The sequence below is a fragment of the Mobula birostris genome, chromosome 2 (assembly GCF_030028105.1).
Source record: "Mobula birostris isolate sMobBir1 chromosome 2, sMobBir1.hap1, whole genome shotgun sequence".
In the NCBI taxonomy this organism is placed as follows: Eukaryota; Metazoa; Chordata; class Chondrichthyes; order Myliobatiformes; family Myliobatidae; genus Mobula; species Mobula birostris.
Window position 1 is genome coordinate 82,980,977 of NC_092371.1, and position 72,089 is coordinate 83,053,065.

General features: G+C 44.9%; 1 protein-coding gene across 1 annotated transcript; it reads left to right on the plus strand.

Moving 5' to 3' along the window:
- Positions 1-20,688: 20,688 nt before the first annotated feature.
- On the plus strand, positions 20,689-46,934 carry gdf5 (growth differentiation factor 5). The gene is made up of 2 exons (XM_072244107.1): positions 20,689-21,701; positions 42,865-46,934. The coding sequence occupies exons 1-2, from the start codon at positions 21,245-21,247 to the stop codon at positions 43,734-43,736; spliced, it is 1,329 nt and encodes a 442-aa protein (XP_072100208.1). The 5' UTR covers positions 20,689-21,244; the 3' UTR covers positions 43,737-46,934.
- The last annotated feature ends 25,155 nt before the right edge of the window (positions 46,935-72,089 follow it).

Sequence of the window (72,089 nt, forward strand, 5' to 3'; positions counted from 1 at the left end):
AGAGCAGGAACAGACCCTTCAGCCCATGATGTCTGTGCTGAACACAATACAGAATTAAACTAAATCTCTTCTGTCTGAACATGATCCACATCCCTCCATTCCTGTATATTTATCTAACAACCTCTTTAATGGCTCTATCATATTGGCTTGCTCTATGTCTCCCCAACAGACTTTTCTAGCCACCTATTACTCTCTGACTAAAAACTTGTCCTGTACATCTCCTTTAAGCTCCCCCGCCCCCCCCCCCTTACCTTAAATGCACGTTCTCTAGTATTTACATTTCCACCCTGGGAAAAAATTTTGACTGTCTACCCTATCTATGCCTTTGGGCAATGAGACTGTGGTGGAGTTTTTATCTGCGGGGGTCCCCACTTAAAGCGGTGGCTCTGTGTAGCAGAGTATGGTGGCGTAGTGGTTATCATGGTGCTTTACAGCACCAGCAGCAAGATCGGGATTCAAGTCCCACCGCTGTCTGTAAGGAGTTGTACGCTTTCCTAGTGAACTTGTGTGGGATTCCTCCGGGTGCTCTGGTTATCTCTCACATTCCAAAGACATACGGGTTAGGCTAAGTGAGTTGGGAGCATGCTACGTTGGCGGCAGAAGGCTGGTGACACTTGTGGGCTGCCCCCAGCACATCGTCAGACTGTGTTGGTTGTCGACGCATTTCTCTGTACGTTTCAATGTTTTAGTGCACCGTACATGTGACAAATAAAGCGAATCTTTAACCTTCTATCAGGTCTTCCCTCAGCCTCTGCTGCCCCACAGAGAATGACTCAAATTTTTCCAACCTCTCCCTAATCCTCGCAGCATCCTGGTGAATCTCTTCTGCATTCTCTGCAAACCTGTACATCCTCCTGTACTGGAGTGACTAGAACTGAATCAGAAGCAGAGTCAGGTTGTTATTGTTGTCTTACATGATGGTTTTGAATTTGTTGTTTGCAACTGCAGTACAGTGGAGAGACAAGCACTCAGTGGCCACTTTATTAGGTATACCTGTACACCAGCTCATTAATGCAGATATCTAATCAGCCAATCATGTGGCAGCAATTCAGTGCATAAAAGCATGCAGACAAGGTCAAGAGGTTCAGCTGTTGTTCAGACCAAGCATCAGAATATAGAAGAAATGTGATCTAAGTAGTTTTGACTGTGGAATGATTGTTGGTGCCAGATGGGGTGGTTTGAGTATCTCAGAAAATGTTGATCTCCTGGGATTTTCATGCACAACAGTCTCTAGAGTTTACAGATGATGGTGCAAACAAACAAACAAACAAAAATCCAGTGAGCAGCAGTTCTGTGGGAGAAAACTCCTTGTTAATGAGAGGGGTCGGAGGCAATTGGCCAGATGGGTTCAAACTGACAGGAGGGCGACAGAAACTTAACTAAGCACACGTTACAACAGTGCTGAACAGAAGAGCATCTCTGAACGTACAACACATCCTATCTTGAAGTGGATGGGCTACAGCAGCGGAAGACCATGAACATAAACTCAGTAGCCACTTTATTAGATACAAGGGGCACATAATGAAGTCTCTATTAAGTGTAAGCTGCATAAGATATAGTTGCACCTAGTAAAGTACAACTATACATGGGTAGGAGAAGTGTGTCTGTGTGTGGGGAGATGGCAGAGGGAGGACAACGTGAATAAGTGTTGGGAAGGCAGAACTTAAAAACAAATTAATATTTAAGTGGAGTGAAACTACAAAATGTCCCCATGTAAAGGAATTTAGGGTTCTAATACAGAATAATAAAAAGGTTAGAATGCAAATAAAATCAAATGCAAAATAAATTTGTTATCAAAGTATGTATTTTTGTGTGTATTGCCAAATTTCTCCTTATAACCCAGTCACTCAAGTCTCGACAGCATCCTTATAAATCTTTTCTGTGCTCTTTCCAGATTAATGCCAACTTTCCAACAGCGGGACACAATATCCCAAGTCCGGCCTCAGCAGTATCCTGTACAACTGAGCCATGATCCAGAGGAGGGAACCAAAAGTAGAGTCTCCAAGATTCCCAAATATTCAGCAACAGTTGGAAAAGCACTTTGCGATGAGCAGCAAATCCTAAACTCAGCAGATTCTGCAGATGCTGGAAATCCAGAGCATCTCACACAAAGTGCTGGAGGAACTCAGCAAGTCAGGAAGCATCTATGGAAATGAATAAACAGTTGACACTTCAGGCAGATAGACTTCACTAATCCCTCACAGTACAAGCCCTTAAGCCCACAATGTTGTTCTGATCTTTTAACCAACTCCAAAGTGAATCTAACCCTTCCCTTCTATATACCCCTCGATTTTTCTTTCATCCATATGCATAAGAGTTTGTTAAATGTGCTTAACGTATCTGCCTCTACCATCACCCCTAGCGGCATATTCCATGCACCCAGCACTCTCTGTGTAAAACACTTACCTCTGACATCCCCTCACTATACTCTCCTCCAATCACCTTAAAATTATGCTTCCATGTATTAGCCATTTCCTGCCTTGGAAAAAGCCTCGCTGTTCACTCTATGTATGCCTCTTTTCAACATGCACATTTCTATCAAGTCACCTCTCATCCTCCTTCGTCCAAAGGGAAAATCCTGAGCTCACTCAACCTATCCTCATAAGACACGCTCTCTAATCCAGGCAGCATCTTGATAAATCTCCTCTGCACCCTCTCTAAAGCTTCCACATCCTTCCTATAATGAAGTGGCCAGAACTGAACACATTACTCAAAGTGTGGTCAAACCAGAGTTTAACAGAGCTGTAACATTACCTCACTTCCCCTGACTAATGAAGGCCAACCCACCACATGCCATCTCAACTATCCCATCAACTTTGGTGGCAACTTTGAGGGGTTTATAGGTGTGGATCCTAGGGCTCTCTCTGTTCCTTCACACTGCTAAGACTCCTGTCATTACAAGATTGATCTGCCTTCAAGTTTGACCTTCTGAAATGATTCACTTTCCTGGGTTGAATTCCATCTGCCACTTCTCATCCCAGTTCTGCATCCTATGTCCCTATAGATAGAAAAGACAGAATCCCTATAGATAATTGGACAAAATCCTGACAAGCAGTTTAATGTGGGGATTTGTGAGTTAATTCACTGAGCTAAGGTGAATTCCATAATCATCATTACATGCCATGTCGCATGATGTGGGCGATTATGGTCTGTTCTTAGTCTCTTTCTCCCTATGAAGATGCATAGTTCACCAATCTTTGTTTCATCAGCAAAATGAGGATTTCCTGCACTGTTGTTATTTAGTTATAAATGGACTTGAATTATCATTTAAAACAATTAGCAGAGTCAGACACTCCCAAACCCAGACATAATTTTGTTTCTTGATTTCCCTGTTCTGAGATACTGCATTGTATATTTTCAGTGCATCTTCCTATCATCGTCATCATTATGTGCTGTGTCATATGTTGTGGGCGATTATGGTCTTATGACCATGATTGTTCTTGGCAAATTTTTCTACAGAAGTGGTTTGCCATTGCCTTCTCCTGGGCAGTGTCTTTACAAGATGGTTGACCCCAGCCATTATCAATACCCTTCAGAGATTTCCGCCTGGCATCAGTCGCATAACCAGGACTTGTGATATGCACCAGCTGCTCATATGACCACCCACCACCTGCTCCCATGGCTTCACATGACCCCATTCGGAAGTGGGGGGTGGGGGAGTGTTGCTAAACAGGTGCTTCTCCTTGCCTGAGACTGACCTGCAGGCTAGCAGAGGGAAGGAGCACCTTACACCTCCTTTAGTAGAGACATATCTCTGCCCTGCTACCCAGTATTAACTAAATGGAAAGACAATGCAAATGTTAGTTGTAGTCGATTAATCACAGGAAGTTAGCAGGCAGGCCCAACAAATAGTTAAAAATGCAAATGATACTTTAGCTTTTGTTGTGAAGAGGCTGGAGCTTAAGAATTCATTCCAGTTGTACAGGGTGTCAGCGAGGCCACGCCTGAAATACCGAGCACAGTTGTGGTCCACATACCTGAAACAGGATAGAGCAGCACTGAAGGATTTCCAAAGAGCATTCACCAGGATAATTAATGGCATACGAGCAAGGTTCTATCAAGATAGTTTGGGATAATATTCTTTGGAATTTGGAAGAATTTTGGGAAAAAATATGAGATCCTATGGAGTTTAATAGTGTAGATGTTGAGATGTGTCCACAGGTGGCAGAGTAACGAACAAGGGGAAATATTTACAAAATAAGGGGATAGTCACTTAAAGCAGAGGTGTGTAGAATATTTTTAGAGTGTGGTGAATCTCTCATTAATCTCTGGAATTCTCCACACCCAAGGGTGGTGGGAGTCAGGCACTGGATATTTTTAAGGCAGAGATTGATAAATGTTGGAAAGATCAAGAGATTTAGGACTATAAGGAGTTGGCAGGGAGGGTGAATCTTTTACCAGTGAATCCACATGCACAATGGTCACCTGAGATGTTGGAGATATAATGATTAATGTGAATGGGTGTTGGGGAGGGAGGATGGGGACTATTGATGCAGAGGGGATGGAGGTGGAGTTTGAGATATGAATGAGGTTGTATGCCTATAGTATACAACCTTGAGATTCATCTTCTTGCAGGTACGCTACAAAACAAACAAACATAACCCATTCAAAGAAAAGCCCCACACAATAAGACCATCAAACACCCAATGTGCAAAAAAAACCACAAATTGTACAAACAATAAAAAGTAAGCAAATAATATTATCCACAGAGTCACTGAAAGTGCGTCCTCAGCTTTGTTCTGAAGGTAGTTCTTTGCACTGTGCCGATAGATACAGGTCACAGCTGCGGAGTTAGTTCAAAGCTGAAGTGCCCCGATCATATCGTTCAAATAGTAAAAAAAGAAATAAACAAAATAACATGAACTTCAGAGTCCCCGAAAGGAGTCTGCAACTGTGGTCCAGTTCTGCTCATGGGCAAAGAAAGACTTGCTGGTGTCAACATCAGAGTTCATGGTGAAGGATGGTAGTCACATAGCTCAAATCTATGCTAACCATCAATCCAGTACTGAGACACTGGAGGCTTACTAGCAGGGGTACGGAGACAAAGCCTCCAAGATCGAGATCAAGGACATCCTCATACAGTATGACAGAATTCTGCTACTTGCTGATCCTCATCATCGTGAAGCCTAGAAATCTGGTGGACCTGGTGCCCATGCACATTATCAGAAAGCTCGCCATTAAAATGTCTTACTTTGATTTGTGGGAAATAAATATCTAACTGTCTGGAAAACATCCTGGAGCTCCCTATCATTTCCTCAGGGCTGTCAGGGGTATACTTACCAGAGATGGCCACATCCCATTAATGAGTAGAAGAGATTTCATTCCTTCGCTGGAGCACCATGTGTGTATGTCAAAGCAATACCATTCATCACTCTGACAAGTGTACACAAACACACTCAGCATAAGGAATGAACATCCCTGATATCGCAGGTGCAATAATATCTTCCAAATATCAATTGCAAAAGTGAAATAACAAGCAGTTACTAATATTTTCCTTGCAATCTTATACCATTGCGCCGATGTCATCATGACATTTAACCCTTTCAGTACCAAGCACAAGTTTGTCCAGGCAAGAATGAGGGGTCGTCGCACATATTGGTGTGTAACCAATCGTGATCTGTGTTTTAGTTTTTCTCAGCTGGTTGGGATGTTACTTTATTTGTGCTATTGAAGTGAACAGTTGGAAGTATGCAGGTGGTTTTGGCTATAATAGGGCATTGTATTCATAGTGTGCCTTTCAAGGATCATCACCTTGTCGTGGTGGTGTCACAGTGAACACCGGTAATATCTGAACCCAGGTGCAGATGAACGACAGACTCCCATGAAGAGATAGAAGCAAAAGTTCATACATAGGAATACCAACAGATGGAGCCACATCAAAAGACGAACCATTCTTTACTCAAGGAGCCCCACGATGAACGTTAACCGGGAGTCTGCTTTAAATAATCACAGATGTGGAAAACCCATGCCAGTCACAATTAACTCGACAAGACTGAACAGAAAGCACAAAGGGCTTAACGACTCTTGTTAAGACAACAATGAGCACATACAGGTGTTTGAGAAATAGAAGCCCATGGCTTTATGGCTCACTATAGAAGCCCACGGGGATCATGACAGATGGAATAGCCCATGGTGAGGATCTTTGATAATGGATGATACCTTTTTGAGGCAGAGTCCCTAGTAGATAGTACTGATACTCTTTGACCCATTGAGTTCCTCCAGCTTTGTGTGCTGCTCTAGATCCCAGCACCTGTCGTCTCTTCTGCCTCCTTCAAGCCAACTCGGATTGCCCAACCTATCGGTCACCTGACCCAATATCTTGCACTAATGAGCAGGTGTACCTAATAAAGTGGCCACTGAGGGTACACCCATGTGACCAACTAACCAACTAACCTGTACACTTTGGGACTGTGGGAGGAAACTGGAGCACCTGGAGGAAATCCACATGATCACGTGGAGAACATACAAACTCCTTACAGCCAGCGGCAGGAATTGAACCGTGATTGGTGACCACTGGCACGGTAAAACATTATGCCAACCACTATACTACTGTGTCACCATAAAATATCCATCAGCTGGTGAATAAATGGTTTTGTCCAGGAATTGAGCTGAAACCTTTCATCTATTACATATTTTATTACTGAAAGTGAGAATCATATGGCTAGGCCAACTAGCTGGATAAGTTGCCTCTCAACTCCCTTCTAAATCTTTCCCTTCTCAATTTAAGTCTTATACTGCTTTATACTGGGAAAAACACTAGCTATTCACCACATCCATATACCTCATGAACTATAAGGTAACCCCTCAGCCTCTTACGTGTTATGGTTATTATGCTATAAATTGGAAGTATACCCACCTGAAAATGAATTTGAATTTGTACATGGTGACGTACATGTACTTTGGTAATAAATTTACTCTGAACTTTGCTGAATTGGGAATTTACCGTGGTGTGGTGGTTAGGGCATGATGTGCAACAAAAGTAGTATTCAACGATTACAAAGGACAAATAATTATATAAAACATGAAATATGGAATAAAATGTGGATTAATGCAGACATTTTATATGCAATAAATGTATAAAAATACATAAATATCTGCATGCATTTGTGAAAATAGGAGGGAGGAGAGGGGAGAGAACACGGCCCTGGGGTGCCCCAGTGCTGACTAAGCAGAATGTGGAGGTGTGCTTGCTGCCTCCTGTCAAAGAGGAAGTTTATGACCCACCTGCAGATTGGTACCTGGTTTGTTAACTTTGGATAGCACCTCCCGTCCTGATAATATCCTTGTGAATATTTTCTGCACCCTTTACAACTTCATGACATCCTTCCTATGTGTAGTTGGGCAGAACTGTTTGCAGTTGATATCAATGTTCAAAGTTCAAAGTAAATTTATTATCAAAGTATGTCACTATATACTATCCTGAGACTAATTTTCTTGAAGACATTCACAGAAGAACAAAGGATCATAATGGAATCAATGAAAAAATACACAGAATTCATCTAGGAGAGCTTATGTTCACACTACTTGCAACTTACATTAGGAACCAATATTCAGATTCTGAGATATCTAAAATAGCAATCAACGGTCACATGTTCAAGTTCAAATTTATTATCATTCACCGTACACATGTATAGCACCAAACGAAACAATGTTCCTTCGGACCAAAGGGCACAATCCAGCACATATAACTCACACACAACACATAAAGTAATATTACCACAAATGAATTAACAAATAATTGTACTTCTTTTCCATAAGATGCTGCCTGGCCTGCTGAGTTCCTTCAGCATTTTGTGTGTGTTGCTAACAAACAATAAAATAGATTCCAGAAGATCGGCATTTAGCATAATGTGCACTTATGACGCAAGGCAAAAAGTAAACAGTATAACACTACCGGCACTTCATATTCCATGAGACCTGGGTGGTGGCAGAGAATTCAGTAGTCTTGCGGCTTTGGGAAAGAAGTTGTTTCCAATCCTATCAGTTCTTGTCCTATTGCTGCCATACCTCCTGCCTATTGGCAGGGGTCAAAGTGAGTGTGAGATGAATGGGAAGGACTCTTGACAATGGTAAGGACCCTGTGTATGCAGCGCTCCTGATAAATGTCTTGGATGAGTGGAAGAGAGACCTCGATGATCTTCCCAACACTCCTTGAAATCCTTTGCAGGGTCTTGCGGTCAGATGCCTTGCAATTCCCATACCAGACAGTGATGCAGTCACATGGTTTAACTCTAGGTCAAAGACCAATAATCACAGTCTACCATCTACAGTAATGACCAACACACACACACTCTCTTAGCAATTTACTATATGCAAGAATTCTTGCACAGATTATAATCTACGGAACAATGCTTGTGTTGTTTTCGTAGAGAAAGAATCAATACTCCATTTGTAAGTAATTAACTACAAGTAATACTCATATGTAGTATTTTATAATGACAGGCTATTATTATGTCTGCAAACTCTGGTGAGAACTAATATTCAATCCATAGGAAGCAGCAATCAGAAGCAGCCATCTATAGGAAGAAATACTCACAGTTAGAAATTTACAACAGCATCGATATTTCTAATCAACAGAAAGATTAGTAGTATTGTAATCAATAATTAACAATTCTTTGTCTTGCAGTGAAGATATATTGTTGTAATGAAGTTATATGTAGAAAGCCAAAAAAAAAATTCTGTTAGGTGAAATGTAGCTCTCCCCAGTCTGAGGCAGAGAGTTTGGAATGAGAAACTAGGAAATGACAGAGCTGTTAAACAAATACTGGACTTTGATCCTGTATTCACACAAGAGTACTTAAGTGATGTTCCAGAAATGTTAGGGAACCAAGAATCTTGGAAATTGTTGTTAGTAAGGTTCAAGGTCCATTGACTATCAAAGTACGTATGCAGTATACAACTTGGAGATTTGCCTTCAGAGTAAGGAAATGCCAATGAAAATAGAACACTACAAGCCCCTAGGCCTATAATGTTGCACTGAACTTATATGACCCACTCTAAGATCAATCTACTCCTTCTTTCCTACATATCCCTCCATTTTCCTTTCATCCATCTGCCCATCTAAGTTTTTTTTAAAATATCCCCCATGTATCTGTCCCTAGCAGCACCTTCCCTGTACCTATCATTCTCTGTGTAAAAACTTACCATAAGACCAGAAGACATGGGAGCAGGATTAGGCCATTTGACCCATTGAGTCTGCTCCACTATTCCGTCATGGCTGATTTATTTTCCCTCTCAACCCCATTCTTCTGTCTCTTTTCCCCATTACCTTTGATGTTCCGACTAATCAAAGATGTATCAACCTCAGCTTTAAATATACCCAATGATTTGGCATCCACAGCCACTTGTGGCAATGAATTCCACAGGTTCACCACCCTCTGGCTAACAAAATTCCTCCTCATCTCTGTTCTAAATGGACTTACATTTGACATCCTCCTTATGCTTTCCCCCAAGCATCATAGAATAATGTCCCCTAATGTTAGCTATTTCTGCCTTGGGAAAAAGTCTGTTGCTATCCACTCAATCTATACTTCTAATCTTCTTGTGCAGCTCTATCAAGTCACTTCTCATCCCCATTCCCTCCATAGAGAGAATCCCTAGCTCACTCAACCTATCCTCATAAGACCTGTTCTCTAATCCGGGAAGCATCCTAGTAAATCTCCACTGTGCCCTCTCTAAAGCTTCCTCATTGTTTCTATACTGAAGTGACCAGAACTGAACACAATATTCCAAGTGTGGTCTAACCAGAGCTGCAACAATACCTCATGGCTCTTGAGCTCAATTCCCCTACTAATGAAGACTAACATACATCCAACTTCTTAACCACCCTATTAACTTGTATGGTAACTTTGCGGGATTGGCGAATTGTCAGTAGATTCCTGGGCCTGAGCTCCATGTGGCTGAAGGATCGAGTTCCAATGATCCCCTGGATTTGTGAATTGATGAGACCAGAGTTTGAGGCCTAGTGTTCAGGTTCCCATCATCGACAATTCCGGATTTTAAGGATGTTTGGTGATCGGCATTCCCTGAGACTGATGATGAGGATCGAGGCCTGAGAACGTATTGGATGTCCAGAGGTCGAGGCCCATTGATCGGAACCAAGCCTACAAATCTCTGTGACACACATAAAAATCGCTGGTGAACGCAGCAGGCCAGGCAGCATCTCTAGGAAGAGGTATAGTCAACGTTTCGGGCCGAGACCCTTCGTCAGGACCCTTCATCAGTGGAATTCTGACAAAGGGTCTGGCCCCGAAACGTCGACTGTACCTCTTCCTAGAGATGCTGCCTGGCCTGCTGCGTTCACCAGCAACTTTTATGTGTGTTGCTTGAAATTTCAGCATCTGCAGATTTCCTCGTGTTTGCATTTTTAAAATCTCTGTGAGTCCTCTGGGGAGGTCGAAGGCGGGTATCTGCAGGCCCAAGTTCAAGTCTGCTGGAGGCCTGCCCTGGAGTTAAAGGACTATCTAAGTGCGTGGGTGGGAGGGAGGAACAGAGCGGGCTTTGCTGTTGTTTTGTTCCTAAGACTTTTGCACAGTACTGCATTTGTTAACACGGAGCGGAAAGCACGTTTGTAAACCTGGTGGGAGCAGAGGACGTTGGGCGTGGTGAGGGTGGAGCACTGCGGGAGGGGTGCGGGACATGTGGCAGAGAAGGAGTGTCAGGCCAGGTGGTTAACATGAGTGCAGACACACCCAGCCCGCAGGCACCAGGCAAGGTCATTTGATTCTAAATAATTGGTGTATCGATCATTACAGAATGTCTCTCTGGTGCTTCCCACTCCCTCCCCTCTCCCTGCCCCCTTTCCACTCTCAGTCCACAACAGAGACTCATATCAGAATCAGGTTTATCATCACTCACAAGTGTCATGAAACGTGTTTATTTTTGAGGCAGGGCAGCAATACAATGCAATACAGAAAATTACTACAGTGCTGTGCACAAGTAAGGCAACCTAACCATATTTAAGTGTCTTAGACTTTTGCACAGAACTGTACATGTCCATTATGTCACTGTATTCTGTCTTGAGATTCTTTTTTTTGGGGGCATTTGCAGGAAAATAAAGAAATACAATAGAATTCATGAAAAAATACACATAAGCAAAGACTGACAAACAAAACATGTGTGAAAGATGACAAATTATGCAAATAAAAAATAAATAATACTGACAACATGAGTTGTAGAGACCTTGAAACTGAGACTGTAAGCAGTTCAGTGTTGAGGTGAGTGAAGTCAGGAACATGATGGTTGAGGGGTAATAACGCTTCCTGCACCTGGTGGGGTGGGACCTGAAGCTTCTTAACCTCCTACCAGTTTCAGGAACAGTTACTACCCCTCAACCATCAGGCTCTTGAACAAAAGGGAATAACTACACTCATCCATTTCTGGTATTCTCACTTTAAGTACTCTTTATTTTGTTGTTTCATGTTCTTGTTATTTATTTATATTTGCATCTGAGAGTTTGTTGTTCTTTGATCCTGTTGGCAGTTACTGGTCTACAGATTTGTTAAGCAACTCCACAGGAAAAGAATCTCAGGGTTGTATGTGGTGATATGTATGTACTCCGATAATAAATTTTACTTTGAACTTTGCCTGTTGGTTGTAGGGTAATAACTGTTCCTGAATTGATGAGGTGGTGTGGGACCTGAGGCTCTTGTATCTCCTGCTTGATAGTTGAGGGATAATAACTGTTCCTGAACCTGATAGTGTGGGATCTGAGGTTCTTTACCTCCTGCCTAATGGTTGAGGGGTAATAACTGTTCCTGAACCTGGTAGTGTGGGATCTGAGGTTCTTTACCTCCTGCCTGATGGTTGAGGGGTAATAGTTGTTCCTGAACCTGGTAGTGTGGGACCTGAGGTTGCTTTTCCCTCCTGCCTGATGGCTGAGGGGTAATAAATGTTCCTGAACCTGGTGGTATGGGATCTGAGGCTCCTGTACCTCCTGCCTGATAGTTGAGGGGTAATAATTGTTTCTGAAGCTGGTGGTGTGGGACCTAAGGCTCTTTTAACTTCTGCTTAGAACCATTTTGTGCTTGAAGGTGTATTATTTTTTATTACTGTGAGCACTGTTTACTCTGGAAACTTCACACAAGCAAGGAATTTCATTGCACACTGGGGCACTTGACAATAAACTGATCTGAATCTGAATCTGAAAACTGAGTATGTGTACTAGGCTTTTCAGAAGGCATTTAATAAAGTCCCATGAGGAAAGTTAGTATGTAAAATTAAAGCAGATGTTATTGGAGGTTACGTACTGGCGAGGATTGAAAATTTGTTGACAGATAGCGAATAGGGAGTAGAAGTGAGTGGAAGCTTTCCAGGGCAGCAGACATTGACCAGTGGGATACATTAGAGAACTGTGCTTAAGCCTCAGCTATTCATAATACATACCAACAACTTGGTTGAGTGAATAACTTTTTTTCAAAGTTCGGAAATGATGAAAAGCAAACGTGCAGGTGCAGTGGGCCGTCCTGGAGACAAGTGGTGCATTGGCCGTCACACCAAGAGGACATGATGTCAGGACATGCAAAAGAGGCTTGCCCAAGAGCAGAACAGTGAAGACAAATGTAGCAGCAAACGATAACTTTATTAATGCACTGCAATATAACCAGCCATGGGGGGACAGAAATGAGGCAGGGAGAGTGAAGGCTGGAAGCAACCGGTTGAGTCCAGCTGATTCAATACTGAACAAGGGCTGTGGGTAAGGACTGGGGTTAAATAGGCTGCGGGCAATGAGTCTGGAATGAGCAGCAGGTGAATCCGATTACCTGGGTGGAGGCTGGGAGGTGCCTACATGTGCAGGCCTGACACATGGGAACAGGAACATGGGGGTCTTGCTACAGTTAGGCAGGGTCTTGGTGAGACAACACATGCAGCAATGTGTGCCAAGTTAGTCTCCTTAACTAAGAAAAGTCAGAAAGTCTTTAAGTTATATAGCATAGAGACAGAACCTACATCCCAACTCGTTCATGTCAACCAAGATGTTTCCCTGTGCTAGAATATGGCTAGGAACAATAACTGTCAGTATTTTGTCCTCAGGACTAATCAGTACCAGTAATCTGTTCTCAGGACCAATCACTGTCAGTAATCTGTTCTCAGGACCAATCAACATCAGTAATCTGTTCTCAGGACCAATCAATGTCAGTAATCTGTTCTTAGGACCAATCACTGTCAGTAATCTGTTCTCAGGACCAATCAGTATCAGTAATCTGCACTCAAGACCAATCAGGAGCAGTAATTTACAACAAGCTCCATGAATCGCAGCTAAATTTGTATTAAGGACAAATGCTCCAACTGTCATGAAGTTATTCTAAACACAAGGCTCATAATTACTCTGATGTACAAGAAGAAATTGTCCTATTTATAATAATTCAAAACAATGCTCTCTATAAACTAAAGACCAAAACCAACAATACAAGAGGTGATTGATAAGTTTGTGGCCTAAGGTAGAAGAAGTCAATTTTAGAAAACCTAACACATTTATTTTGCAACATAGTCCTCCTATATTTACACACTTAGTCCAGCGGTTGTGGAGCATACGGATCTCAGACGTCCAGCAGGGGTGAGTGATAAGTTCGTGGTCTAAGGTAGAAGGAGATGAGTTATTAACTTCAAACTTTCTGCATAATCACTCAAAGAGTTGAACTGCATGTGCATGTAACAAGAGCTCCTTCTACCTTAGGCCACGAACTTATCAATCACCCCTGCTGTGGACACTTTCCGGAGGTCTAGGATCTGTATGCTCCACGACCGCTGGACTAAGTGTGTAAATGTAGGAGGGGACTATGTTGAAAAACAAATGTACTAGGTTTTCTAAAACTGACTCCTTCTACCTTAGGCCACAAACTTATCAATCACCCCTCATCTCTAGTAATTCACACCATAATCCGCAGTAAAGACCAAGACTCCTGTTTATGTTAATCCACAGTAATCCTGTCAAAGGATGAGAACTCTTGTTTTAATGGTTCAGAATGCCCTATAATCTCCAGTAAGGGTCAAGATTTCTACTGATTTTTATCTTTGGTTTAAAACTGACTGTCTATAATTTGTAGAAATGGTGCACAGATGTGGTAGTAATTTGTACCGAACGTTCCCATTGCTAGTTGTACACATAGGGAGAGAATGAGTAACTAAATTCCTGTTCAGTGAGGAATCTACTATGCACCGACCGCGTTGATGAATGGGTGATCGTGTTCATCAGTGGCCACTTTATTAGGTACCTCCTGTACCCGAGAGCATGCTGGTCACCTTCTGCTGGTGTAGCCCATCCGTTTCAAAGTTTGATGCGTTGTGAAATGCTCTTCTACACACACCTGTTGTAATATGTAATCGAGTTACTGTCACCTTCCTTGAACCAGTATGGTCATTCGCATCTGACCTCTCTCATTACCAAAGTGCTTTTTGCCCACAGAACTGCTGCTCACTGGATTTTTTTAATTTGCTTTTTGTTTGCAGCATGCTCAGTAAATGCTAAAGACTGCTGTATACTCTATAGAGAAAATCCCAGGAGATCAGCAGTTTCTGAGATACTCAAACCACCCCATCTGGCACCAACGATCATTCCATGGTCATTGTTTCTTCACCATTCTCATGTTTGCTCTGAACAACTCTTGCTTTTGTGCATTAAGTTGCTGCCACATGATTGACTGATTAGATACCTGCGTTAACAAGCAGGCGTACCTAATATATGACTACTGAGTGCATATTGGCCAGATCACTGTGACGAGAACACTCATGAACAGGGGTCATATGAGAGTGTCAGAAACAGGAGTCTGAGTTTACAAGCTCACACGGAGCAACTTGTTATTCAAGTTCCATCACCAGCCCAAACCTCCGTACCATCGACGGCATCCTCGTGAGGTGGATCCTCAAGAAGGCTGCATCACTAAGGACCCACACATGCCCTCTTCTTGTTACTACAATCAGAGGAAGTACTGGAGTCTGAAGATACACACTCGGTGATTCAGGGTCACAAGAGATTCTGCAGATGCTGGCAACCTTGAATAAAATGCTGGAGGAACTCAGCAAGTCAGGCAGCATCTATCGATGGAAATAAATAGTTTCTTTCTAAAAGCATCTATTAGGACTGATTCAGGAACAGCTTCTGCCTCTCTGCTTCAGATTTCTGAATGCTCCATGAGCCCATGCACACTATCGCATTATTCTTTTTGTTTACTATTGTTTATTTATCAATTTATAGTCATTATAATGTATTTGCACTGTATCACTGTCTCAAAACAACAACGTTCATGTCATATAAATCAGTGATTAGATTATGAGAACACTCAGTCCTCTTTTATTGTCATTTAGAAATGCATACATGCATTAAGAAATGATACAATGTTTCTCCGGAGTGATATAACAGAAAACAGGACAAACCAAAGACTAACAGTGACAGAACCACATAATTATAACATATAGTTACAGCAGTGCAAAGCAATACCATAATTTGATGAAGAACAGACCATGGGCACGGTAAATAAAGTCTCAAAAGTCCCGAGTCAATCGACTCCCGAGTCCCCGATAGCGGCGGCAAAAGGGAGAAGCTCCCTGCCATAACCCTCCAGGCACCGTCAAATTGCCGATGCCTTGGAAGCAGCCGACCACAGCCAACACCAAGTCCATCCGTCCGAAAACTTCGAGCCTCCGACCAGCCTCTCCGATACAGCCTCCCGAGCGCCATCCTCTGCTGAGTGCCTTCGACCTAGCCCCGGCCGCTGAAACAAGCAAAGCTGAGCATTTCAGGGCCTTCTGCTCCAGAGATTCCGGTTACCACACAGTAGCAGCGGCAGCGAAGTGGGCATTTCAGAAGTTTTCCAGATGTTCCTCCGTACTCTCACGTCTGTCTCCATCAAATCAGAATAGTGCACGGTCCCCTACTTGACAGATAACAGATATTCATTACCGGAGAGGCCGCGTGCACTGCCATTGCGCCACCATCTTCTCCTCCAATCTAGTTAATGAACCTAGTTGTAATTCCGAAGTTTGCAAGATTATGAGAGTGACTTATAGAGCAGACAGCCAGCATATTGGAAAATTGGGTTAAACATCGGCTTCGCAGGGGAAGACAAAGAGTGGTAATAGGTGGTTGCCTCTCTGACTGGAGGCCTGTCACGAGTGATGTGTCACAGGGATCAGTGCTGTGTCTGTTCCTGTTTATCATCTATATCAATGACCTGAATTATAATGTGGTTAACTGGATCAGCAAGTTTGCAGATGACACCAAGAGTAAGCAGTAAGGAAGACTACCAAATCTTGCAGCAGAATCTGGGCCAGATGGAAAAAATGGGCTGAAAAACAGCAAATGGAATTTAAATGCAGACAAGTGTGAGGTGTTGCACTTTGGAAGAACCAGCCAGTGCAGGTCTTACATGGTGAGTGGTAGGGCACTGAGGAGTGCAGGGGAACAAAGGGATCTCGGAACGCAGATCAATAATTTGTTCCAAGTGGTGTCACAGGTCGGCAGGACTGTAAAGAAAGCTTTTGACATATTGGCCTTCGTAAATCAATATGTTGAGTACAAGAGTTGAGATGTTATGTTGAAATTGTATAAGACACTGGTGGGGCCTAATTTAGAGAAATGTGTGCTGTTTTGGACATCTACCTACAGGAAAGATGTAAAAAAGTCGAAAGAGTGCAGAGAAAATTGACACAGATGTTGCTGGGGTTTGAGGAACTGAGTTAAAGGGAAAGATTAAATAGATTAGGACATTATTCCCTAGAACATAGAAAATTGAAGGGAGATTTTTTAGAGGTATACAAAAATACGAGGGGTATTAAAGGGTAAGTGCAAAAAGGTTGGGGTAGGGTTGGGTGAGGCTTCAATGTGAGGTCATGGGTTAAGGATGATAGGTGAAATGTTTTAGGAGAACATGAGGAGGAACTTCTTCACTCAGAGAGTGGTGAGAGTGTGTAATAAGCTGCCAGCACAAGTGGTGGATGTGGGTTTGATTTCAAAGTTTAAGAGAAATTTGGATAGGTACGTGGATGGGAGGGGTTTGGAGGAGATTACCAGTAGGATAGATAAAGGGGATGCAGTGGATGTTGTATATTTGGACTTTCAAAAAGGCCTTTGACAAGGTGCCACACATGAGGCTGCTTCCCAAGTTAAGAGCACATGGTATTACAGGAATGTTACTAACATGGTTAGAGCATTGACTGATTGGTAGAAGGCAGCGAATGGGAATAAGAGGATCCTTTTCTGGTTGGCTGCCAGTAATTAGTGGTATTCTGCAGGGGTTGGTGTTGGGACCACTTCTTTTTATGTTGTATATAAATAATTTAGATGATGGAATAGATGGATTTGTTGCCAAGTCTGCAGATGATATGAAGATTGGTGAAGGGGTAGGTAGGGTAGAGGAAACAGGTAGGATGCAGAAGGACTTAGAAAGATTAGAAGTATGGGCAAGAAAGTGGCAAATGAAATATAATGTTGGAAAATGCATGGTCATGAACTTTGGTAGAAGAAATAAATGTGCAGACTATTTTCTAAACAGGGAGAAAATCCAAAGATATGAGATACAGAGGGACTTGGGAGTCCTTGTGCAGAACACCCTGAAGGTTAACTTGTAGGTTGATTTGGTGGTGAGGAAGGCAAATGCCATGTTAGTATTCATTTCAAGAGGTCTAGAATACAAGGGCAGGGATGTGCTACTGAGGCTTTATAAGGCACTGGTGAGGCCTCACCTTGAGTATTGTGAACAGTTTTGGGCCCCTCATCTTAGATAAGATGGGCTGGTATTGGAAAGGGTCCAGAGGAGGTTCACAAGGATGATTCCAGGATTGAAAGGATTATCATACGATGAACATTTGATGGCTCTGGGTCTGTACTCGCTGGAATTCAGAAGGATGAGGGAGGATTTCATTGAAATCTTTCGAATGTTGAAACACCTAGACATAGTAGGTGTGGAAAGGATGTTTCCCATGGTGGGAGAGTCAAGGACAGGAGGGCACAGCCTCAGGATAGAGGGGCGCCCTTTCAAAACAGAGATGCGGAGAAATTTCTTTAGCCAAAGGGTGGTGAATTTGTGGAATTTGTTACCACATGTACGTAGCTGTGGAGGCCAGGTCGTTGGGTGTATTTGAGGCAGAGATTCATACTGTAGGTTCTTGAATGGCATGAAAGGCTGCGGGGAGAAGGCTGGGAACTGGGGCTGAGTAGGAGATAGAGAAAAGGATCAGCCATGATTGAATGACGGAGCAGATTCGATGGACCAGATGGCCTAATTCTGCTCCTATGTCTTATGGTCTTATAGAGGGCTATGATCCAGGTACAGGATGATGGGTCTCAGCAGATCAATGGCTCAGCATGGACTAGATGGGCCAAAGGGCCTGTTTCTGTGTTGCAGTGTTCTATCATTCTTTGGATCTCTATTTTTCTCAGCGTCAAAGTATCAAATACAAGAGGTCATAGAATTAAGGTTAGAGGGGTTAAGTTCAAAGGAGATATGCATGGCAAGTTTTATACATAGGGTGGTGGGTGCCTGGAGTAGTGGGTGCCTGGTTCCTTAAGGTTGTTATAGCTGGGGTTGGTAATGGGGATAATCTCCTACTGCCTATTAAATGCTCCCAATGATGTATGCCTCAAATAGCCTCTGACAACCAAGTCCAACTCCTAGCCTTCACGTGTGGCTTGGCTACTAAGCTTGGCCCAACTCTTTCTACTGACAGGAGAAGGGGCAAAGGCAGGATACTGGTGCTTTGAAACCAGTCATTTCAGGCAGATGGATCTCATCAACCATGATCGGCTGCTCATCTAGGAGAAGGGAAACTCTAATTTCAAACCTGCTGCCTTGCGGCTATACCCACTCATGGGGAAGGCTTTGGGGGTAAGCCCTGAGGAAGCATACAGAGCTGGAGCCCCTAAGGCAGTCCTGCATTGAGTTCAATGCTGACTGGCAACTCCTGTGGTGCTGCTGGTGCCAAACTGTATCGGTCTCTGCCGTTCCTTTGGGTTCATCAGCTGCGTGGAGAGGGGGAGCTTACTACATGGCCGACAGCTTGCTCTCCACATTGTACTGCCCAGACTTGCGTATCTAGACAGCCAGGATGCAACATCCATGGTCGACCCTGACTGACAGAGGACTCATCATTCCTTCATCAAGTGGGTGCCTGGAATGTGTTGCCGGGGGTTCTGGGGGAGGCTGTGCCCCCCCCCCAGTGTTTAAGAGGTTCTTAAATCGGCAAATGAATGGGCAGAGAATGGAAAAATCTGGACAGAATGAATTAGTTTAATTAGGCATTTAACTACTATTTTAATTAGTTCAACACTACCTGATTGACTGAATGGCCTGTTCTTCTACTGTACTGTTCTACAATTGATGTAGAAGGGAGAGAAAGATGAACTGGCGTATTTTCAATGTGTCATCCAATGTTAGAGGTATCCACCTTAAAGACCAATTGCCATTCATTGTAGGTGGGGCTCTTTATAAACACATTAAATCTACTATCTGAACTCCTTACAAATGCATGCAATTTTTATTTTGGAAGTGGGCCTGGCTTTGCAATCTCTCACACTGAAATTGTAGTTGGAAAAACTTAGTTTTGCATGCCACCCATACAGAACATTTCTAAACATCAATACATTGAACAAGGGAAAAGCAATAACAGAATGCAGAATAGACACCCAGTGTGTGCTTGCTTCGATACACCTGTACACCTGTTCTTTAATGTAAATATCTAATCAGACAATCATGTGGCAGCAACTCAATGCATAAAATCATGCAGACATGGTCAAGAGGTTCAGTTGTTGTTCAGACCAAACAGCAGAATTGGCAAGAAATGTGATATAAGTGATTTTGACTCTGGAATGATTGTTGGTGCCAGAAAGGGTGGTTTGAGTATCTCAGAAACTGCTGATCTCCTGGGTTTTCACACACAACAGTCTCTAGAATTTACAGAAAATAGTGTTAAAAAGAAAAATAAAACATCCAGTGAGTGCCATTTATGTGTGTGAAAATACCTCGTTACTGAGAGAGGTCAGAAGAGAATGGCCCGACTAGCTCAAGCTGACAAGAAGGTGACAGTAACTCAAATAACCATGTATTACACCGGTGAAATGCAGAAGAGCATCTCTGAATGCACAACATGTTGAAGCTTGGGTGGCCTACAGCAGCCGAAGACCATGAGCATAGTTACTTTATTAAATATAGCAGGTATCTAAGAAAAGGAGCCAATTGAGTGTAGTTTTACCGTTATAGAACAAGTGCCGCGTTGGTAAACAAGGTGCAAGGGCTATGACAAGGTAGACGTGGTTCAAGAATTCATCTCATCTTACTTGGGGGGACTGTTCTATGTTCTTACAATAGTGATGGAAAAGGTGTCCTTGAGTCAGGTGGTTTAGACTTTGGGGAGTAGGAAGGGAAGGGAGAATGTCTTGTGTGGGTGGGGTCTTTGAGTCAGGTGGTTTGGACTTTGGGAAGTAGGAAGAGAAGAGAGAATCTTTGTGTGGGTGGGGTCTTTGATTCGGTTTGCTGCTTGACCCAGACAGCGAGACGCGCAGACAGAGCCCATGGATGGATTCTGTGATGTGCTAAGCTGTGTTCACGGCTCTCTGGAGTTGCACCCGGATAGGATGCTCTCTATCGTGCAGCGATAAACATCGGCGAGGGTCAACGGGGACATGCCAAATTTCCCTCGGCCTTCCCAGGGTGTAGAGGCGCTGGTGTGCTTTCTTGACCGTAGCGTCGACGTGGTTGGACCACTGCGGAAGACTGTCTATAATTCTACGGTAATGTATTGCATCAATAGCTAAAGACAGCTTTGGAATAGTATATAACATCAACAAGTTATTATGGAGAGGGTCTCCCCTCCCCTTTCCTGCGTCTCGCTCACTCGCAGGACTGTTGACGTTCTGCGAGAGCAGGTCCATAAGCACCTGCCCGCAGCCGCAGCTTGAGTGCGAAATATTTTTACTGGATGTGATTCAAAACTTTGGAAGTTTGTAGAGGAGCTCGCTGGGCAGGGCCACGCCATTTCTGCCTCTCGGATATGGGATTTAAACGAGCTTGAGTCATCCCGGCCTGGGGAAGGAGCGAGGGAAGTGTTTTTTTCCCCTTCTCTCTCTCTCTCTGCCCCTGTTAGTCTGGGTCCTCCGCAGTCTGAAAGGATCCGGGATTGTGTGCGGGTGACAAAATTCCACTATGGGACAGACTGACAAAGTTCGGAGGAAAGTTGTGAAGAAGTTTGCCTGGGAGTTTTGGGAGCCGTTGCATGCGCAGCTGGAAGAATCTGTCCCCGGCCAAAACGGAGCATGGAATTACTGAGGAACCTCGCTCTCTTCGTCTGTTACCTCGGCTGCTTCGGGAACCTGACCGGCTCCGAGCCGTCCCGCAAGAGCCAGCCCGGGCTCCGACAGGGCATCGCCGGAGCTGCGCCAGGCAAGAGGAACCCCAGCGAGAGGGGGCCGAACCTCGGAGCGGGGAGATGGAGCGCCGGGCTCGGCAGAGCGACAGCAGGAGCTAGGGCGGCGGTGGCCGGCAGGGGCAAAGGCAGCGGCAGGACCGGGGAGGGGGAGAGAGGCAAAGGAGAGGGCGGCGGCCGGCGGCGCCTGAAGGCGGCAAGCGGCAGCCCGCAGGTGACCCCTCACGACTACATGCTGTTCCTCTACAAGACGCTGTCCGTCACTTCGCGCAGCGGCTTCAACGGGAGCCTGCAGCAGCCGGCGGCGCTTGCCAACACCGTCACCAGCTTCGTGGACAGAGGGCAAGGTGAGAATCGGGGGGTTCAGACGCGGGGCTGGGAGGAGGGGGTGGTAGAATCTCCACCCTAACACACACCGTCACACACACAGACACAGGCACAGACACACACACACACACACACACACACACTTACAGTAACATGGTCATACACAGTGACACGCGGATACACGCACACGTACAAATTAGTAGACACAGCGACACACACATTGGCACACACGCGCGCGCGCACAGTGTCACACGGATACACAATAGCACGCTGACACACTAACGCACAGACGCACGCACATTCACACACTCACACACAAACACACACACTGACATACTAGGGGCACATATAGTGATAGACACACGTTCTCTCTCTCACACACACACCCACACACATACACACACCACACACACACTGACATACTACGGGCACATATAGTGATAGACTCTCTCTCTCTCTCTCTTTCTCTCTCTCTCTCTCTCTCTCTCTCTCTCTCTCTCGGGAACTGGCCGATACAGACATCGTCTTCAACTGTTAGAAAGTTCTGCCCTATGTTAAACTTAATTTGGTAAATCTTGGCGGACCCCGACACTCTCTGTTTACCCGCTTTGTTACCCGGGATCCGGCAGTTTAATTTACATAGTGGAATTGGCTGGCGGCTGAGGAGAGGAGACACGACACACCATCCTTCGGACTCGGGGCAGGTGAGGGAGGATAGCCGGTCCGAGTGTGAGGTAAATTCCAGGCTGCCCTTAAACAAGCCGGAGTTGGTGAGGGGAAAAATTCTCCCCAGCGCCGGAATCGTGAGGGGAAGCCCCGGGGCTGGTCGCCGCCCAGCCGGGGTAACTTGGACACTCGCTATCGAGAGGCGACCCCACCCCCGCCCCCGGGTCGCCCAGATCTCGGGCTAAGACCACAACCACCGCTTCTCGCGCCTCTTCTAACCTCTCTGTGGGTCTGCTGTGCCCCGATATCGCGGAAGGCTTGTGGTCCGAAAATAACGGGGAGGGTCACCCCATCTACCCCTTCTCCCACACGCTGGGTGCCTGGAATTCAGTAACAAAAGCCCAGCTCTCTCACCTCCCAGGGAAATTCACCTCCCCCTCCCCCCAACCCCGACCCTCTCCCGTGCTCCCGTGTAGCCGGGACAATCGGTCAAGCCGGTTGACACCACTGTTTGAGCGCACGTCAGTCGCGGGGGACGCGGCCGCAATACAGAAGAGGTACCTTTTGCTGGGGTTTAATGGTGGAATGGGGATCTATGGCGGTCGGCATTAAACAGGGACTGGCCAGTGTTAACACTGACTCTTTGCTCTTCCAATTCCTTCCTTAACTGTTGCAAGGCTCACTGAGTGTGGGTATCGTTACATAGAACAAAGAATATTGAACATTACAGTACAGGAGAGGCGCTTCGGCCCACAATGCTGTGCCAACCTTTCCACCTACTCTGAGATCCCACATAGCCCTCAATTTCTATCATGCAAGTGTCTATGTAAGAGTCTATGGAAGTGCTTTTACCACCAAACCGACAGGGCTTTCCTTATACCCTGGGTAAAAATCATTATCTCTGACCCCCGCCTCCCCCGCCTCCCCCACTTTCCTCCAGTCATCTTAAAATTATGCCCTCTTCCGCCCTGGGAAAAAGTATCTCAGTATCTGGCTGACCACTTTAATCCACGCCTCTCACCATTTTATTCACCTCTATTAAGACACTTTTCATCTTCCTCCGCTCCCACTTTGTCGGCAAATAGATGGAGCTCATTGAATGCCGGCAGAGATTAATCGTTCCCTCCGCTGCAGCTTCCACCTCCCTCCGCCCCCCCCCCGGGCAAAAGACCACCCTTTGACCGTCTCCAGTGAGCCGCTTTTTGCGCATGGAGTCTGGCTGATGGCGGTGCGTTCGCGTCACCGGGAGCCCAGGGTGCCGCGGTGAGAAGGTTGGGGCAGTGTAAAGCGAATTGTCCCGCTTACTGTCTTTGGACTGGACCGCAGAAACCTTGACGCAACCTGTGGCGCTAAGATTTCTTTGAATGTCTCCCCATATCTTACACCCAGCAGAAGCTGGCTGATTGGAGCGGGGAAGGCGCTGGTTACCATGACCCGGATGATTGCCCCACCACAGCTGGCGTTCCCGTGAAGACCCATCCTTCTGCTTCACCGGAGCAGGTTGCAAAGCACCGGTAGTCGGGGTGGACGCAGGAGAAACCTGCACCGACCCGGTGGAGGGCAGAAGGAGAGGCCCATGTCAGGGCAACGGGCAGGGAATGGTGGGGGGGGGGGAGTGGGGGTGAAGGGGAGCTTCTAGAGTGAGGAGGAGGCAGAGTATGAGAGGGTCTGGGGTGAGAGTGGTAGAGAGGCAGGAGTTTGTGTGTGGGGGGAGGAGTGTCAGGTTGGGCAAAGCCTTGTCTTATTCTGACAGGTGAGAGGGTGCGGGGCCAACATGAAAAGTTAGATAGAGGTTAAACTGAACTGAAGCCATCTCTATCCCTCCTCTTCATCTCCCATCTCTCTCCTTTCTCCCTTTGTTCTCATTCTCCCCATCTCCTCCTTCCCTTCCCTGTCTCCTTCTGCATCTACCCTCTTCTCTCCCTCTTTCTCTTTGCTCTCTTCGCACACATTAATTTGACCCTTGTTTCTCCAGATAATGAAAAACAAAGAACTAAAAGATGCTTGTGTGCAGTGGTATCCATTTCCACGGTGACATGTCACCTGTTCAGGTCTCATGGCGGCCGACCAGATGATTTGGATAGAGTTGAGGCCCTCCGTTGGTCAGAGTTGTCCATGGCTGTTGTGTCCTAGCAAGCCAGGGCAGTACGATGGAGAGCAAGCAGAGACCGATATAGTTTGGTATCAACAGTGTCACAAGAGTTGTCAGTCAGCATTGAACTCAACGTAGGGCTGCCCTGGGGACTCCAGCTCTGGATATTTCCTTGGAGTTAATTCCTGGAGCCTTCAGGACAGTGGAAGTATGAGATCAGAATTTTCCTTCTCCTTGATGAACTGCCAACTACGGCTGATGAGCCCCATCTGCCTGAAGTGACTGGTTTTGCCCCTTCTCCTGTTAGTAAGAATAGTTTTAAGGCAACAAGAACCTACCTTTGCCCTTTCCGCTTGTAGAAATGGTTTGACCAGGCTTAATAGCTAAGGCACATGTGAAGGCCAGGAGCTGGACTTGGTTATCAGAGGCTATTTGAGATGCTCTCCACTGGGAGCAGTTAATAGGGGAGGAGCCTACCCTCACTACCTTCCCCCGACTATGAGAACCTTAAGGAACCTGGATAGAGTTAACATTGGCTAAAACAAATGTGAAATCAGTGGGTGTTTAGGGTCAGCAACTTTTGTGGAATAAGCCCTATCTTACCTCTGTCTCCTCATTTAAGATGCAATGCTGACCTCTTTGATCAAGCTCTGTGTCACCTGTCTCAAGATCCATCAAAATGGCTTAAGGTTAATCTTGCAAGATGTTCGGACATGTTAATGATGCTGTTAAAGATTGGATTGTTTATTATTAAATATTATCCGCAGGCAGGACCAGTAACCCATGCAAGTTTCATCATTCCCATCTTACAGACTATTCTTAAAATGAAAACCATATTTTCACACTGGAGTTGTGTGTATGTGTGGGTGTGTGTGTCTACTTGTTTCTGTGTGAGAGAGAAAGAGAGGGTAAGAGAGAGAAAGAGAAACAGAGAGAGGGAAAGAGAGACAGAGAGAGCAATTAATGTATTGCATTCATCTTTCTTGGTGGTAGACGTCATGTGTTTGGGAAGCTGTCAAAGATACCTTGATAAGTTGCTGTAGAGCATTTGTAGATAATGCTCACTGCAGCCTGGGTGCATCTGTGGTGGAGGGGGTGGGTGCTCAGCTGGTGATACTGTGTGTCAAACAAATGCGCTGCCTTGTCTGAAGTTTGCAGGTCTTGTTGGAGTTACACTCATCCAGGCAAGTGGAGAGGATTCTACCACTCTCCTGACTTTTGCCTTGTAAATGGTGGAAAGTCTTTGAGGAGGCTGACCTGTATTTGTATGGCTGCTGCAGTTAAATGCAATCCTAGTATGATCAAAAAGACAACAGATTCTGCAGATGCTGGAAATCCAGAGTACACACATAAAATGCTGGAGGAACTCAGCAGCTCGGGTAGCATCTATGGAAATGAATAAAAAGTCAACATTCTTCAGGAATAGAAAGGAATGGGGGAAGAAACCAGAATAAGAAGATGGGGGGAGGAGAAAGCATGCAGGCTAGAAGGTGATAGGTGAGACCAGGTGAGGGGAAAGGTGGCGGGGGGTGGGGGGGGATGATGTGAGAAGCTGAGAGGTGATTGGTGGAAAAGGTAAAGGCTGAAGAAGAAGGAATCTAATACCAAGAGGAGAGTGGATCCTGGGAGGAGGGGCACCAGAGGGAGGTGATAGGCAGGTGCGGAGAAGAGAAGGGGTGAGAGGGGAACCAGAGTGGGGAACGGAAGAGGAGGGGAGGGGAGAAGAAAAATTACCTGAAGCTTGAGAGATAATCTAGTAATGATCGGTTACCTGTTCAGGATCGAAGTTGAAACTGTCCTCTTTGGTTGGGGAGCTGAAGATAATTTTCAAGGCCACCATGCTGCAAGACCCAGATCTTCAGGTTCTGCAGAATGGGGCCTGGATGTCCCAGTGGCGGTCTTCCTTCGTCATGCTAGTAGCTTCTTCTTGGTTATCACTACAGTCAGTCATGCAAGTTCCAGCTGGAGACTCAGGAATACATTGCACTCAAATGTAGAAGGATTCTTCATTGCTGTTTGACCAGTCAGGATTGTTAACCCTGGGCTGAACTCCTGAAGCTGGAGCACCAGAGGATTTATTTTCCAACGGTCCAGGATTGATTTATTCGAGATTAATTCACCTAAGGGGTGGAATTGGAATTGAACTGGTTTACTATTGTCAAATGCACTGAGATACAGCGAAAATCTTTTCTCTGCGTGCCGTCCAGACTGGTAATTGTAAACGTAAGTGTAATGAGGCAGTACAAGAGGAAAAACAATAACAGAATGCAGAATATTACAGAGAAAGTGCAGTGCAGCTGGACAATAAGATCCGAGGGCCTTGATGAGGAAGATTGTGCGATCAAGAGCTCACCTTTATCATACAAAAGGTCCGTTTAAAAGTCTTATAACAGCAGAAGGAGCGGGAAATATTTGTTTAAGGTCCCTGTAAATTTTAGTGTCTTTGATCACACTCAGACATGTTCTCACCCAATGGTGCCCAACACAGGATGGAGGACAGGTGCAGCTAACTCAGAACAGTTGCTATTTAATGATCGAATCCCTGTCAATCTGTGGCAGTGGTGCAGTAGGTTCTTCTGCTACTTGACCATTCCAGGGACCTGGGCTCAATCCTGACCTCGAGTCTCTCTATGCCAAGTGTGAACACATGGTTTTCTACTGAAATTCTGTTCTCCTCCCACATCCCAAAGATGCGCTGATAGGTCAATGTGTTCTGCAATTACCCGCGGTGTAGGTGAATGGCAGACAGTCAACTGGGGGGGGAGGGGGTTATTTGGTGTGTCTGAGAGAGAATAATTTGTATTGTGACAGGGCAAGGAGAGGGGGAGCAAGGCTGATGGGATAGTTCTCCTTGGAGCTGAAGGGCCAAATGGCCTTCTGCATCATTATAAGCATAAGGTAATCTTCTCATCCCATCTATACCACAGTAGCATAGTGGTTAGTGTGATTCTATTGCAGCTCGGGGCATCAGAGTTCAATTCTGACGCTGTCTGTAAGGAGTTTGTACGTTCTTTCCGTGACTGTGTGGGTTTCTTCCGGGTGCTGCGGTTTCCTCCCATAGTCCAAAGAGGTCAATATTAGGTCAATTGATTGTTGTGAATTGTCCTGCGATTAGGCTAGGATTAAGTTGATGGGCTGCTGGGTGGTGCAGACTATTGCAACTGTTTTCTGTTGTATCTTTTCTAAATAAATAAATATGCAAGAAGTGAGTAGCAGAAAATCATCGGTGTTAGGGCGATAGAGTGATGCGTCGTACAAATAGGCCATTCCGCCCAACTCACCCATGCTGACTTTAGCCCAGCTCAGTTGTCCTGTGTGCCTGTAATTGCCCCATATCCCTCTAAATCTTCTCTATCAACATACAAATGACTATCCTATCCAAGTGTCCTTTAGATATTATCATTGTAAATATTAGCTTTATTTGTCACATAGACAACGAAATGCATCATTTTGCGTCAACGACCAGCACAGTCCAAGGAGGGACCAGGGGCAGCCTACAAGAGTTGCCATGTCACCAGTGCCAACAAAGCATGCCGATAGCTGACTAACCCTAATCTGCGTGTCTCTTTGGACATGCCATTTTGGCGCTGGAATATGTGGCAACATTTGCGGGCTGCCCTCAAGGCACCCATGGGTGTGTTGACTGTTAGTGCAAACACAGCATTTCACAGTATATTTCAGTGTGTTTGTGATAAATAAACTCGGATCTTGAATCTTGGAAACCCACATGGCCATGTGGAGAACGAACAAACGTGTTACAGACAGAGGAGGGAAATGAACCCCAGTCGCTGGTACTGTAAAGCGTTGTGCTAACCACTGTGCTACTTTTCCACCTCGTCTATGTGCCAGCACTTATTGTACTCACCTCAACTACTTTCTGTGGTAATGGACTGCATGTACTCCCCGCATTCTGCATATCAACAACAAGCGTGACCAACGACAAATAAGCCCATTTACAATCTCCACAGCTGGCCCTTCCCTGGCCAATGGAGGCTGGTCTTCTGTGTAACCAGGAACTAAAAAACAAAAGAATCAGAGAGAGTATCAGAACCAGGATTAATATCACTAGCATTTGTCATGAAATTTGTTGTTTTGCGGCAGCAGTACAGTGTAATACAAAATAATAAATAACCATAAATTACATATATATATATATATATATATATATATATATACACACACACACACACACACACACAGAATTTATATAGAACAGAGATGAGGAGAAATTTCTTTAGCCAGAGGTAGTGAATCTGTGGAATTCATTGCTACAGACAACTGTTGAAGCCAAGTCATTGGGTATATTTAAAGCAGAAGTTGATTGGTTCTTGATTAGTCAGGATGTTAAAGATTAAGGGGAGAAGACAGGAGAATGGAGTTCAGAGGGAAAATAAATCAGCCATGATAGGATAGCGGAGAAGACATGATGGGCTGAATGGCCTAATTCTGTTCCTATGTCTTATGGGCTTACGGCTGAATAGCCTAGTTCTGTCCCTATGTCTTATGATTTTATGGTTTGGCAGTTTAACTTCCCTCCGGATCATTAGTAAACCAAATGGGATTTTCCAAAGATCTGCTAGTCTTGTGGTAACAGTTTGATTCCAGATCATTTTAAAATTCCTCAGGTGGTTTTGGTGAGCGTTGATCTTGGTCCCTGGATTTGAGTTACTGGTCCGATCACAGTAATGTAATCGCTACGATACAGACCCGGTTTACACCCAGCCCTTGTGGTGCTGCTGCTCCACATCCAGACCACTAAGAGGAGCTCAAGATCCTTCAGATGGACGAATCTGATGATGCAATTGACAAAGTGATTACATCACGGATTTGCCCGTGGTACTGGATACTCTCTACTTTGTGTCCATGTCCCACAGAGCAACACTTACCTCGGCGGTAGAGGAGAGAGTAAGCAGGTTTGTCCCAGTTAATGTATAGAGCCTTCGGCCCAACTAGTCCATGCAAACATGGGCACTCACCCAGCTAGTCCCGACTTCCTGCGTTCGGCCCATCCCTCCATGTACCTGTCCAGGTGCTTATTAGATGATAAACACGAGACTCTGCAGATGTTTCTTAAATGAGACTATTGTTCCCGTCTTAACCACTTCCTCTCGGAGTTCATTCAATATACTCACCACCTTCTGTGTGAAAAGTTGCTCCTCGGGTCCCATTTTAAATCTCCCCCCTCTCACCCTAAACCCATGTCTCCTAGTTTTGGTCACCCTTACCCTGGGGAGAAGACTGCTACCTTCCACCTCATCTAAGCCGTGTTTCTAAATCTACAGGAGAAGAATTAGACTATTTGTCCTATCAAGTCTGCTCTGCCATTCCATCATGGTTGATTTGTCAACCTTCTTATTCCGATTCTCCTGCCTTCTTCTCATAACCTTTGACACCCTGACAAATCAAGACCCTATCAACCTCTGCTTTAAATATACTCAATGACTTGGCCTCCATAGCCATCCAGGGCAATAAATTCTACAGATTTGTCTTAAGAAACTTCTTCTCATCTCTGTTGTAAATTGATGCCCCTCTCTTCTGAGGCTGTGTCCCCCGGTTTTATTTTCACCCACTATAGGAAACATCTTCTCCACGTCCACTCATCATCTTTTCCAGGGCTAAACTGGGAGAGTCTTTGTCCAACAGACACATGTTCCCAGTGATAATGCTGAGACATGGACACTGTGCTTGTCTCTGACAGACTCTGTAGACTCCATGGACCCATTTGGTAGCGGTAAGAATCCATTACATAAAAAAGGACTTGGGAACCCCTGCTGCAAATTAAGAACAGAAGAAGCACGGAGTAGCAAAAGGGTGGTAATCTAACAAATACCTCCAACAAGCAATACATGGGCTGTTCTGTCCTGTCATTCATTTGGCTTTCTAAGGGATATTTGGCAGCATTTCTTCCTGAGAGGTCTTGGCAGGGTTAATGTGAAGTCAATGTTGCTGCTTGTCAGAGAACCCTGAAGTAAGGGTCATTGTTTGAAAGCAAGTGCTCACTCGTTTCAGACAGCGATGTCATAGAGTCATAGAATAATGTAGGACAGAAACAGACCATTCAGCCCAACTGATCCATGCTGACCTAGCCCCATCCAACCAAGCTCCATTTGCCCTGGTCTCTCTAAACCAGGGGTTCCCAACCTGGGGCCCATGGACCCCTCGGTTAATGGTAGGTGTCCATGGCATAAAAAAGGTAGAGAACCCCTGATCTAAACCTTTCGTATCTATGTAACTCTCCAAGTATCTTTTAAATGTTATTAATATACCTGCATCAACCACCTCCTTTGGCAGACTATACCACCCTCTGTATAAAAAAAGTTGCTACCCAAGTTCCTTTCAAATCTCTCCTCTCACTCTACCCTTACCATTTAGTTCCTAATGCCCCTATCCTGGGGAAAAGATGGTATGCATTCACCCTGTTTGCGCCCCTCATGAACTTATACCCCTCTGTAATATCACCTCTCATTCTCCTACCCTCCAAGGAAAACATTCTGCTCTTTTCAACTTCTCCCTGTAAGCCAGCCCTTGAAGTAGTGGCAACATTCTTGTAAATCTTTTAGTCTCTCTTTCCAGTTCAGTAACATTTTTCAGAATCAGAATCAGATCTAATATCACTGCTGTATGTCATCAAATTTGCTACTTTACAGCAGCAGTACAGTGGAATACATAAAAAGCATATGTATATAAAATAAATTAAATAAGTAGGGCCAAAACTATAGTGAGGTAATAGAAACATAGAAACATAGAAAATAGGTGCAGGAGTAGGCCATTTGGCCCTTCGAGCCTGCACCGCCATTTATTATGATCATGGCTGATCATCCAACTCAGAACCCCGCCCCAGCCTTCCTTCCATACCCCCTGATCCCCGTAGCCACAAGGGCCATATCTAACTCCCTCTTAAATATAACCAATGTACTGGCCTCAACTGCTTCCTGTGGCAGAGAATTCCACAGATTCACCACTCTCTGAGTGAAGAAGTTTTTCCTAATCTTGGTCCTAAAAGGCTTCCCCTTTATCCTCAAACTGTGACCCCTTGTTCTGGACTTCCCCAACATCCGGAACAATCTTCCTGCATCTAGCCTGTCCAATTCCTTTAGGATTTTATACGTTTCAATCAGATCCCCCCTCAATCTTCTAAATTCCAACGAGTACAAGCCCAGTTCATCCAGTCTTTCTTCACATGAAAGTCCTGCCATCCCAGGAATCAATCTGGTGAACCTTCTTTGTACTCCCTCTATGGCAAGGATGTCTTTCCTCAGATTAGGGGACCAAAACTGCACACAATACTCCAGGTGTGGTCTCACCAAGGCCTTGTACAACTGCAGTAGTACCTCTCTGCTCCTGTACTCAAATCCTCTCGCTATAAATGCCAGCATACCATTCGCCTTTTTCACCTCCTGCTGTACCTGCATGCCCACTTTCAATGACTGGTGTATAATGACACCCAGGTCTTGTTGCACCTCCCCTTTTCCTAATCGGCCACCATTCAGATAGTAATCTGTTTTCCGATTTTTGCTACCAAAGTGGATAACTTCACATTTATCCACATTAAATTGCATCTGCCATGAATTTGCCCACTCACCCAACCTATCCAAGTCACTCTGCATCCTCTTAGCATCCTCCTCACAGCTAACACTGCCACCCAGCTTCGTGTCATCCGCAAACTTGGAGATGCTGCATTTAATCCCCTCATCCAAGTCATTAATATATATTGTAAACAACTGGGGTCCCAGCACTGAGCCTTGCGGTACCCCACTAGTCACCGCCTGCCGTTTATTCCCACTCTTTGCTTCCTGTCTGCTAACCAATTCTCCATTCACATCAATACTATACCCCCAATACCGTGTGCTTTAAGTTTGCACACTAATCTCCTGTGTGGGACCTTGTCAAAAGCCTTTTGAAAATCCAGATATACCACATCCACTGGTTCTCCCCTATCCACTCTACTAGTTACATCCTCAAAAAATTCAATGAGATTCGTCAGACATGATTTTCCCTTCACAAATCCATGCTGACTTTGTCCGATGATTTCACCGCTTTCCAAATGTGCTGTTATCACATCTTTGATAACTGACTCCAGCAGTTTCCCCACCACCGACGTTAGGCTAACCGGTCTATAATTCCCCGGTTTCTCTCTCCCTCCTTTTTTAAAAAGTGGGGTTACTTTAGCCACCCTCATTGGTTCATTGTCCGTTCAGAAGTTGGCTGGCAGAGGGGAAGACGTTGTTCCTGAAATATTGAGTGAGTGTTTTCAGGCTCCTGTACCTCCTCATGATGGTAACCATGAGAGTAGGTCTTGTCCTGGTTGGTGAGGCTCCAGCATGATGGGGGATTCACAGCTTGGGATATCTGATAGCAGAGGGCAAGTAGCGTGTATGTCTTCAGGCTCCTGTACCTCCTTCCTGAGAGTAGCAATGAGAAAGGGGCATGTTCTGGGTGATGGGGGTCCTTGATGACAGATGCCACCTTTTTGAGACATCGCCTTTTGAAGGTGTCTTGGATACTGGGGAGACTAGTGCCCATGATGTTCACAACTTTCTGCAGCTTTTTACAATCTTGTGCGGTGGCCTCTCCCCCCATACAGATTGGAAGGAAACTATACCTCCTCCCTGATCGAAGTAAGGAGAAGCGGGCTTGTCTTTCCTATAGCAAGGTGATTGAACACAATACTCCAGGTGTGGGGCCCCACCATTGTCACGTACAACTGCAAATGACAGCTGCGATGAAACCTTTCCTATTGAAGGATAATGGTTTTGGAAATCTCTTCCTCATACAGCAATCACAGAAAGGACCTTCAATATTTACAAAGCTGATGGTAAGCAAGAACATAAACATTCTCTATATAGACAGGACTGTGATGTTTGGGTTACAGTCAGGTTAGGGCAGAGTGCACAGTAGCATAGCGGCTAGCATAGCACCAGTGATCGGCGTTCAGTCACAGACAACGGCAGAATTGAACCCGGGTCGTTGGCACCATAATAGTGTGACACCAAATGCTACACTATACTGTCGCTGAGGAGGTTCTGCACTCCTCCCGCTGGCTCCCCCATGGTCCTGGCCAAGAGACTATGAAGTGCTCAAGCCATGGATTGATGGGGATTTGGTATTATGTTTTATGAGCAGGTTCTTCCCCTCTGATGTTGCATTATCTTTAGAAACAGCCTCTTCCCCTCCTGCCATCAGATTTATGAATAGTCCATGAACCCATGTTATGCTACCTCACAATTTCTCTTTTGTACTATTTATTTATTTCTTTATTGACTTTGTAGTAATTGTTTATGTCTCACACTGTACTGTTGCCAGAAAACAACAACTTTCTCCTCATACTTCAGTGACAATAAAAATAATTCTGAATATTCAAGGAGGTTCTGAGAAGCAATTTTTCTGTCCTCTGACTGATTTGCAGCAGGATTTCTTTTAAATTTTACAATCTGATACAAAGGTGAATGTTCGATTTAAGGGTTCTCATCTGAGGTATTAAACTGAGGCCCTATCTGCCCTCTCAGGAGGATATAGGTGCTTTTTTTGATGTTCTGGTTAATATCCAGGACATCTTTGAGGAGCAATGCCTCGAAAGGGCAGTGTCCATCAATAAGGACCATCGTCACCCAGGACAAGCCCTCTTCGCATTGTTACCGTCAGGAAGGAGGTACAGGAGACTGAAGTCACACATTCAGCAATTCAAGAACAGTTTCGTCTCCTCTGCCATCTGATTGTTGAATGGACATTTAACTCGTGAACAGTACCTCACCACTTTTTTACACTTGGCAGGAGCAAAGGATGTTTGGAATGGAAAGGGTGGAGTGCCGTGGGAGGGGTGTTGACAGATGGCAGAGAAGGAGTGATAGGGGCAGGGGTTGGTATGGGTGCAGACACACCCAACCCTGAGACACCGGGCAAAGTTATTATGATTCTAAACAATTTGCTTATTGATCATTACAGAATGTCTCTCAGGTGCTTTCTGCTCCCTCCCCTCTCCATTCCCCTTTTCCCAACCATGTCTCCCCTCTCCCTGTCCCTTCGCACTCTCAGTCCACAATAGAGACCCATTTCAAAATCAGGTTTATAATCACTCACATCTGTCAGTTAACATCAACTGAAAAAAAAACAGATTGCTTGTTCATGATCACACTGCTGTTCATATAGGTACATCTGTACACCTTAGGTAGCATTAGGTAATATGTACACCTGCTCATTGATGCAATTATCTCATCAGACAATCAACAACTGAACCTCTTGACCATGTCAACATGCTGTTATGCATTGAGTTACTGTCACATGATTGGCTGACTAGATATTTGCATTAATGAGCAGGTGTACAAGTGTTCCTAATAAAGTAGCCACAGAGTGCACATGTTGGAGGGATTCAAATGGCTGAATCCAGTTCTCCACAACAAATTAACTGCTGGAGGAACTCAGTGGCCAGGCAGCATCTCTGGAAGAAAATGCCCGTCCCACTGAGTTCCTCCAATATTTTATGTGTGTTGGTCCAGACTTCCAGCCTCTGCCGTTTCTCTTGTATCTGCTGGAGGAATTAAGCAGGTCAAGTGGGGGAGGGAGGGGGGTTGAGAAAGGAATTCAAGAGCTGTGAGGTAATGGTGCAAATCAACAGGGCCCTGCTTAGACCACACTTGGAGAATTGTATTCAGTTCTGCTTGCCTCATTATAGGAAGGGTGTAGAAGTTTTAGAGAAGGTGCAGAGGAGATTCACCAGAGACATGCCTTCTCAGGATCGGTTGTGTGAGCTGGGACATTTTGAGCAACACTCTTTTGAGTGAGTGAATCCAGTTCCCCACAACAAATTAATACTGGAGGAACTCAGCAGGTCAATCGGCTTCTATTGAGGGGAATAGACAGTTGACACTTCAGGCAATGGCCCTTCATCAGGACTGGAAAGGAAGTGGGTGGGGCAGAAGCCAGGAGAGGCAAGGAGAAGGAGTACAAGCTGGCAGGTGACAGGTGAGACCAGGTGAAGGGGAATGTAAGTAGGTGGGGGAAAGAAGGAGGATAAAGTAAGAAGCTTGGGGGTGATAGGTGGAAGAGGTAAAGGGCAGAAGAAAAAGAAATTTGATGGGAGAGGACAGTAGACCATGAAATAAAAGGAAGGAGGAGGGGCAGCGGGGGAGGTGATGGGCAGGTGAGAAAGGAAGAGGTAAGAGGGGGGCAAGAATGAGAAATGGAAGAAGAGACAAGGAGGGGGAGGTTGTTTATTCCCCTCTGTAGATGCAGCCTAACCTGCTGAATTTCTCCAGCATTTTATGTGTGTTCCCTATGAAATTCATTAAGGTCCTGCTCTCAATAATTGGATCTACCCTAATGTAACTTTTGCGTTAATAAAAGAGGCCTCTAAGCTGGAGTAACCACCTTCTCTGGTGGAGATGAGACATTGGTAATATAGACCAGCCTTGCCAGGAACACTATTTAAAAAAAATATTCAGTGGTGGTGTTATAGGAGAGGCTTCCTTCCTGAGCCGAAGGCTTGTGAGATTGCAGTATGACTGGTTTATTTTTTTAAGAGCAAAGTTTAGGAAACTTTAGTATCCTGTGTATAATATCCATTTACATCACAGGCTGACTGCAATCGCATGTAGATTTATCATTCAAAATAGTTGGAGTGCTTACACAGCAATCAATAATCCTTTCGTAACACACACAAAATGCTGGAGGAACTCAGCACGTCAGGGGGCATCTACGGAAATGAAAAAACAGTCAACGTTCTGGGCTCAGACCCTTCTTCAGGACTGGAAAGGAAGGAGGACCATGCCAGAATAAAACAGTGGGGGGAGAAGGAGACTGAAGACAATCTAGAAGGTGATAGGTGAAGCCAGGCAGGTGGGAAAGGTAAAGGGCTGGAGAAGAAGGAATCTGATAGAAGAGGAGAATGGACCATAGGAGAAAGGAAAGGAGGAAGGGACCCTAGTGGAGGTGATAGGCAGGTGAGAAGAGGTAAGGGGTCAGAGTGGTGAATAGAAGAAGGGGAGGGGAAGAAAAATCTTTTAGTGTGGTCTTTAAAGAGAATCTATTTTGGACAGAACAGCACAGGAACAGGCTCTTAAACCCAGAATGTTGTGCTCAGCTAACTAAATGAACACGGATCCCTTTTGCCCACACAATTTCCATATCCCTTTATTCTCTATGTATTCATGTGTCTATCTATGAGCCTCTTAAACATCTCTCTTGTATTTGCCTTTATCACCACCCCTGCCAGAACATTCCACACGTACCACTCTGTAGGTAAAGAATTTGTCCAGCACATCTCCTTTCAATGGTGTCCCGGTGTTCATAGTTACTGTAGGTGTTACAAGCAACCAGGGTAGAATTTCACCTGCAGGAGATGTTGACGCACACTCATTGGCCACTTTGTTGATATCTCCTGTACCTAATAAAGTGGTCACTGAGTATATTTTCGTGATCTGCTACTGTAGCCCACCCACTTCAAAGTTCGAAGTGCTGTGCATTCATTCAGAGATGCTCTTCTACACACCACTGTTGTAACACATGGTTCTTTGAGTTACTGTCGCCTTCTTGTCAGTTTGAACCAGTTTGGAAATTCTCCTCTGACCTCTCTCTCTAATGAGGCAGTTTCACCCACAGAGCTGCTGCTCCCTGGATTTTTTTTTTTGTTTTTCACACCAAACTCTAATGACCTTTGTGCGTGAAAATTCCAGGAGATCAGCAGTTTCTGAGATACTCAAACCACCCTGTCTGGCGCCAACATTCATTCCACAGTCATAGTCACTAAGATCACCTTTCTTGCCCGTTCTGATGTTTGGCCTGAACAACAACTGAACCTCTTGACCATGTCTGCATGCTTTTATGCATTGAATTGCTGCTATATGATTGGCTGATTAGATATTTGCAGTAACAAATACCTAATAAAGTGGCCACTCTGTGTAAGTAAACAAGCAACATTATCAAAACCCTCTATCAGTTTATTAGAAGCTTTAAAAAGTTTCCTTGTTTCTTCACCCACTAACCCACCCCAACACCCCCCCCCCAACATCAGTACTTTATCATTTCCTGTCAGTCACCTTATGTACATGTACTCCTGTGCCTAACATCACTTCATAGACATACACTCAATCTATATACTATATATACAAGCTATCTTATGTATTTGTCGGCTATGTGAAATGGTCTATGTTCCAAGCCTATACTGGTATCGCTCCCCGACTTTTCCCATGCTACATCAACAACTGCATTGGTACTGCTTCCTGCACCCATGTGGAGCTCGTCAACTTCACCAACCTTGCCTCCAACTTCCACCCTGCCCTCAAATTTATCGGGTCCATTTCCAACACTTCTCTCCACTTTCTCGATCTCTCTGTCTCTATCTCTGGAGACAGCTTATCTACGATGTCTATTACGGCCTACAGGGAAGAGATCCAGCACCTGGCCGTGTGGTGTGCTGACAACAACCTGGCCCTTAACACCCAGAAGACCAAGGAGATCATTGTGGACTTCAGGCATGCTAGGAGCCACACTCACGTCCCCATCTACATCAACGGAGCTGTGGTGGAGCATGTATCAAGCTTCAAATTCCTTAAACAACAGGAATTCTGCAGATGCTGGAAATTCAAGCAACACACATATTGCTGTGTGTTGCTTCAAACCCCTTGGTGGCAACATTTCCGAGGATCTCACCTGGTCCCTGAACTCCTCCATCCTGGTCAAAAAGGCACAACAGTGCCTTTATTTCCTGCAGAGCATCAAGAAAACTCACCTCTGTCCCAGGATACTGACGGACTTTTACCACTGTACCATTGAGAGCATACTCACTAACTGCATCTCAGTGTGGTATGGCAATTGTCCCGTATCGGACCTCAAAGCACTCCAGCATGTGGTGAAAACTGCCCAGCATATTATCGGCACCCAATGGCCCACCATTGAGAACATCTACCATAAACGCTGCCTGGGCAGGGCGAAAAGCATTATCAAGGATACATCTCACCCTAACCATTTTACTCTCCTCCCATCCAGTAGGCGCTACAGGAGCCTCCGCTCCCGCACCAGCAGGCACAGGAAGAGCTTCTTCCCTGAGGCTGTGACCCTGCTGAACCTCACATCACAGCACTAAGCACTATTGCACCCATCTTGTACTGTCTCAGTACTTTTATATTTGTGTGCTGTAGCACTTACTTTTTATTCACAGTTATTTTGTAAGTAACACTATTCTTTGCATTTTTGGTCAGATGCTAACTGCATTTCATTGGCTTTGTATCTGTACTTGGCACAATGACAATAAAGTTGAATCTAATCTAATCTAATCTAATAAACCATGATTCTCACAGCTACCTGGACTATACCTCTTCCCACCCTGTTACTTGTAAAAATGTGATAACCTTCTGTCAGTTCCTCTGTCTCCATCGCATCTTCTCTTAGGTTAAGGCATTTCATTTGAGAACTAAGGAGACATTCTCCTTCTTCAAAGAAAGGATCTTCCCTTCCTCCACCACCAATGCTGCCTCAACCACATCTCTTCCATTTCGCGCACGTCTGCCCTCACCCCAGGGATTCTCCCGCCACCCCAGGGATAGGGTTGCTCTTGTCTTCACCTACCACCCCACTAGCCTCCACGCCCAACACATAATTCTCTGTAACTCCTACCATCTCCACAGGATCCCACCACCAATCCCATCTTTCCCTCCTGCGCCACTTTCTGCTTTTTGCAGGGATCGTTCCCTACACGACTCACTTGTCCATTTGTCCCTCCCGACTGACCTCCCTCCTGACACTGATCCTTGCAAGCAGAACAAGTGCTACACCTGCCCCTACATCATCTCCCTCACCAGCATCCAGTGCCCCAAACAGTCCTCCCAGGTGAGGCGGCACTTCACCTGTGAGTCTGTTGGGGTCATCTACTGTATCCGGTGATCCCAGTGTGGCCTCTTGTATGTCGGTGAGACCCGGTGCAGATTGGGAGACCACTTCACTGAGCACCTACACTCCGTCCGCCAGAAAAAGCAAGATGTCCCAGTGGCCACCCTTTTCAATTCCACTTGCCATTCCCATTCCAACATGTTAGTCCATGCCTCCTCTTCTGTCACGATGAGACCACACTCAAGCTGGAGGAACAACACCTTATATTCGGTCTGGGTAGCCTCCAACCTGATGGCATGAACATTGATTACTCTAACTTTTGGTAATACCCATCCCCCCTTCACCATTCCCAATTTTCATTTCTCTCTCTCACCATATTACCTCCCTCTGGTGCTCCTTCCCCTTTTCTTTCTTACATACTTTCTGTCCTCCCCTATCAGATTCCCCCTTCTCCAGCCCTGTATCTCTTTCACCAATCGACTTCCCAGCTCTTTACTTCACCTCCTCCCCACTCCTGGTTTCAACTATCACCTGTTGGGTTTTCCTCCCCTCCCTTCACCTGCTTACTCTGACTCTTCAGCTTTTTCTCCCAGACCTGCTGAACGGACTCGGCCTGAAACGTTGCCTGTACTCTTTTCCACAGATGCTGCCTGGCCTGCTGAGTTCCTCCAGCATTTTGTGTGTGTTGCTCTGATTTCCAGCATCTGCAGATTTTCTCTTGTTTATTTATATTTATTAGTTTTTATTATCGTGTTCTTTGTCTTATTCTGTTTTTTTTTGGTGCTGCATCAGATTTCAAGTAACAATTATTTAATTCTCCTTTACACTCATGAACTGGAAACGATCTTGAATCTTGAAAGCTACGCCCTTGTGGGCATGCTATGTTGGTGCTGGAATGTGTGGCAATGCTTAGCTTCCACTGACTCAGAATATCCCCATAATAACGGGTGAATGAGGTCTGTGATTTCCCCAATGCACTGTGACACTAGTAGACATCTTACTGGTGATGTTGTCAGAGAGGGTAGCAACCACAAGGCCAAGAAATGGTCTGGAGTCAACGTTGAGTTAAAGAATTATGTAATGTGATCCATTCTGCATTGTCCCTTTGATTTGCCATAGTGGTTGGCAGGTCAATGGAAAGCATTCAGTTTGTGGTGGACTCCGTTCCCTGCTCAGCCATTAGTCCCAAATAATGGAATGTGTGCAGATTGCCCCAGTAATAGTTTACAAGCAGGGTCTTACAGGCAGGAGGTACCTCCACTGACATCACCTCCAAAAACTGCGTGCTGTTACTAACCCGTAACTGTGGCGCTGTGTCAAGTAGGCAACAGCCTGTTTTACTGGGTGAACTGTGGTCCTTCAACCAGAAAGTAAAACCAAGCATTTCACCACAGGGAAGGATGGCTTTCTGTCAAATTAAACCACTCGGCTCCACGGCTCCCAGACACATTCTACACCAGGGCTACCATTTGGGGAGGCGGGGGAGCTGTGGTTGAAACTTAGTTAACCCTTCAGATGTTCCTCAAGATCCTTAATAGCCCAATTTGGATTATCTGAGTTTTAAGCCTATGGCAGTGGGGAAGAAGCTGTTGTTGAACCTTAAGAAGTGGTCTTCAAGCTCCTCACCTCCTCCCTGATGGCATCATCAAGAAGGGGGCACAGCCTGGATGGTGGGGGTCCTTGATGATGGTTGTCACCCTCCTGAGGAATCATCTCTTGTTGATGTCGCTAACGGTAGGGAGAGCTGTATTCATGAAGAAACTGGCTAAGTCCACAGGGAGTATTTCCATTTCGTTATGGTTTTATTTTCCATATGTTTTTATTTTAGATTTCCAGTATCTGCAGTTGTTTTTTTAAAATTTTCATTTACTGTAACATTCTGCCTGTTTACATCTTCCAGTCACTCACATGGATAACTTTACACTTGGATAGTTCTGACCACTGTTCTTAAGGGAGCGTCTCTCAATGCACCAGAGAACTCTTAAGACTGAGAGAAGGCTGTTAGTTTGCACAGGCACATGGAATTTTTCAAAGATACTGTTATATTCCATTGCGGCAGCGGTGCCAACCAATGAATTGGGCAATGGTGGGAAGGGCACATGCTCTGTATTTGATGCGAGCCTGGTTGCATCACTTGTACATCAAAACCAGTCAGTCATAATGAGTCATAGCACAGAGATATCAGGCTCCTAAACTGGTGTGGGTAACTTCACTCACCACAACTGGTTCCACAACCTATGGACTCCCTTTCACAGTCTCTGTAACCCATGTTCCCACTATTATTTATTTGATTGTTTATTTATTTATTATTTGTGATTTTTTTTATATTTGCACATTTTCTCTTCTTTTACACATTGGCTGTTTGTTTGGTTTTTTGTTGATTTTATTGTATTTCTCTGTTCTACTGCAAATGCCCACAAGACAGTAAATCTCAGGTGACTCATACCTACTTTGATAAAAAATTTACTTTGGATTTTGAACTTTAAAACAGTCCCTTCAGCCAATCACATACAGTACGTGCCAACTTTTCTTCCCATTTGTTCAAATCCCAGTTGCCTGCAGTAGGTCTGCATCCTTATGCCTTATCTATTTAAGTGTCCGTCTAAATGCTTTGTAAATATATAATTATTGCATCAGATACACTATCTCCTAAAAGGACAGAAGATTGGCTTTATTTGTCACGTGTACATTGAAACACACAGTGAAGTGCTTCATTTGCGTCAAATCGAGTTGGTGAGGATTCTGCTGGGCAGCCTGCAAGTATTGCTGGTTCCTTCAGTATTTTGTGTGTGTTGCCTTATACTTGGAGTATTGGGTACAGTTCTGGTCTCCTCATCATAGGAGGGATGTGGTGGCTTTAAAGAGGGTGCAGAGGGGATTTACTAGGATGCTAGGTGCGTAGAATGCCCTGCCAGGGGTGGTTGTAGAGGCAGATACATCAGGGACATTTAAGAGACTCTCAGATAAGAGAATTGATTAAAAAAAAGAAGTGGAGAGCTTTGTGGGAGGGAAGAATCAGATGAACTCTTGCCCTCACAATCTAACTTGTTATTGTGGATCTGCACTGCACTTCTGTAGCGGTAACACTTTACTCTGCATCCTCTATTGTTTTATCTTGTACTATCTCGGTACACTGTGTGATGATCTGATCTGTATGAGCAGTATACAAGACAGGCTTTTCACTGTATCTTGGTACATGTGATTGTAATAAACCCATTCCAATTCCAGTAAGATAGCTCCAAGATGACCATCTCATAATGTAACATATTCCGTGGTGGTGAATGAGGGATAAGTATTGACTACTAATTGTGGGGGTGATAGTCTGTTTTTCAATCTGTACTATGAGAACTCAGTCTAATGGAAAGGCAGAGGTTCTAATTCTTCATTACAATGTGCTGTTACCTCATTAATTCAATTATTAATTCCCTTCTGAGCATCAACAGATTTGTCTTGAGTCCTGATGAAAGGCTCCAGCCCAAAACGTTGACTGTTTATTCCTCTCCATAGATGCTTCCTGAGTTGCTGAGTTCCTCCAGCAATTTGTGTATTACTCTGGCTTTCCAGAATCCCGCATATAACTGATTTGTCTTCTTCTCTTTTGCCAGATGATCGCCACCCCTTTGTGAGGAAGCAGAAGTACATCTTCAACATCAGTGCAATGGAGAAGGAAGGGTTGCTGGGCGCAGAGCTGCGGATCCTGAGAACAAGGCCAGTGGATGGGAGGAGAGTGCGGACTCCAGGGAATGTGTACACTCTCCGATTGTCCAAGTGCCCTTCGGACAGGCAGAAACCCATTGTTATTGACTCTCGGTCCGTTGACCCATTGGATGCACCAAAGTGGGAGGTCTTTAACATTTGGAAGCTCTTCCGTACGTCCAGGAAGGACCAGCTGTTGACACAACTTTGTTTTGAGCTGGAAGCTTTGGATAGAGGCAGGACAGTGGATCTGAGAAGCTTGGGCTTTGGCAGGGTGGGACGGCAGACCAAAGAGAAGGCCCTGCTACTCGTGTCTGGTAGGACCAAAAAACGGGACTTGTTCTTCAACGAGGTCAAAGCCAGGTCCGGGCAGGACGACAAGACAGTTTACGAGTTCCTGTTCAATCAGAGAAGAAAGAGGAGAGCCCCTCACACGAGCCGCCAGTCTAAAGGCAAGAAAACTAAGCCACGGTGCACACGAAGACCTCTCCATGTGAACTTTAAGGAGATGGGCTGGGATGACTGGATCATTGCACCGTTGGACTATGAAGCATATCACTGTGAGGGGGTTTGCGACTTCCCCCTCCGCTCTCACTTGGAGCCCACAAACCATGCCATAATCCAGACGCTCATGAACTCTATGGACCCAGAATCTACCCCACCAAGTTGCTGCGTACCGACGAAACTAAGCCCCATTAGTATTTTGTACATAGACTCAGCCAATAATGTGGTGTACAAACAGTACGAGGATATGGTGGTAGAGTCCTGTGGCTGTAGGTAGCATTGGTCTGTGTTGCCAGGCAACCAGTACAAGATGCACACTGGGACTTGAACCATATTGAGTGCAGCAGGTACAGTTGGTTTCCTGGTATTCTCATTTGCAGTCGAGATGCCATAAGCTATCGGTAGGGAGTCGGTGAAAATGTTCCGTGGTGGTGAAACTGCTGCTAAAGCTAAAAGAGCATCAGTGCAGCTTACAATTAACCAACTGACCACAACGGCCCCAATGAGATTCAGTTAATCGAGAGTCAGTTCCTCGAGGAATCTGGTGCCAATATCTAAGGCTGACAGATAGAACACATTTAGTGCAATACAGCCACCACTCACTACCTTACCTAACTCAGACAGATGGGGAAGTGTGTCAGGGCTTAATCTGTGCTGGAAAGAACTGGGTGGGGACGGAAGGGAGGTCAATCTGTGAGGCAGCTCCAGGAGGATTCTTTTCACTAAACCCTATGAAAATGTGGCTGGTGTTTTAGCAAATCTGTCGCCATCAAGGTGATCCCATTGGAACAGTTCACAGATTAGATCCAGGGAGCACTGATAGACTGAGAGACATTCTCAGTTGTGTAACATCGGGAAAAAAAGGAGAGCGTTTTACCAGTGAACTGTTTGCAGCTCACTGGACCTGCTTTGACACTCCAGGTATGGGTCCTCAGCCGTTCTGCTGATGGACACCGTATGATGCTGGTAAGGGGAGGCTACAGAACACACCCCACCTAAAGCACCCTCAACCACATAGACTCCAGTGTGGCAGGGCTGTTTGCCTGACATACTAATCTCAGGCGAGGCAGCTAGCAAATCATATCCTGTTTAAATATTTTTATTTTTATTTAGTGATACGGCACAGAGTAAGCCAGTCTGACCCTTCGAGTCACACCGTGCAATCCCCGACAAACCCAATTAACCCTAACCAAATCACGGGACAAATTACAATGACCGACTCACGTGGCCGGTACGTCTTTGGACTGTGGAAGGAAACCGGAGCACCCAAAGAAAATCCACACATTCTATGGGGGAGAACACACAGACTCCTTATAGAATGGTGCCAGAATTTAACTCTGAACTCTGGTATGCCCAGAGCTGTACTGTAATAACATCGTGCTAACTGCTAAGCTACCGTTGCACCCATAATTAAAAGCCCTTGAGCAGTCTTGTGGATAACAGTGCACGAGGCAGTGGCCTCCTTAAGCCAGTGGCCATGTAAATCCTGCAACCTCGAGAAAAATAACAGGCCAGCATCTTCCAAATAAAATGGCATCCTGGGCTTAATCCTAGAACATATCTAGAGCATGTAACAGTACAGCACAGTACAGGCTCTTTGGCCCCAGAGTTGTGCCGACCTTGTAATGTAGTCTAACGTAGAAACATAGAAAATCTACAGCACAACTCAGGCCCTTCAGCCCACAAAGTTGTGCCAAACATGTCCCTACCTTAGAAATTACTAGCCCTCTATAATCAATCTACAATCAATCTAATCTTTCGCTCCTACATAGCCCTCCATTTTTCTATCATCCATGTGTCTATCTAAGAGTCTCTTAATTGTCCCTAATGTATCTGCTTCCACTACCACCCCTGTATTCACCATACACTCACCCCTCTCAGTGTAAAATACTTCCCCCGCTTAACTTTCCTCCAATCACCTTAAAGTTAGGCTCCCCTCATATTAGCTATTTCAACCCTGCGAAAAGGGCACTGGCCATCCGCTGGATCCATGCCTCTTATCATCTTGTATACCTCTATCAAGTCCTGTTAGAAATGAGAGCCCAGATGTTTGCTGGAGTATGCATGGCCACAGCTGCCACAGCAAGAATGAAGCAGCCCGCTCGATTGTCATCTCAAATACCTTCTTCAGCACTGATCTCCCCTCATCACCAATGCACCGTGGCTGCAGTGCAACGCATCTACAAGGTGAATTGCCGTTACTTGCGCTAACCGGCGACCTCTGCCACTTAGGAGGTCAAAGGGCAGCAGGTACAGGACAATAGTGCCTCTTGCAGGTTGGCCCCAAGTTGCCCAACCATCCTGACTTGGAGATATACGCTTCATTGTCACTGGGTCTTAGTCATTGACTTTCCTCCCCAGTTCCTCTATCTTCCTGAGGAGGACTGCAGCTGGACAGTAAGGACCACCTTGTCAGCATCGAATAGGGATGGGCAATAAATGCTGGCATCCATGATGAGACCAGGTGTTTTAAAGTAATGATTCAAAGTTCAAAGGTTCAAAGCTTCATTTATTATCAAATTATGTATGCAATATGCAACTCTGAGATTCATCTTCTCCAGATAGCCATAAAAACAAAGAAATCCATGGAAAGGGGAGGGATGAAAGGCCATAAATCTACCTCACCATTTACCAAACTACAATAAATGAGTTAACAAATTTCACGACACATGCCGGTGATTATAAACCTGATTCTGATAAATGCATCAAGGGTGGGAAGGGTGCTTGTTTATGTTGGCTACTTTCCTGAGGCAGCTGCAAGTGTAGACAGAGTCTACGGAAAGGAAACTGGTTTGTGTGATGGGCTAGGCTGTGTCCACAACTCTATGATTCCTTGCAGTCTTGTTAGTGGCAGAATCCTGGGGGAGGGGCAATGAAAAAGGAAAACGGGATTATTATGCTCAGTGGGCCCAAAAGGCCTGTTTCCATTTTCCGTGCTGTTATACCTCCAGTTAACTCGATGAACATCTCATACGTTACTGCTCAACACTGTGTCACGCTTATGTTCCATGGTACACTTCACTGTTAGCAAGAATGACAGAGTTCAAAGTTCAAGGTACATATATGTCACCATATACAACCCTGAGATTAGTTTCCTTGTGGGCGTTTGCAGTAAATACAAAAAAACACAATAGAATCAATGAAAAACCCCACACAAGATGGACAAAAAACCAGTGTGCAAAGTGGTACCAGTGGACACGTGGCTATCAGATGGTTTCATGTGCCAGTCTGCTCTATAAAGTAAACTCTAATACTGTATAGAATTTGCTCTTGGTAGGGAAGGGGAGATTTAATTTTTGGAAACAGCCACAGATGTAATCAGTGCATGTTGGAACGAAAATGATTATGTGAACTGTTTACTGTGTGTGCGTGTGTGTACAATGAAGAATCTGTTACTTGTTCATAAATATAACTGTAAATTGGAATTTGTCACAATTTTCCTGAATCCCTGTACTGCACAAGAAGCTGAACAAATGGGGATGTTCAAGATATAAAAAAATAGTTCAAGTTCATGTTTGTCGTCATCTGATTGTATGTTTACACAACCAAATGCAACAATGTTCACCCCGGACCACGCCACGATGCACCCACACAACATATATCACTCACAGCACATAAAACAAAACATTACCACAAATAAGTTAATGAAGTATAATTCAAAATGCATGTCGTGCACAGCGGAGGCAAAAATATATATTGAATGCAAAAAAAAATCTTAAATGAACAAAAACTACACAAATTGCATTGCATCACAAGGCCGTGATGAATCTAAATGGGGCAAATCGAGGAAAATTGCTCCCACTAGCCAAGCATTCAGACTTAAAGATCTGTGCTCATGCTTTGAGGAAGGCAAAGAAATCTTCTGTTGACTCGAGACAGAGGAGTTAAAATCAGGAGCTCACTGCCTGTGGATGCAGTGGAAACATTCAGGGGTTTTCTAATAGGGAATTGGATAGGTGCTTGAGACAATGATGTGCAGGGCTGTGGAAGAAAGCACAGGGAATGGGACTGTGATTAACAAAATGATGGGGGAACTCAGGAGGTCAGGCAGCCGACTGTTTATTCATTTCCATAGATGTTGACTGACCTGCTGAGTTCTTCCATCATGTCTGGTGTGTTACTCTGGATATCCAGCCTCTGCAACATCTCTTTAGTTCATGCGACTGAGAGACACTTCAACTCAGAACCAGCATGGGTCCTATAGGCTGAATGGCCTCCTCCTGTGGTTTTATGTATCCTCAACACAGAACCTGGGTTTTCCCACCCCTCTTCATTCTACTAATGCTCCTTTGTCCCTGCCCTTCACGTTTACCAGCCTTCCCACAAACCTACCTTCACCTTCACTCTCTTTTGAGTTCACTATTTCTCCAGTCTCTCTGGAACTCCCTTTTTGATTTATCAGAAAATAGAACATAGAACACCGCAGGTCTTTTGGCCCACGATGTTGTGCCAATCCTTTAACTCACTCCAAAATCTATCTAACTCTTCCCTCCCATATAGCCATCCATTTATCTTTTATCCATCTGCCTACCTAGGTGTTGTAAATGTCTCTAACAATCTATCGTCCTCTCTAACCACCCCTCCCACCCCGGCAGCGCTGTCTGAAAAGCCTTCCTCTGGCATTCCCACCTGTGTTTTCCTCCACTCTAATCACTTTAAAATTTTGCCCTCTATTGCCACTGGCTGTCCACTCTATCTATCACCTCTCTCCTGTACACCTTCATCCCAAAGAGAAAAGCCCTATAGTTTGCAATTTTGTATTGCCGTCCTCCTCCTTTCTCCCGCAGGAGAAGATGCAGGTTGGATCCTTGCCTGAGGTGTTTAATGTTGTGTTGGTACCACCAGATTTATTTATTCAACACGCATACAGCAAGACATACAGAGAAATTCATTGTTTGCATTCGCACCCAACACAGCTTAGGTGTCACCACGCATTCTGTTGCCCACAATTCTCTGCAGAGAAACACAAGCAACAATGATAGTAAAACCAAATCCCTCTCCTCCCTCTCATGCACCCCCGCTCACAGTCAGGGCTCCAATCGCAGAACGGGCCATTACCAGGCCTCCTACCCCCAGCAGACCCACAGACCCAAGGCTTCAACTTCCAGACTCGCCAACTTCAGCCTTTGGCCTTCGGGCTTCGATCCTCGGTTCACACGTCATGCCTCCTTTCACCCTGATTTAGTAGTAGTAGTAGTAGTAGTAGTCATACTTTTTTGATCCCGGGAGAAACTGGTTTTCATTACAGTTGCACCATAAATAATAAATAGTAATAAAACCATAAATAGTTAAATAGTAATTTGTAAATTATGCCAAGAAATAAGTCCAGGACCAGCCTATTGGCTCAGGGTTTCTGACCCTCCAAGGGAGGAGTTGTAAAGTTTGATGGCCACAGGCAGGAATGACTTCCTATGACGCTCTGTGCTGCATCTCGGTGGAATGAGTCTCTGGCTGAATGTACTCCTGTGCCCACCCAGTACATTATGTAGTGGATGGGAGACATTGTCCAAGATGGCATGCAACTTGGACAGCATTCTCTTTTCAGACACCACCGTGAGAGAGTCCAGTTCCATCTCCACAACATCACTGGCCTTACAAATGAGTTTGTTGATTCTGTTGGTGTCTGCTACCCTCAGCCTGCTGCCCCAGCACACAACAGCAAACATGATAGCACTGGCCACCACAGACTCGTAGAACATCCTCAGCATCGTCCGGCAGATATTAAAGGACCTCAGTCTCCTCAGGAAATAGAGATGGCCCTGACCCTTCTTGTAGACAGCCTCAGTGTTCTTTGACCAGTCCAGCTTATTGTCAATTCGTATCGTATTTTGAATGCTCCTAATGTCCTCCACTGCCAAGGTCCCAAGCTCTGAAAACTCAACGTGATCAGGATCAAGGAACAAGGATCAGGACTAACTTTATTCACCACATGTATTGGGAATTTGCTGTGGAGCGCTGGTGCGACATGCAACAAAAAACAACATTCGACAATTATAAAGAATAAAGAATTACATAAAAATAAAGTTAGGGGATAAAGTATGGATACGGAATAAAATGTGTCAATACCTGTGTGCATTTACAATGTAAACAGCTTTAATAAAAGTGATTTAAAGTGTTTACAGTACAGTGCATGACTGAGGTAATAGATAGAGGGGGTGGGGGGACAATTAGAATGGTCGATCAGATTATCTGCCTGGGGGGGAAGAAACTTTTAAAACGGTGTGACCGTTTTGTTTTAATAACCGTATAGCACTCTACAGAAGGGAGATTTTGGAGAAGGCAGTTTGCTGGGTGGGTGGTGCCCACAATGGCTTTTCTTCCCCATTTTGTTGTCCATAAGACCATAAGACAAAGAAGCACAATTAGGCCATTTGGCTTATCAAGTCTGCTCTGGTAACCCATCATGGTTGACTTATTAACCCGCTTAACTCCATCCACCTGCCTTCTCCCCATTACTTTTGACACCCTTACTAATCAAGAACCTATCATCCTTTGCTTTAAATATATCCACTGACCTGTCTCCACAGCCATCTGTGGCAATGAATTCCACAGATTCACTACCCTCTGGCTAAAGAAAATCCTCTTCATCTCTGTTATAAAGGGACATCTGGATATATTCTGAGGCTGTGTCTTCTGGTCCTAAACTGCCTCAATATTGGAAACATCCTCTGCATGCCCACTCTATCTAGGCCTTTCAATATTTGATAGGTTTCAATGAGATCCCCCCTCATTCTTCTAAATTCCAGCAAGTATAGAAACATAGAAAATAGGTGCAGGAGTAGGCCATTCGGCCCTTCGAGCCTGCACCGCCATTCAGTACGATCATGGCTGATCATCCAACTCAGAACGCTATACCAGCCTTCCCTCCATACCCCCGATCCCTTTAGCCACAAGGGCCTTATCTAACTCCCTCTTAGGCTCAGGGTCACCAAACTCTGTTCACACATTAACCCTGTCATTCCTGGAATTATTCTTATGAATCTCCTCTGGACTCTCTCCAATTCCAGCACTTCTTTTTGTAGATAAGCAGCCCAAAACTGCTCAAAATATTCCAAGTGCAGTCTGACCAATGCCTTATAAGGCCTCAGTACTACATCCTTGCTCTTATATTCTAGTTTTCTCAAAATGAATGCTAGCATTGCGTTTGCCTTCCTTGCCACCAAATCAACCTGCAAATTAAACTTTAGGGAATCCTGCACATGGACTCCCAATCAAAACAAGAGAAAATCTGCAGATGCTGGAAATCCAAGCAACACACACAAAATGCTGGAGGAACTCAGCAGGCCAGGTAGCATGCCTTATGAGAATAGGTCGAGTGAACTCGGCCTTTTCTCCTTGGAGCGACAGAGGATGAGAGGTGACTTGATAGAGGTGTACAAGATAAAGAGAAGCATTGATTGTGTGGATAGTCAGAGGCTTTCTCCCAGGGCTGAAGTGTCTAGCACGAGAGGCCATAGTTTTAAGGCGCTTGGAAGTAGGTACAGAGATGTCAGGGGTAAGTTTTTTACGCAGAGAGTGGTGAGTGCGTGGAATGGGCTGCCGGCAGCGGTAGTGGAGGCGGAAACAACAGGGTCTTTTAAGAGACTCCTGGATGGCTACATGGAGCTTAGAAAAATAGAGGGCTATGGGTAAAGCCTAGGTAGTTCTTAGGGACATTTTTGGCACAGCTTTGTATTGTGCTGTGGGTTTTCTATGTTTCTATTTCTGGAAAAGAGTAAACAGTTGACGTTTTGGGATAAAACCCTTCATCAGGACATTAGAGTTTCGACCCAAAACATCAACGATTCCTTTCCTCCTCCTGATACTGCTTGGCCTGTTGAGTTCCCCCAGTGGATTGTTTATTGCTTCCTGTCATACATTTCCCTCAGTGTTTTCCCCAACAATTAGGCTCTCCCCGAGACCTGCCCTCGGACCACACCTTTGATTATTTGTCCTGATGCCTCATTTCTGTCTTGATGTGTAACTTAAATGATGAAAGGCCGAAGCAGAGCAGGTGCGGCGAGGATGCTTCCAATAGAGAAAGAGATGAGGACTACAGGCACAGCCTCACGTTAGGAGGATGTCTATTTAGGTCAGAGATGAGGAGAAATTTCATTAGTCAGAGGGTGGTGAATTTGAGGAATTCATTGCCACAGGCAGCCGTGGAGGCCAAGTCATTGGGTGTATTTAAAGCAGAGGTTGATAGGTTCTTAATTAGGAAGGGTGTCAAAGGTTCTAGGGAGAAGGCAGAAGAATGAGGTTGAGAGGAAAAATAAATTAGCTATGATTGAATGCTGGAGCAGACCCAATGGGCTGAATGGCCTATTTCTGCTACTATGTCTTATGGTCTTATATCAGGTGCTATATAAATTCTGTTACACACAAGAAATTCTGCAAATGCTGGAAATCCGGAGAAATGCAAAATGCGGGAGGAACTCAGCACTTACGGAAATGAATAAATAGTCGACGTTTCAGGCCGAGGCCCTTCTTCAGGACTTCTGTACGTCGGTATAAATTCTGTTGTGGCTTTGGCTTACCCAGTGGAAAAAAAAAACCCACCCTTCGAACCAACCTTGCCAAGCGGAGCTGCAAAAGATTTCTAGGTGCAAGAGAGAGCAGTGGAGGCTTTACCCAGAGCCGAAGGCAGAAGAGGGAGAAAGTTTTACGCAAGTTTATTTGCAAACTTAATTACAACATGGTCAGGTTTTAGGCCTTAAGCTTGGTGAAATCAGGGCTTCAAATAAACACACAATTTGGTGCAGTAATAAGTAGCTGCTGTTATTCCCCTCCAATTCCGTCAAAGAATTATAACAGTACAGGAGAGGACTTGTCCTATAATTGCTGCAATGTGCTTACTCCCATCAGGGGCTGTTCTGGTATTTAATCCACAATAGCAAGAGCCCTATGTAATCACGTGGACCATTTCCAAGGCTTTACTGGGGAGGGAATGGGATTTTCACAAGTGGAACACAGGTTAGCTGGACTGCTGCCCTTCTGCTCTCCACCCTCGGAACCCGCTCCCCAAGTTACTCATTCCTTCGCAGCCAGTTGGCACGCTACCCCAGACCCTTCGGTGGGGAATGGCATCCAAGTGCTTGCCTTCACCTCTGGCTTCTCCAGATAAATACCCTTATCCGTCCAGAATCTGAATCAGCCTCTGTCACCACAGATCAGAGTGTTTTCAGAGATTTGGTCTAAGGAGAAGGGCATGAACCCACAGTCTGTCTCACAGTTGAGTGAGCTAATCGCAGAGCCAGTACTGACTGTCACAAACCTCAGATACTGCCGCAGAGTCGGGGTACTCTTACAGGCGGGCAGCTGAAACTGATGGCAATCATGCACATGAAAATGAAATTAGGGGTTCTTTGTAATTGTGTTTAACTCTCTTCCTTTTTTTCCCAGTTTGTCAAGTCTTGATCGAAGCACAGTGATGACAATGCTCTCTGCATACCTTGGTGTACGTTTTGGGAACAAAGATCAGTGATTTAGATAGATGCTGTTAAAGGAGCGATATAAATTTAGTTCTAGGTTACTGCTTTTGAGCCACAATGACGGCGTTAGATTTTAGTTAGTTGGAGAGTTTTAGTTAGGACCCTGTTGGCCAACGTTTAATACTTTCCTTTGTTCTGTGCAGTTCAGTCAACTCTTGAGTCCGTGTCTGTGTCTCTCCCTCTGCCCTTGGGCCATCACTCAGCTCCTGTCAAAATCAGAATCAGAATCTGGTTTATTATCTTCTTCTTCTTCTTCTTAGCCCATTATCCCTACTGGGGCAGAGGCTGCCGACAGCAGCTCACCACACTCCTCTGTCCTGGGCTGAAGGTTGATTGGCCCTGTGGCTTCCACTTTCACCACACGGCTTCACACGTTTTCTAGGCAAAGATCCTTCCTCTCCCAGGGATGAGGTCTTTGGAGCTTCTGCAGCTCTGGGTTTTTACTGGATGGGTTGCTAGCCCTCTTCCGTTCCGGGCTTGGGACTGTCCATGGTTGGATTAAGGTTTATTATCGCTGGCATTTATTGAGTTCGCGATACAAGAAGGTAACAGACCGTTCCAGCCCAATGAGCCCACACTGTCCAATTACACCCATGTGACCAATGAACCTATCAACCTGCACGTCTTTGGAATGTGGGAGGAAACCAGAGCAGCTGGAGGAAATCAATGTGGTCGCAGACAGGACGCACAAACTCGTTACGGGTAGCGGTGGATGAAACCCAGGTCAATGGTGCCGCAACAGCATCTTGCTAACTGCTACATGACAGTGCCGCTCTGTCATGAAAGTTGTTTTGTGGCAACGGTACATGCAAGGCATTAAAAATTACTGTAAGTTGCAAATATAAAAATATAAATAGGGCAAAAGAGGAATAGTGAGGTAGTGTTCATGGGTTCATGGGCGCTACCTCGCAATTCCTACCACAACCAGACCCTGGTACTCTGTGTCCTTCTTCACCTGGCCTCTTTCTTGGACAAACAGTAAAATCACTGGGCTTGTACTGCAGGTCGGTGCGAACTAGTAACAATGCAGACTTTGTGCAGACAACATGCACCTTCTAAGATTTCCTGGGTTTTCACTTGCAAATCACACTACATAACCACACGGGAAAAGTCTGTGCGAAGCAAGCCAAGAATATCAGGCTTCTTTGGAGAATATTTCTTTTGCCAAAAGGAATATTGTTAGTAACCACAGCAAAAAAAAATTGTGCTAGCCTATCTCCGATCACAGGTACACTTCAGAATCCAAACGCATATTTTTTAATTAAAGTATAACTATTTTGCTTTTTTCTGTGAAGAAGCAGAGACTTTTTCTTTGGGATATAGGTGTAGTTATTTTAGACAAACTTTGTATTTTTCATTTTCACATTCCTGCATGTGAGAAAACATTAAAAATACTCATTAAAACAGCCACAAAGTAGCCTTGAGAGGAAATAACACTATTTGCAATTGGGGAGTGGAGGGGAGAGGGTAGGAGCCAGTAATAATATTAAATGATGCTGCCTGAAGAATTTACCCCTTAATAGAACAAGCCAAGTGAGATTGCGTTCAGATGGAGATTTTATTTATTTATTTACTTAGCGATGTAGTGCCGAGCAAGTCTTTCCGGCCCTTTGAGCCATGCTGTGCCAGCAGCCCCCAACAAGCCCAGTTTAACCCTAGCCGAATCACGGGACAATTTACAACGACCAATTAACCTACCTGGTACGTCTTTGGACTGTGGGAGGAAACCGGAGCACCTGGGGAAACCTTAGACATTCTACTGGGAGGACGTACAGAGGCTCTTCACAGAACAGTGCTGGAAATGAACTCTGAACTCTGGAACGCGCTGGGGTATAATAGTGTCACGATAACCGTCACGCACCTCTGAGAGGATCACAACCTTGTTGTAGGGTTTGGAGGCTCACATGCCTTGGTGACCTGCAGAGCTATGTTGGCTAGAGTCAGGGCCTTGTGCTTGGGCTCAAGGTAGGGTCACCCATACCAAACAGGTCAAAGGGTAGAGGCCAGACTCAGGGTGGTCCCCAGTCCTCCAGGTTCGGGGTTCAGCTCAGGGCGAACAATCCTGAATAGTCAAACAAAATTGTTATGGAGACAGCAATGAAGAATCCTTCTGCATCTGAGTGTGACTGTACGGACAGACAGAGGTGGAGGACATTCACTGCTGCCCTAACCTCCAGCGGCATAACGGTCAGTAAGTGATTATCCGCCACGTTACTCTGGCACCCTACTTGTCACATGTTCACATTAACGATTCAGTCTGGAGGCTGAGACCTGGTGGCCAGATTCCCGAGTCTGCGAATCTCCGTGAATCCGCTGGGGAAGTGGAAGCCCAGTGTCTGCAGGCCTGATTCACTGGAGGCTGGAAGCCAAAGAAGGCTGCCCGACCTGCTGTTAGAGAAGTGTGTAGGTGCGTCGGTGGGAGGGAAGGACGGGGCTTGTTTTGCTGCTGTTGTTTTGATGCTTGCGTGTTACACTTATTTTGAGATACGGTGCAGAACACTCCCTTCCAACCCAACGAGTCGCACCCCCCCAGCAACTCTCAGCTTAACTCCAGACTGATCAGGGCAATTTACAAGGACCAACTGACCTGCACAGTACGTCTTTGGAACGTGGGGAGAACCGCAGCACCGGGAGGAATGTACTCGCAGAACGGCCATGGAATTGAATTCCAAACTCAGGAACGCCCTACACACTAGCCACTACACTACCGTGGCAGTGTTGCACTCTGTGTTGTTCTGCCAAGCATTGTGGGCATGCTATGTTGGTACCAGAATGTGTGGCGACACTGGGGTGTGTTGGTAGTTAATGCAAATGGTACATTTCACAGTATGATTCAAAGATAAATAAACACATATGATAAATATGTAATATATTGAATCCTGAATCTTGGAACATACTGTGGAACATATCATTTTGCGTTAACAGAAAATTGAAAAGTTGTGGGCATGCTATGTTGATGCTGGAAACATGGTGACACTTGCATCTACCCGCGACACAAAAGACACATTTCACTGGATGTTTCAATATACAATGACAAATGAAGCCAATATTTAGTTTTTAAATGTACCATCTTCTTATTGTTACCGTAAAGGGGGAGGTACGGGAGCCTGAAGACACATATTCGACATTTCAGGAACAGCACCTTCCCCTCTGCCATCAGATCTCTGAATGGACATTGAACCCATGAACACTACCTCAGTAATTTCCCTTTCTTTTTGCATTACTTATTTAATTTAATTTAATATGTATAATTTATAGTTTATATTATTATGTATTGCTGTCACTAAACAACAAATGTCTCGTCATATGATGCTAAACCTGATTCTGATATAATGACTTGGCCTCTACAGCCATCTGTGGCAGTGAATTCTACAGAATCAAACATTAGGCAACAGAAGACAAACTGTGAAAATAAAGCGAAACAAATAATAATAAATACAAGCTAATATGTGCAATTTGCCAGTGCTTCATGAGTCAAAACAAGGCAGGGGAGTCGGAACAGCAGTCAGCAATCTGCCGTGAAGCGTTAAAGAGAAGGTGTTCTGAATCCCTTCAGACCAGGCTGGGCCAGAGGCCAGGTGTCACTCAGGAAGGAGCAATCGATGTGAGTGGTGCAGCCACCCAGGGGACGTAATCGGAACGCTGCCTGCTCCCAGACCAGGGCTCCGGTTTGTCAGACATACCGGGCAAGGGGTGATGTCAGAACCAGAGGCATAGGATTCCTTCTCGATGCAAGCCAAATTCCAGCTACAGCCAGATTTCCTCTATCCCTGCGCTTCATCCAACATTACTGAGACTTTCATGACATGTGACAGCTAATTTTTCATGGCATTTCTACCCTGAGTATATATGCAATAATCTCGAACTTGAACTAGAATGTTCAGCAGCAATAACTCACTCACCACTGAGGGCGGACTGACTGCAATTTGACTACAATCCTGAGCTGAGTCGTAGACTCAGCCAGCCCCATCACCGTCACAGCTCCCCCCCTCCCCGCCGCTGAGCACATCTTCAAGGGGCAGTGCCTCCGGAGGACAGCGTGCACCACCAAGGGGCCTCGCCACCAGGGACATGGCCGCTTCTGCTTACTACCATCGGGAGGGAGGTACAGGGGCCTGAAGACCCACACTCAAACAGCTTGCTCCCCTCTGCCATCAGATTTCTGAACAGCCCACAAACTCATGAACACTACCTCATTTTTCAAAGTTTTTTTGTATTATTTATTTATTTTGTAATCTATAGTAATTTTATATCTTTGCACTGCACTGCTGCCACAAAATAACAAATTTCACATCATACGTCAAAGTCAAAGTAAAATTTATTATCGAATTACATATATGTTTCCAAATACTACCATGAGATTCATTTTCTTCATTTTCTAGGAAAATAGAGAAATACAATAGAATTTACAAAAAAGTACATATAAAGTGTAGACCACACTTGGAGAATTGTGCTCAGTTCTGGTCGTCTCATTACAGGAAGGATGTGGAAGCTTGAGAGATGGTGCAGAGGAGGTTCACCAGGATGCTGCCTGGATTAGAGAGCATGTCTTATCAGGAAAGGTTGAGCGAGTTAGGGCTTTTCTCTTTGGAGTGAAGGAGGAAAAGAAGTGATGGTAGAAGTGTACAAATTGATAAGAGGCACAGATCATCCAAATAGCCAAAGGCATTCTCTCCAGGGCGGAAATGGTGAGTATGAGAGGGCATTATTTTGAATAGAGGAAAATCTAGGGGAGATGTCAGAGGTTATGTGCTTTACACAGAGAGTGGTGGCCATGTAGAACACCCTGCCAGGGCTGGTGGTGGAGGCAGATGCATAGGGACTCTTAGATAGACACACTGGTCATAGAAACATGGCATGCTATGTAGGAGGTAAGGGTTAGATTGATCTTAGAGAAGAAAAAAGGCCATTCAGTCCACAATGTTATGCTGAACCAGCTAATAGCACATCAAAAGCACCCAAACACTAATCCCTCCCACCTACACAATATCCATATCCCTCCATCTTCATTACATCCATGTGCCTATCTAACTATCTCTTAAAAACCTCTAATGCATTTGCCTCCACCACCACACCAGGCAGCGTGTTCCAGAACTCTCTGAGTGAAAAAAACTTACCCCTCACATCCCCCCCAGCCCCCCGAACCTACCCCACTCTCACTTACAATACATGTCCTCTGGTATTAGACTCTTTAATCCTGGTAAACAGATCATCTCTATCTATGCCTCTAATAATCTTGTATGCTCTAATAATCAGATCTTTCCTCAGCCTTCGGCACTCCAGAGAAAACAGCCCATTTATCCAGCTTCTTGTGATAGCACCCACCCTCTAAACCAGGCAGCATACCTGTAAGCCTCTTCTGCGCCCTGTCCGAAACCTCAACGTCCTTCCTATGGTGGGTCGACTAGAACCGTACACAATACTCCAGATGTGGTCTAACCAGAGCTTTATAAAGTTGCAACATAACCGCTTGACTTTTGAACTCAAAGCCTCGACTAATAAAAGCAAGCATTCCATTGGCCTTATCACCAATTTATTGACTAGTGTAGCCACTTTCAAGGAGCTATGAACTTGCATCCCAAGATCTCTCTACTCTGCAACACTGTTAAGGACCTTGTCCTTACACTGTCCTGTCTCCTTGCATTTGCCATGTCAAGGTGCACCACCTCACATCTATCTGGGTTCAACTCCATCTGCTATTTCTCAGCCCATACTTGTAACTGATCTATATCGTGCTGACTTCTTTGCCAGCCTTCTACGCTATCCACAACTCCACCAGTCTTGATATCATCTGCAAATTTTACTAACCCAGCCGTTTCTATATTTATCCAGGTCATTTATATACATTACAAACAGCAGAGGTGCCCACACACCTAATTACAGTCAGTCCCTCCTCTGTCTTCTATGTGCAAGCCAGTTCTGAATCCAAACAACCAATTTGCCTAGCACACCATGATGGGCTGAAGGGCCTATGCTGTGCTATAATGTTCTGTACAAACATAGAAACAAAGAAAACTTACAGCACAATACAAGTCCTTCAGCCCACAGTGCTGTGTCGAACATGTACTTACTTTAGGAGTTACCTAGGGTTACCCATATCCCTTTATTTTCCCATCCAGCAGTCTCTTAAAAGACCCTATTGTATCCACCTCCACCATCGTCGCCGGCAGCCCATTCCACGCACTCACCACTCTCTGCGTAAAAAACCTGCCCCTGACATCTCCTCTGTACCTACTTCTAAGCACCTTAAAACTGTGCTCTCTTATGATAGCCTCTGACTATCTACACAATTAATGCCTCTCATTATCTTATACGCCTCTATCAGGTCACCTCTCATCCTCCACTGTTCCAAGGAGAAAAGGCTGAGTTCATTCAATCTATTCTCATAAGGCATGCTCCCCAATACAAGCAACATGCTTGTAAATCTTCTGTGCATCCTTTCTATAGTTTCCACATCCTTCCTGTAGTGAGATGACCAGAGCTGAGCACAGTACTCCAGGTGGGGTCTGACTACAGTCCTATACAGCTGGAATATTACCTCTTGGCTCTTAAACTCAATCCCACGATTGATGAAGGCCAATGCACCGTATGCCTTCTTAACCACAGAGTCAACCTGCGCAGCAGCTTTGAGTTTCCTATGGACTCGAACCAGAAGATCCTGTACACTGCCAAAAGTCTTACTATATCCTGCCAACATATTTGACCTACTGAAACAAACTACTTTACACTTATCTGAGTTGAACTCCATCTGCCACTTCTCAGCCCAATTTTGCATCTTATCAATGTCCCGCTGTAATCTCTGACACCCTCCACACTATCCACAACACCTCCAACCTTTGTGTCATCAGCAAACTTACTAACCCATCCCTCCACTTCCTCATCCAGGTCATTTATAAAAATCACGAAGAGAAGGGGTCCCAGAACAGATCCCTGAGGCACACCACTGGTCACCGATCTCCATGCAGAATATGACCCATCTACAACCACCCTTTGCCTCCTGTGAGCAAGCCAATTCTGGATCTACAAAATAGTGTCCCCTTGGAACTCATGTCTATTTACTTTCTCAATAAGCCTTGCATGGTTACCTTATCAAATGCCTTGCTGAAATCTACATCTACTGCTCTACCTTCATCAATGTGTTTAGTCACATCCTCAAAAAATTCAGTCAGGTTCGCAAGGCATGACCTGCCTTTGACAAAGCCGTGTTGACTATTCCTAATCATATTATGTCTCTTCAAATGTTCATAAATCTTGCCTCTCAGGATCTTTTCCATCAACTTACCAACCACTGAAGTAAGATTCACTGGTCTATAGTTTCCTGGGCTATCTCTACTCCCTTTCTTGAATAACCTTCCAATGTTCCAGAACCTCCCCCATCCCCATTGATGCTGCAAAGATCATTGCCAGAGGCTCAGCAATCTCCTCCCTCACCTCCCACAATAACTTGGGATACATCTCCTCCAGTCCTGGTGACTTATCCAACTTGATGCTTTCCAGATGCTCCAGCACATCCTCTTTCTTAATGTCTGTATGCTCAGCTTTTCAGTCTGCTGTAAGTCATCCCTACAATCACCAACATCCATTTCTATACTGAATACTGAAGCAAATTACTCATTAAGTACTTCTGCTATCTCCTCCGGTTCCATACACACTTTTCCACTGTTACACTTGATTGGTCCTATTCTTTCACATCTTATCTACTTGACCTTCACACACTTGTAGAATGCCTTGGGGTTTTCCTTAATCCTGCTTGCCAGACCTTCTCATGGCCCCTTCTGGCTCTCTTAATTTCATTCTTAAGCTCCTTCCTTCTGGCCTTATAACCTTCTAGATCTCTATCATTACCTAGTTTTTTGAACCTTTCATAAGTTCTTCTTTTCTTCTTAACTAGATTTTCCAATAGCCTTTGTACATACACCACAATTCCTGTGCCCTACCATCCTTTCCTTGTCTCATTGGAACATACCTATGCAGAACCCCACGCAAATATCCCCTGAACACTTGCCACATTTCTTCCGTACATTTCCCTGAGAACATCTGTTCCCAATTTATGCTTCCAAGTTCCTGCCTGATAGCTTCATATTTCCCCTTACTCCAATTAAATGCTTTCCTAACTGTTCCTATCCCTCTCCAATGCTATGGTGAAGAAGATAGAATTGTGATCTCTATCTCCAAAATGTTCTCTCACTGAGAGATCTGACACCTGACCAGGTTCATTTCCGAATACCAGATCAAGTACAGCCTCTCTTCTTGGAGGCTTATCTACATATTGTGTCAAGAAACCTTCCGGAACACACCTAACAAACTCTATCCTGTCTAACGCCCTTGCTCTAGGGAGATGCCAATCAATATTTGGGAAATGAAAATCCCCTACCATGACAACCCTGTTATTATTACACCTTTTCAGAATCTGTCTCCCTATCTGCTCCTTGATGTCCCCCCCTGTTACTATTGGGTGGTCTATAAAAAACACCCAGTAGAGTTATTGACCCCTTCCTGTTCCTAACTTCCACCCACAGAGAGTTGGTAGACAATCCCTCTATAACTTCCTCCTTTTCTGCAGCCGTGACAATATCTCTGATCAGCAGTGCCACACGGCCACCTCTTTTGCCTCCCTCCCTGTCCTTTCTGAAACATCTAAAGCCTGGCACTCTACGTAACCATTCCTGCCCCTGAGCCATCCAAGTCTCTGTAATGGCCACAACATCATAGCTCCAAGTACTGATCCATGCTCTAATCTGCTTTGTTCATGATACTCCTTGCATTAAAATAGACGCATCTCAAACCATCGGTCTGAATGTATTCTCTCTCTATCACCTGCCTAGCCTCCCTCTCACACTGTCTCCAAGCTTTCTCTATTTGTGAGCCAACCACCCCTTCCTTTATCTCTTCAGTTCGGTTCCCACCCCCTGGCAATTCTAGTTTAAACTCTCCCCAATAGCCTTAGCAAACCTTCCCGCCAGGATATTCTATGTTCTAAGTACAATGTTCTATGTTCAATGATGCACAACACAAGAGATTCTGCAGATGCTGGAAATCCAGAGCAATGCACACAAAATGCTGGAGGAGCTCAGCAGGTCAGGAAGCATCTATGGAGGGGAATATACATCTGGACTGGAAAAGAAAGGGATAGAAGCCAGAATAATTACCCCAAAAATGCAAGAGATGTCTGCTGATGAAGAAATCTTGAATAATACGCACAAAATTATCACCTATCACCTGATTGCTTCTACCCTTCCTCCCACCTTCTTACTCTGGCTCCTGCCCCTTCTTTTCCAGTCCAGATGAAGGGTCTTGACCTGAAATGTGACTGTTTTCATGTGTGTACTTGTAACTTTCCAGATGCACATGATTTTCTATCTGTTCATTGCTGACGGTCCATGTATGTGTTTATACACCGTATTTGAGTGTGTGGTGTGTATGAGTGAGTGTACGTGTACTAGTGTGTTTATATATCTGATTTTATAAGTGTATAAGTCTCTGTATGTGTCTATATACAGTGTCTATATGTGTCTGTGATGCTGTGTGTGTGTAAAGAATGGCAGAGATACTTCAGGGGAACAGCACACCCAATGTACACTGCCATCACCGCCCAACATCTTGAAAAACAAAGTGATTATTTTTCTTTCTCAATTATTCCAACCAAATTCGAACTTGGCCTTGAATTGGTGGGATCTGGCCAATGTCTTACTCAACTGGACCCAGCTCAGGGCTGCAACCATCAGCAAACTCCTGCAGCAACTGGAAACCCAAAATAAAGGAAGGAAATGATAGAATCCTTGGTAGGTCAAGTGGTATCTGAAAAGAGAGAACATGCTAACGTTTCACATCAATGCTCCCACGCACACCTTCCACACTTTATTCCTCCACTTGTCAGTCATCATGTGGTGTTAGCGGCAATTTCTCTCTTTCACCCCGTTATTGATCCAATTGGCTCTGTCACCTTGCGATGATGTTTATCCGTTAGGCGCCATGTCGTATGACGTGGACGATTATTTTCTTTTCATGACCATGATTGTTCTTGGCAATGTTTCGACAGAGGTGGTTTACCATTGCCACCTTCTGGGCCATGTCTTTACAGGAAAGGTGACCCCAACCATTATCGATACTCTTCCGAGATTGTCTGCCTGGTGTCAGTGTCAGGACTTATGATATGTACCAACTGCTCGTACAACCATCCACCACCTGGTCCCATGGCTTCACGTGACCCTGATCAGGAGTTGGGGTGGCTGAGCAGGTGCTACACCTTGCCCAAGGGTGACCTACAGGCTCGTGGAGGGAAGGAGCACCTTACACCTCCTTTGGTGGAGACATATCTCCACCCCATCATCCAGAATGACGAAGTAAAGAAGTAAAAGCTATGCACATGAAAGACAAATTCAGATTAGGGTCCAGAAGGAAAATGCTCCTTGGACTGAGAGCTTCATGTTTTGCAAAATGGCGCGCCATCTACGTACAAGAAGAAGAGATGGACAGATGGTTACGGTTATTGTCATATGCATCCTTCTCCGAGGATTATCACCTTGTTGTGGTGGAGAGGCTTGTGAGGTTGAGATTCTGTTTGGAGTTTGGCCACCTGGCATTTAGTTCCTGCTGGGGTCACCCTTGACGGTAAGGTTTACATAGATTATTTCATCATATCAGCGCATTGAGGTGGTACAAGTGAAAAGAAGTAAAAGCTATGCATATGACAGATTAATTCAAGCAAAAAACAGTACCAGAAGCAGATCCATACAACAATCTTTTTGACCTCCCCCCCCCCCCCCCCACCGAAACCACCATCAGGTAAGAGGTAGCCTGATGGCATAGGCATCTGTTAGTCTCGTGAGACCATGGATTTGCGCCTTGGAAGGTTTCCAGGGCACAGGCCTGGGCAAGGTTGCATGGAAGACCGGCAGTTGCCCATGCTGCAAGTCTCCCCTCTCCAGGCCACTGATGTTATCCAAGGGAAGGGCATTAGGACCCATACAGCTTGGCACCGGTGTCATCACAGAGCAATGTGTGGTTAAGTGCCTTGCTCAAGGACGCAACACGCTGCCTCAGCCAAGGCTCGAACTAGCGACCTTCAGATCACTAGACGAATGCCTTAACCACTTGGTCATGCACCAACACACTAACATCCTGTTACGCGCACTGACATCCTGAATTAAGTCCTGTGGCGATCATCAAGTGGCGTAAGGGCAGGATTGTGAGGTCTGGAAGCCTCCAGTCCAGGAGATGTGGATTCTGGTTCGGCCTTCTACAGCGACCTGGAAACCCACCATTAGACAACACCTTAGGAGAGCATCATATGCGACTCGAGTGATCGCAATACTGTGAATACACCAGGGCGCTTTGAAAAACCTTATTCAATGCAGCTGGCTGAGCACACTGTACACATAATACATTAAATACAGTGACTATGCAAAAAAACAGAATGATGCAAACATTATTCTCAAGTTCAAGTTTATTGTCACTCAACCATATGCACGTCTACATCAGCAAACATTACTTGCTGATATACACGTTACAAGGCCCACAACACAGCACATAAACTCACAAACACATAAAGCAATATTACCATAAATGAATTAACAAATAGGTGCATTAATGACACAAGTTAAAAAGTGAACAGTATAATGAGGGGTGATCTCATTGAGACCTCTCGAACAGTGAAAGGCCTTGATAGAGTGGAGGTGGAGAGGATATCTAAGATCACAGGGGTGTCCTTTCAGAATGTAGAAGAGGAGGAAGTTCTTTATTTAGCAGGTGGTGAATCTGTGGAATTGATGCCACAAGCAGCTGTGGAGGCCAAGTCTTTATGTATATTTAAGGCAGAGGTTGGTAGATTCTTGATTGGTCAGGGCACCAAGGGAGGACCTTGGGGCTGAGAGGAAAACTGGATCAGCCATGATGAAATGGCAGAGCAATTCAATGGGAAAATGGCCTAATTCTGCTCCTATGTCTGATGGTCTTATAATGCTACTGGCTCTTTACATGTGATGAGACTTGGATGATGGCAGGAAGTTCAGTCGTCTCACAGACTGGGGGAAGAAGCTGTTTCCCATCCTAACAGACCTTTTCCTAAAGCTACAGTACCTCCTCCCTGATGGTCGGGGGTCAATGAGATTGTTGTGTGGATCTGCATTCTGATATGTTGTTCACTGCACTACCTCAATGCACTGATGTGATGAAATAATCTGTGTGGATGGCATGCAAAACCCCATTTTTCCTGTACCTTGTGTGGGAACAAACAGAAAGGCCACATGGAGCTGATGCTTAGAATAAGGGGCCATTTATTAAAACTGATGGGCACCAGGAGACCAGCCAAAGCTGATCTGCCTGAGTGTGAATTTGTTTACAGCTTTTACATCCTCAGTTGACAAGATTACACAGAAACCTGATTAACATTTAAACTAGGTTTCAGTAACAGAATAATGCTACGGAAAGACTTAGTTAAGGAGCAAACTAGGTCTTGATTACAGAATAAAATGATGTAGAATCAGACTAACATATGAAGTGAAATGTTGTGTTTTGTGGGAGCAGTGACACACAATGGGTCTGGTTTATTGGGACCAGTACATTTTGGTCCAATTAACCAGCTGCCCAAATTAGCTGAAGTTTCATGGAAATAGTTAGAAAGGTATAAAAAACCACAAACTACAGTATAACCAAGTCACAAAACATGTACTTAAATAAAATACAGAACAAATTAAAATGCTATCAATACTTCTAGAGTATGATAGAACTTTGTATTATTTCCTAATACTTGGTTTGGTGGTTGTCTGGCATATCCAACGATGACAGGAAACCTGTGAGGGAGAGCTTTTAACGTGGAAAAGCCACTGCCCTTAGGCAGTTCCACTCTCTTGACCTCAGAAGGCCGGGTCCAGTGGTATGAAGATCATCAGAACTGGATTTTCCTTGGATGCTGTGGTTGACCATGACATCTTCTGTTGCCTCGTCATGCTCTTTACTCTCCACAGCGCCTTCCCAGCCATTGGATCTCACCCACCCAGTCCGCCGGAGATGGATTTGCATGCTAGGACGGGCATGTCCCTATCTCACCAGGGTATGAGGCCCACCAGCTACCCTCAGCTGGTTTAGCCAGTCCTTCGGAGTGGTGCACCGTGCTGTGCCTGCTGTCACATGCAAAGAACTCTCTGGAGCTACAGGTGAGAGCTGAGTGCACACTTCCGTAACAGTTAGATTGAGTGTGAATGAACAAAAACAACACTCTCATCTTGTGTAAATAATGGATTGCCTTCATACAATTTTCGACAATTGCATCCTCTAGATCTTCATTTTCATTGTAATATTCAAGATAATTGTTGTTGATACTTTCAAAATCTTTGTAGTCCCTAACTTGTTGAAGTAGTGAAATCGTTTCATTTTCAGTCCTGGCTATTTCTGGCATCTCCAAGTCTGAGTGCTTGAAACTGCACTGAGCAAAACAGTTCTGAGTTGTCTTACTGTTTATTACTTACCAACTGTCGGTGACAGAAATGACAGCTTTTTAAACAGAAGCACATACCATTGACGCTAGTTAGAAACTGTTCGGAAACAGTCCTCTGTCCCAATTAAGTGACATTGTATCCCAAATAAATGAAGGGAATCATGGCTATTTTAGAAACATAGAAGCATAGAAAACCTACAGCATAATATAGACTTTTCCGCCCACAATGCTGTGCCGAACACGTACTTACTTTAGAAATTACTAATAGTCCTCCATTTTTCTGAGCTCCATATACCTTTCCAGGAGTCTCTTAAAAGACCCTATTGTATCCGCCTCCACCACCGTCGCCGGCAGCCCATTCCACGCACTCACCACTCTCTTGAGTAAAAAACCTACCCCTGACATCTCCTCTGTACCTACTTCTAAGCACCTTAAAACTGTGCTCTCTTGTGATAGCCTCTGACTATCTACACAATTAATGGCCGAGTTCACTCAACCTATTCTCATAAGGCATGCCTCACAATCCAGGCAACATCCTTGTAACCTCCTCTGCACCCTTTCTATAGTTTCCACATCCTTCCTATAGTGAGGGGACCAGAATTGAGCACAGTACTCCAAGTGGGGTCTGACCAGGGTCCTATATAGCTGTAACATCACCTCTCAGCTCTTAATATCAATCCCACGGTTGATGAAGGCCAATGCACCATTTCTTGATTAGTTTTTGTTCTTTAAGAGCTGTCCTAAATAAGTGGCTGTCCCAATAAACCGACAATCCAATTAACCGGAATCCACTGTCTATATCTATCAATTTGTTTCTGAGGCCTCCGTTGGTCAGGGTCAAACATAGATATTGCGTCCTAGCTGTCTAGATATGCAAGCCAGGGCAGTACAAGGTGGAGAGCAAGCTGATGCCCATGAGGCAACAGGACAATGCAGTACATAATAATAAAAAACAACAAATCACAACAAGAATATATATGTAAACTTTAGGTTTGGCCAGCAGGCATTTGTCTAGGGGAAGACAGCTTCTGGTCCTGCCAAACTGAAAAATCTCGTTTGTGTGGATGCTGCATGATGTGTTGCCTGCTTACAAATCCAAACTGCAAAATATCAGACAGTGCACCATATGCAATTAGACAATTGAACTTTGTAGATCTTTAATCTGACTACAGGGTTAGTAAAGAAAAGAAAAAGAAAAAGTGCCCATTTTAATGAAACAGTTCTAATGTGCATGTTGGAGCTCATGTATTTGTCCATCGACCCCCCTTAATCTTCTCCGAGCGTCGCTGACCGTCGGACCCTCACTCCGAGTCAACTCCCTCCGCCGGTCTGCCAAGTCTTTCCATTCGCGTCTTCTCTCTTCATCTCTCACTGACAAAAGACCGCGAAATCCCCGCTCCCAGACCCACAAGAAAGATCAACATGCCTTCATTGGATAGCACACTTTCCAAAGCCCCCATTATCTCTAGCCATAACCCAAACATTGCTGCTACAGAGAAACCATTACCTTACCAGTGAAACATTACAGGGAAGCCGTTATATTAGCAGTGAAACATTACAGTGTGTAACATATGTATGTATGTGTATATGTGTATGTGTATATATATATATATATATATATATATATATATATATATATATAGATAGAGAGAGAGAGAGAGAGAGAGAGAGAGAGAGAGCATATATATTGTTCTTGTTGAGTGCTGTCATTGTCGAGTCATTGTTGACCCTATGGATAGTGCAGTTATCCATAGGATTTTCATGGTAAGATACGGAAGCAGATTGCCAGGCCTTTCTATGCACAGGTACTGCTGCTGCCCAGGTTGGGATCCGGCTGGGTTCGAACTCAGGACCATCTGCCTTGAAGTCCAGTGCTGATGCCACTACACCATCACCCAGCCCCAAAAGAGAAAAAAAACACTGAGGTTTTAGACTTTTAGATATTCACACATGCTCACATCACAAGAAGGGAAGTCTGCACTGCAAGTTACCCACTGCTCCAACCTTCTTACATCGCATCGTGTCTCTATAAGATTGCCAACTTCCCTGAATAACCTGAGCTTCTTGCTGCTTCAAGTCCGTGCATCATTTCTTGATGCTGGATCAGAGTTCCCTGAAACTAAGGAATTCTGTCCAAAGCTCTGAGTTCAGAATCATGGAATGGGGATACTCAATCAACATCCTCAGTGGACCCCACATCCCAGGAATGGCAAGGGTATAAAGGAAAGCTTGGCAGCCTGGGGCATTGTTTTGCTGTTACACTGATGTCAGACTGGCAAACCAGTCTGATTTTGCAGCCAAAGTGTAATTTGATTGTTTAAAAATCCCAAAGTGCAGCAATGCAAAACATCACCCTTAATATAATGGGCCGAGTGACCGAGCCCTGTGGATCCCAGTTGTTGGTGATGCACTTCTGCATCAATATGTGTCAAAAAATGTACAAACAGTTGATCTGCCACAGGTGCCCCACTGGAAACAAAGGGATTACTTCGCTTTGGGATCTGTTCTAGTCTCAGGCTTGATCAGTCCGAAATGAGAGAGGGAGAGAAAGAGAGAAAGGGACAGAGGGAGTGAGTGAGAGAGAGGAGGAGAAAGAGAGAGAGAGAGAGAGAGAGAGAGAGAGAGAGGGAGAGAGGGAGAAAAGGAGAGAGAAGAACAGAGAGGGGGGAGAAAAGAAAGAGTGAGAAGGAGAAAGGGAGAGAGAGGAAGAGAGAGATAGAGAGAGGGAGAAAGGGAGAGGGAGAGGGCCACAGGGAGAAGTGGAGAGAGAGAGAGAGGGAGAGAGAGAAAGAGAGTGAGAAGGAGAGAGGGAGTGAGGGAGAGAGAGTGGGAGAAAGTGACAGTCTCATTACTTTTGTGTCTTTCACAGCCCAAGGGTTGCCCAAAACAGACTCCAGCCAGTGAAGTGTTTATTTCTGATTTGTAGTCGCTGTTGTTTTGGACAGACACAACAGTCTGTTGGCACATGGCATGTGCCAAAAAGCAGCAATGTAACAATGAGTAGATTGTCTGATTCTTTTATTATGAGAGAAAAATATAAATCAAGATGTCCTGCTCCTCTTTGATTAATGTTATGTGATCTTTCATTAACCGAAGGAGAAGTAAGAATGCTCTTGTTTTGTTTGACCTCATTAGATGCCCCATTAAGTGAGTTGGGAGTTCAAGATTTGGAGTTTGGGGTTCCCTAACCGGCGAGTCGACACTGTGAGTCATAGCCCGAAGGTCGATCGGAAGTCCGGAAGGCAAGGCCCAATGGCCAAAGACCAAGTCTGTGAGTCTGCGAACCCACTGGGGAAGTCGGGGGCCCAACATCTGCGAGTCTAGTGGAGGATGGAGGCCTGGAGGCCTGTCTCTGTGTGTGAGTGGGTGGATGGGTTGGAGGAAAGGGGCTTGTTTTGTGTTGTTGTTGCTTGTGCTGTTCTGCTGAATATTGTGGACATGATATGTTGGTACCAGAGTGTGTGGTGACACTTGCAGCCTTTTGATTGTGCTGATTGTTAATGCAAATGTTGCATTTCACTGTATGTTTCAATTTACATGTAATAAGTAAGTGAATGCGAATCAAAATCTAATAAATTTCAGTTTTTGATATTTAATTTGTAAACCAGCCTGTGTGATTCTTTTTGCCATCACAAAGCATTGAAACATTTCTTCCTGAACATAATCCTGCACCTCAGTTGTCTTTGATTCATATTTAATAACTCTGCTTACCTTGGACCTGATGTTTCTGAAGTCCCACAGCACCTGGATGAAGAACAGTTACTTCCCAACAACCTTCAGGATCTTGGACATATGTGTACAACCGGAACACAACCTTAACAATGGAGTACAAAATCGGCCAATTGGTTTACCATTGTTAAACTAATAGAATGATAGATGGCTAGATAGGTAGATAGATGGAAGGATAGACTGGTAGACAGACAGGTCCTTCTGGCCTGGGTCCACATCGCCCAATTACACCCCTGTGACCAATTAACCTACTCACCCATGTGACTTTGGAATGTGGAAAGAAAACTCAGAGGAAGCCCACACAGTCAACCACCTTACAGGCAGGATTCAAACTCATGCCTCTCACACTGTAATAGCGTTGTACGAACCGCTACACTATTGTGGTTTGCTATTGCATCCTTCTGGGCAGTGCCTTTACAAGACAGGTGACCCCAGCCATTATCAATAATCTTCAGAGATTATCTGCCTGGCGTCAGTGGTCACATGACCTGGACTTGTGACGTGCACCCGCTGCTCGTACGACCATCCACCACCTCTCCCATGGCTTCACGTGACCCTGATCAGGGGTTAAGTAGGTGCTACACCTTGTCCAAGGGTGACCTGCAGGCTAGAGGAGGGAAGGAGCACCTTACACCTCCTTTACTAGAGATGTACCTCCACCCTATCTCCCCAAATCTAACCACTTATGTAGAAAAATTTGCTAAGAACAGTCATGGTCATGGAAAGACCATGATCGCCCACTTCATACGTCAGAGCACGTAACTCACAAATGTACACTGCCATGATCGATAGATACACAGATACATAGTAAGATAGAATTATTTATTTTAAAGGTTAGCTTTATTTGTCATATCTACATCAAAACATTAAAACATACAGCGTCATACACCAAATTCTAGCGGAACTCAGCAGGCCAGGCACCATCTATGGAAATGAATAAACAGTTGATGTTTTGGACCGAGACCCTTCTTCAGGACTGGAAAGGAAGGGGGAAGATACCAGAATAAAAAGGCAGGGGAGGAGAAGGAGGATAGCTGGAAGATGATAGGCGAGGCCAGGTGGTGGGAATGATAAAGGACTGGAGATGAAGGGATCTGATAGGAGAAGAGAGTGGACCATAGGAGAAAGGGTAGGAGGAGGGGCACCAAGGGGAGGTGATAGGCAGGTAGAGAACAGGTAAGAGGGCATTGTCCTCCAATGTTCTTAGAAGAAGAGGGGAGAGGAAAATTTTTTACTGGAAGGAGAAGATATATTCATACCATCAGGTTGAATGCTACCCAGGCAGAATATAAGATGTTGCTCCTCCATCCTGATGGTGTCCTCATCCCGACACAAGTGGAGGCCATGGATCAACATGTGGTAATGGGAACGGAAATGGGAATTTAAATCTTTGGCCAACAAGGATTTCTGCTTTTGACTGATGGAGCGGAAGTACTCAAAAAAGCAGCCTTACAACTTACGACAGTTCTCACCAGTGTAGAGGAGGTCACATCAGGAGCACCGGATACAATAGACGACCCCCAGCAGATTTGCAGATGGAGTGTGGCCTCACCTGGAAGGACTGTTTGGGGCCCTGAATGGAGGTTGGCACCAAATCACACAGTGAAATGCGTCATTTACGTCAACGACCAACGCTGTCCGAGGGTGTGCCAGGGGTAGCTCGCAAGCTTCTGGTGCTAACGTAGCATGCCCACGACTTACTAAACCAAACCCTTTGGAATTCAGAAGGTAACTGGAGCACCCAGAGGAAACCCATACAGTCACATGGAAAACATATAAACTCCTTACAGACAGTTCTGGGAATCAAACTGGGATCACTGGCATTTTAGTAGCGTTATGCTAACCACTATGCTGCCATACTGCCCTTTTCCTGGGCTATACTGTTTAAAATTACATGAATGTACAGATTAAAATGGCAGTGAGTTATGGTATAGAGTCAGCGGGGACTGGATTGAGGGGCCAAATGTTTTCTTACTTTCCCTCTGTGCTGTGTCAA

What these genes read in the sequence shown, in the direction of transcription:
- gdf5 (XM_072244107.1), top strand. Translation starts at nt 21,245, where the DNA reads ATGGAATTACTGAGGAACCTCGCTCTCTTCGTCTGTTACCTCGGCTGC. An exon ending in CTTCGTGGACAGAGGGCAAG is followed by an intron (nt 21,702 to 42,864) that starts GTGAGAATCGGG and finishes CTCTTTTGCCAG; the next exon opens with ATGATCGCCACCCCTTTGTG.